The sequence below is a fragment of the Pseudochaenichthys georgianus genome, unplaced genomic scaffold, assembly GCF_902827115.2.
Source record: "Pseudochaenichthys georgianus unplaced genomic scaffold, fPseGeo1.2 scaffold_412_arrow_ctg1, whole genome shotgun sequence".
NCBI classification, from domain to species: domain Eukaryota; kingdom Metazoa; phylum Chordata; class Actinopteri; order Perciformes; family Channichthyidae; genus Pseudochaenichthys; species Pseudochaenichthys georgianus.
Window position 1 is genome coordinate 17,923 of NW_027262977.1, and position 72,089 is coordinate 90,011.

The window sequence follows — 72,089 nt, forward strand, 5'->3', positions numbered from 1 at the left end:
TGAATTTACAATGTGTGCTGTGAAAGTGATGCAAAAGAGTTGCCAGCAATTTACTGTCAATTTACAATGATAAACCTGCACAACTGTAGTCCCCAGCTCCGGTACTTCCTGGAGGAAGCTCATACAATGGTTTCCTGTCAAATACTATTGGATGACATGACTAATCACGTCATCCACATACAGCAAGCAACAATGCACAAAAAGCATCTCACCTATGAGTCTAGTTGGGTCAAATCAAATAGGCTACACTGTAAAAAAGAAAACTCGTAAAGAAACGGTCGAAGTACTGGCAGCAGCGGCTGCCAAACAAAAATCCTTAAATTAAAGTAAAATACTTTCAATGAAATAAAGTGCAAAAGCAATTAATAAACAGGAATTGTCCTTAAGATTGCACAGGAAAACACTGTAATGTTACAGATGTTTCCTCTCTTCTCAAAATCCATTGTCTTAAAATGTTACATTCAAATACCTTAAATAAAGTTGAAGTGAGAAAAACTGTTTTTTACATTTTTTTTATTCGACTTTTATGATCAAACACAAAAATAAATACAGAACCTAAAGTTCTACAGCACAAAATGTTCTGTAGGGAACAATTACTATAAACATTTTAAAACTTAAAAAATATTTGTATAATTATACAACCATTAATGAATACAGTATTTAATATTTAAACATCTACTTATAAACAGTATAAACAAAAAGTAAGTTTAATTTTTTAAGATTACTTTGAAACATTCTCAACTGAAAATAACAGAAATTACAAAATGGCGACATATGTTCACATTGTCATTTTGAAGGAGCAGTGTGCAGGATGTAGTACGTCTAACAATGGGGATGTAGGTTCCAACCATAGACTGTAATAAATGGACGTAGGGTCCGTGACGTCACCCATAGGATTCTGCAGAGTTGCCGTGAAGCCCTTAGTAGGCGGAGTCGGCCACTAACGGCTCGACAGTGACGCCAGAGTCTAACTCCCGCCTTCTCCAGCCTGCTCCAAATAAGGGCAAAGAGGCGGTGCTGAGGCGGTGCCGAGGCGGAGCCGAGGCGGGACAGGGCGGGACCTGCTGCCAACGAGCGTGACGTTCCAGACCTAGCTCAGGCTAAGAAGCTAAGCTAACATGCTCTCAGTAATAAGCTAACAACCTATGCTAACAACACAGCTTGCGGTCACTGCTCCTCGTTCCCGGCATATTCTGAAGGTAAGATACCCTGTAACTTTACAAAACTTGTCCTTTTGATTTAAATGTTCTTGAACCTACACAATACAATTGTTTTTTAAGTGCTTCACCGTTTTTCAAATATAAATGTCATTTAACTAAACTAGCAGAGATATGGCCAGTGTTGCATGAATTAAATGTGATTAATGAAATATGACTGTAGAAAAAGAAAGGTGCTTTTATATTGATTAATTTTTTTACATTTATTTCAGCATTAAGAAAATGAAGATGGCAACCTCCTCCACGCCAAACTGCACAACCTGTAAGTTGATGGTCCTGGCTTACTTTACATGACTTCAGATGATTGACATTACACACAAACATACTATACATATACATGTGTGCACAATTGTAGATAAACAGCACACAGTATATATATATATATATATATATATATATTTATAAACTGTGTGCTGTTAATCTGTTTTTTGAGGTTTTGCTCTCTTGTTACTTTTAACCATACAGGTGTGATTTCATAGTTATTTTGCATGTTATTGTCAAAGGAACAAAATGAGCAACCCTTTATACTTAATTTGATATTCCTCATTATCTGAAGCATTTGTTACTCTCATTTATTTTCCTCCCATAGTGACTGTATGGATAATCGGAGACAGCTATGTCCGGCGTGGAGCCCAGAGAGCTACAGAGACCATCGGCAGCAACCTTGGCCTCGACCTGAGGGTGTGCTGGTTCGGTTGGGGTGGACTGCGCTGGAGAGGTGTCCTCCCTTTCTTTTCCTACTACCTGCGAGGAAGAGCAGTCCCGGAGGTCCTCCTCATCCACTGTGACTTGGGGGATGTGCCCAGTGTTCAGTTGCTGAACCAGATGAAGGAGGACCTGCACCAGCTTCACCATCGGCACCCTGGCATGAAGATCATGTTCTCCCAGAGGCGCCGGTGGAGGGCTGGTGCAAATCCTGTCAAAATTGACAAGGCCCGGAAGTTTGTTAACAGTGTTATGGCTACTTTTGTTCATAGCCTAAATGGTGCCATTGTTGACCACTCCAACATTAGACATGACAGTCCTGGGCTGTTTTTGCGAGATGGAGTTCATTTCACCCCTTGGAGAAATGATATTTTTTTAAAGTCACGAGCCAATTGCCTGAAAGACCACCTCCAAAGACTGTGAACTGCTAAAATGTCAGTATCACTGTCTTTGGATTTGGCTTTTAGAGTATGTATTCTAAGGCCCTTGCTAAGCCCAGACTGTCATGGCTAATGTTGAGTTAGATATTACATCTGTAGCCATAACACTGTTAACATGGCTGCTCTTCCTCTTCCCCACATCCCACCCCCCCTCTTCCCCCAATGGACTCTGCAGTTCTCCAGGCCCATGCTGGGCATGGCTGTCTGTCAAACCTTTTATTTTGTATTTGTTATGATGTTTTTTGTTATTTTATTTGTTAAAATAATTCTGTATTTATGTAAATATTGAAAATAAATTATTCATATTTTCCCTTCTTTTGTCTACTGCTTACTGAAAATGTTAGCTATCACATCCAAATGGGACTATCAAATGAAAGGATAAGCTTACCATACAATACAGAAAACATTACACATTAAGGCTCAAATCTTTTCCCAAGCCGGAGCACTCTGAAAAGAGTCCCAAGTTTAAAAACACAACATCTTGACAATGAATACTATGCTGTCATTTATCATGACAATGCAAACAACAGGAAGGTCTCCCCTAGTCCCATGTATGTTGGCATCAAATATGTCATAAGCATACCATAGAATGTAATTATGAAGTGCAATACCCACAATCCCTACAGGGTTGTAACGTCACAAGATAATACCTTTTAGAGAGTTTTGAAATTGTTCAGTATGCAGATAAATATTTGTTTTACAATAGAAACATTTTTCTCCATAAATGTTCCCACATGTTGTGAGCATCAACTTTAAATCTTTTGTCAACCAATAAAAAACATCTTAATTTCCTTTACGACAACATTTTGTTTATAACACCACTACATTAACAATAAGCATAGGAAAATGATAACTGTCAACATTTAAGATTGTGCTTTACTCTTTATTTAATCAGATCTATTTCACATTGAAAGTTACATCTTGCATTTTAATGCAACATAGTTATATAAGACATAAAACAATAAAAGAAATTCAAAATTAAATTAAGAATAATAAATTAGTGCAGGCAGAAATCTATATACACGTACATACATATAATAAGACATATGCAAGAACAGAATGTAAAGATAAATATTGTATAGTAAAATTAAATCTTTTTTTTTTTACAGTGATAGCTGTCAAGATAAATAAGTTATAAGATGACAACAGATGAATGAATGTTGCTATTAAAATAACGTAAAAAAGGTAATATAATTCATCTGTTTTTAACATAGAGTATGTGGGGGAAATGGCAATTCTCTATCTATGATAAAGAGTCTTTGCATAAATTGAAGAGAAATGTGATGGTTTGCAAAAAAAATTCGATTTTTATGTTTCTATACTTAACTGGCAAAATCTTAATTTGGCCTTTAATCAAAAGAACATTACTCATCACTGATGTGCAAGCTGTGCCATAGCAATTATTTAGCATTGTATGATGTATAACATGTATTTAATTAGTAACAACAATTTACACTCACAAATGGATCCAAGTTATTATTATTTTTTAAAAGGATCTGTACCCATGAGTCCGGGCTGAAGGGATGACTCTCAAAGTGTTGCACAGGCGAGAAGAAACGTTGGGGGTCCATGTATTCCTCCGGATGTTCAGCACCCACTGGTCCAGCCTGTCTGGATCACCTAAAGGAAACCTGTATTCAAAAATACATGAAAACCGACCCAAAGACAACAGGAGGGTTAATGCCATATTCACTTAATAACGCATGAACAACTTTTACCTATATTTCTATATAGTCTGTGTTGGTAAATGTAATCTAGGTTGCACATTTCCTGCTGAAATACATGCATGGGCCTACCAAGTTACTGCGTGGCGTGGTTTTGATAAAACAGTGTAGTTCCACTATATAAACGTTACATTCATAATCAAACGAGATAATATGCAAGATAAATAGCTATTTGTTGTTATTCTTAATGCTTGTCATTCACACGTTAAGAAAATAAAATAAGTACCGATACATAGCAGAACAATTGTGGCGATGTTCAGCTTAATAAGCCTCGTTCAACATCATTTCTTTAGCTAATACTATAGCGGGCTGCAGGCGAACCAAGTCCGCGTTTCGCTGCATTCCTTGATCTCCAGTTATAACGCCGGGCTCCGCTGCTGGCCGAAGCTAACGGAGCCGCAAAGGGCTAGCTACGGCTCCGGTTAGCTTCGGCGGCGGACTCCGGCGGCCACCACTGGGATAATTGGGTCCTCTTTTAACATTTGCTCCCATTTAGCATTATGGGCGACATAGACTATAAAAGTCTTACCCAATGCTGAATCATAAACTAAACTGTATATATATATATATATATATATATACACATGTATAAAGGGGTACGTCCTTAGCTGGCTAATAAGCTGCATAACAAGCTAAGCTAACAAGCACACAAACACCTGCTAACGGGGTTAACATGTATAATATTATCATTTTACTCACCGAAAAAAGCTGAGAGTAGACTTCTTGGAAGTTCTGTTAGTACATTCAAGCGCACAGCACGACATCTTAATTGTCTGGTATATCACCACGAACACGGCTAAAGCTAAAGGGTCAAGTACAGTACTATGACTAACTAACGTTGTAGCCTCTATGGTTGTAGCCTAGCAGAGTGGACAAGTTGCGGTTAGCTGACAGTGAGGCATGTGCGTGTCCATCAACGTGACCACGCCCTAATTAATGCAAACACTTTAAGACCTAATATAAATAAAAGGGTCGTGTTAGAAAACAATTCACTCACAGATCCATAATCATGAAGGTGGAATCTATCTATATCGATAATAAAAATGTATGGAGCCAGGGACAGAAACATGTTTTTTTCTGCTGTAAAGTTGGGCATTTTAACATGGGGGTCTATGGAAATTGCTCCTTTCTGCAGCCATCGCCTATCGGCCAATATATGAACTGCAGTGTGTGGCACTTCCGTATTGGCTTCCCGGCTCTTCCCCAGAGTTTGCCGCTTGGTTCCAACCAATGGATAACTTGTTCACTCACCCTCCTATCCCAAGTTTGTAGGAGAATGTATATTGACTGCAAAAAACTTGAGGCCCAATCATGTTTCCTCTGTCCATTCTGCGCTGCTGTACACTGTAAGAAACGTACCGTGAAATTCACAGTATTTAACTGGCAGCAATTGAAAAGTTACTTACTGTAAAATGAATTACAGTAAGTAACTTGTCAATTGTTGCCAGTAAAATACTGTAAAGGTAATCACAGTATTTACAAGTTTTTATTTACAGTAACAGTGTAAAATGAAACACAGTAACTTCCAAGTACTGTATTTGTGTATACGGTAATAGTGTTTTAACTGTAAAATTAAACACAGTAACTTCCAAGTACTGTATTTGTGTTTACGGTAATAGTGTTTTAACTGTAAAATGAAACACAGTAAATAGCATTTACTTTATTTGGTATTACAGTAGTAGTATTATAGGTGTAAAATAAAACAGTAATTTCCAAGCATTGTATTTTTGTTTAAGGTAATAGTATTTTAACTATAAAATAAAACACTGCCATTTAAAAAGTACTGTATATTTGTTTACGGTAATAGTGTTTCAATTGTAAAATAGAAACTTTTTTGCTATAATTGTAAGTTACAGTATCAGTATTGTAAAACTATTTATTATAGTATACAGTACTAACATATTCAACTGCCTGCGTCATCAATCTGTTCCGTCTGCCAAGGACAAGCGGCAAGAGGAATCAAAACAGGAGAAAGACACAACACATTGCACAGAAAACCCTGAAGAATTATCACTGCACCCGCCTGAGGAATGTTCTGATTATGGGAGACCTATGAGACACATGGAGGAGTCTCCACTGCCCGTCACCCCCCCGTCACCCCTGTCAACGCCTTTGAGGATACTCCGTTCACCCTTTCACCCTCGCCCACCCTCCTGGAGATCGCTGAACACACAAAGGAGATACAGAGGGTTGGCACCTATTCCTTCCTTCCTGAAGACTTTCTTTTTGTCGCTGCTTTTAATTGAACTGTTCATATCTTAGACTGCACTTTAACTTTTATCCATGTATTTTTTCTTTTTATGTTTATTTTATTAGCTTTTCTTTTGAATGACTGATTTTAAATGACATTTTCTTAATGTCTTTCGTTTTTTGTAAAGCACTTTGAATTGCCTTGTGTTGAAAAGTGCTATATAAATAAACTTGCCTTGCCTTACACTTGTCCCTGTTTGTGATTGGTCAAATGTAGCTAACCCCGCCCCTTTCACGTGAACGCTTTCTCAGCTGGAGAGCGAAACCCTGGCTTGATTTACCGAGTTGATAACCAGCGCCGTACCGCTTAGCGAGATCTCGTTTGTTAGGGTTAGTTCAGATAACTCAAGCATATCCAGGGTCTGTTGAACTGGCTTCGTGGTACAGGGCACAGGTGGCTGCATGGCAGCGCTAATGTCAAAGACATTATATTTTTATTTTACCAGGATGCAGTTACACAAATATAGTTACAGCCAGGGGCGGACTGGGACTACAAATCAGCCCGGGACTCTCGACCGGCCCACTTCGGTACCGCCGGCCCACCGCGGTACCGCAAGTAAATACCGCTAGTAAATTCCGCTAGTAAATACCGCTAGTAAATACCGCTAGTAAATTGTCGGGGGGACTGGGGAGGTAGACAATTTACTAGCGGTAGACATTAAGGGTAAATAATGTCTACCTCCGGGCTGGTGGACTTGTATTATCACTGGCCCCACCATTGTAACCACTGGCCCGGAGCATTCGTCCAAAAAAAAAAATCGACTAATAATGAAGAAAATTAACACATTTGTTGCAATAGTCATTTATGCACTAACTACATTACTACTTGTACTACAACATTTTAATCATCAGTTCTTCCTCATTTTCCTCAATTGTTCATATTTGGTTTATTAAAATAATGATATTGTGGTCATTGTTAAAAAATATCTGCTATTATTATTATTTGTATAATGCACTTTCTGCCTTCCTGTCATTAGGAGTTAGACCAACACATCCTCACTCCCAGGTCGGCCTATGTTGACGTTATGTCAAGTCCCCTGCCGGCTTTTTCCAACACAAGGGGGGGGGGCCTTAGCGTCCATTTTCAACGCAAGGGGGGGGGGCCTTAGCGTCCATTTTCAACGCAAGGGGGGGGGGGGGCCTTAGCGTCCATTTTCAGCTTTTCCGGGATGTCCCATGTGCTTCTATGGACGCTCATGGAAGCACGGCATTCGTTGTGTCGACTGCCCTTAAAGGCAATGTGAGCGTCCATTCTCATTGGATAGCGGAGAATTGTACACCCGGAAGTAAATATTCCCCTTACTGACGATTGATTTTACAGTGATATCTGCACTACTCGTCGACTAAAAAACACCAGATTATTCTTGTTAATTACACAACATTGATTGGTTTAAATTGTGTGCAATGCTTTTGTATTTTTCCCCTTCGATTCGGAGAAACAAATCTTTTTTCGGAGTAAAGGATGGCAGAAGACACTACACTACCCAGAATCCCCAGCTATTATTTCTCCCTGCAGAAAAAGAAAAACATGGCCGAACTTCGTTTTATTCTGGGTGTAAAATGCCTATTTTAAAGTTAGTTTGGCCATTAAAATGCGTTTTGATGTCATTTGATGCGAGAAATATGAGTTGTTATTTCAGATTATGTGTGCAGTGGATGTACATGATCTTTAGTTTGCTAGTTATTACGAAGATTACTTCAGGAAATTGCGTCCAACGTTTTCATTGTTAACCAAGGTGGTTGCTAGGGGACGCTGCTATCGATATTATTTCTGTTATGTTGTGTAACTGTTTAATGGTGTTATCTTTATTGCTACCACCCCCTTCCCCGCCAATGTATAGTGTTGGTCCACAGCGCAAACATATTAGTTTACAAAAATCCGCATCTAAAGATACGTTATTTCCCCCTGTACAATTCCAGTCTCACATCTCACAGCACATCGTCATTAACAAATACCCGGAAACAGACCGAAAACATTTAAAAAAAAATAAAATAATACCTTATTCCGAGTGTGCTTGCTTTTCTCTTTGAAAAGTCATCACATAACGGCATTGTAATACACGGTTCGGCTGCATTAAATATTACATATCTGCCGTAGTTCTGTATTATAGAGCCCTGATGAGAAGACAAACATGAGGAACTGAAAACGTGACGTGGATCATAAATATATCAGCCATTAAACAACATCTTACATTTCTTTTCACACAATACGTCTCCTTGCCGTATCAACACTAATTCGGCTCACTTTTATATTTGATCCAATTGGTAGATAGGCTGTATTTACACCATAAAGGTGCACAGATGATATAAAGAGACACCTGGTGGTTAAAGCATGTTATTGAATTTCATTATTTTTATTATTAGATATTAATAGGATCCCTATAAAGTATATTCATTACTCGTTATTCTCTACTAATAGTTAATTAAAGACTGTATATAATGACTATTTTGCACATCCCGTTCAAGATTTCAAGATGTTCTAAGGTTTATTGACATTATAGGCCTACACATCTATGGTGTAGTTCTGCACTGAATGAAAAACTTGGGTCGCAGGTTCCTCAACAGTGCATTACAAGACATCTATCAATATGTGTGCATACCTCCAGCAATGTTAACTATGTTGAAGCACTTATTTTAACTGATATTATACATAATGTATTATACTCTTATGATGTATGCAGATATTTCATCTCCGGCCTTGTCAGGTATTGAACAATCAATAAATAAAGAACACAGAATTGTTAAATATAAAAAAAAGAATTTGTGTGATTATACTAAATGATTTCCAAATAAACACCACTGCATATTTAACTGTTACACATGCTGATGTAATGCAAATGTTCCAACTTGGGATCAATAAAGTATATCTTATCTTAAGCTGATCGATGGCTACTGCCATATTTGCAAAATGTGCCTCTGAACCTTGACAAGTGCATGTTTCAGGCTTATCAATTAATGTAATGTAATGTAATGTTATCAATTAACAACAGGAGGGGTCACAAACATAAGTCCAGCTGTTAAATAAAGCTCTTCTGACCTTAGCTGGCGTGTGGGTATATATATTAATACTGCCCATTATGGGCACCAGCAATGTTCACCCATTTATTAATTATATGTTTTAAATGTGAGTGTTTCCTGTCCCCTAAACCTCCAGGGATGTACACAGTTTAATACTGGCAACTTCTTATTATGGGAAATACGAAAACGTCTTTTAAAACTACAACTCCCAGTAGAGACGTGCCATAGAGAACATGTTGCGAAACAGAATAGCCAGCATGTGTAGTTCTGGGGACGGGGTGGGGGAGGGGGGGGGACGCGGTGGACCCGTTCAAATCCAGTTTTGAACAGTCTGCCGTGGTTCCATCCCATTTCAAGTGCTGTTCGAGGCTCGGTAACCCTCGGAGCACACTCTCCAATCACAGAGCTTGAGGACTATCACGGGGTTTGTCAAACAGAGCACATGGTGTAGTCCAAACGATAGCTGGGGATTCTGGGTAGTGTAGTGTCTTCATTGCCTTTAAGGGCAGTTGACACAAACGAATGCCTTCCATGAGCGTCCATAGAAGCACATGGACATCCCGGAAAGCTGAAAATGGATGCTAAGGCCCCCCCCCTTGCGTTGAAAATGGACGCTAAGGCCCCCCCCCCCCCCCCCTTGCGTTGAAAATGGACGCTAAGGCCCCCCCCCTTGCGTTGGAAAAAGCCGGCAGGGGACTTGACATAACGTCAACATAGGCCGACCTGGGAGTGAGGATGTGTTGGTTAGACATGTAATGGCTATGTAATAGATTTGATTAGAACCTTCATTATCCTATACTGCTGGGACATTTTGCCAATACCTTTATATTGTCTACTCTTCACTTACTTGTCAGCATAGGTCGGCATTGATGTACAGAGCCGACAGAAGACCTTGTTTATATTGGCATCATATTGAGAGGTGCAGCCAGTGACGCGTCCTGAAACCAGGAAGTAAGCTGCTGGTTCCCTCGACAAGGTTTTTGGAAAATAGCTGGAAATAAGGTCTGTGGAAAACAAACCTGTTTGATAAAAGCACGTTTTGTTCAGCCGGATAATCTCCACATGTCTACCCTACTTTTATAATTTTCGAATCATAAATCTAATCGATAGATTATAAAAGGGTTTTAGGACGCGTCACTGCAGCCAACTGCATCGATCAAGCTGGCTGAAACTTTCTCTCCCTCTTCTTCTCATACTCCCTGACACTCTCCTTTAACTCCTCCGGTGACTTTCTTTTATTTGAAGATTGTTTTTTGCACGGCGCTTGGCCGGTTACCGCTGGTATTAAAAACATTTGGCGAATGGTTAGGTGGCGCGATAGTCTGTAGTGAAGCAGCACGCTCCCGCTCACCGGAGCCTGCTTCTGCTGCGCTCCGGAGCAAACAGCTGTTTGCTTTTCACCCAACAACAACTACGACAACCGACTCACGGAACGCTATGTCGTAGCGTTGATAAACGAAACAATTTAACTAAATTGCTAGTCAAAATACCAATACCACAGGAAACATTTTTATGTTTTTAGTGGCCCGAGCGGGCAAGTGGAAAGTACGTTATGCTGGCCCGGGGTGTCTAAATAGTGCTTCCGGGCCAGCGGGCCATTTAATGTCGAGCCCTGCCGGTTACCGGCCGGCCCACATCGTCCGACCGGCCCACTTCAGTACCGGCCCATCGGGATTCGTCCCGAATGTCCCGATGGCCAGTCCGCCCCTGGTTACAGCACCCGCCGCCCCTGCTGAAGAGACACAAGAAGACGAGCCAAGAGAACTTAATTTGATGAATACAACTACCATAGTAGAGGTCGAAGGAGATGTGGAAGAAGATGATGATGCTGATGACCACCCCACCTGTTCTTCCTCTTTCTCCCTGCCTGCCGCTCGAGATGGGGGGGGCGAAGTTGCTGCGGTGGTCCCGCGGCCGCCGGCTGGCTGGACCAGTTATCAAGTTGATTGAAGTTTGCGTAGCCCATACATGCTCGGGAAATCTGTTGACATGAACATGATCCATCGGGACGTTTCATGTAAATGTAGACCTGTGGCACCACCCCGTGTGCAACAGATTTTCTCTTTATAATAGGCCCAGAGCCATTTAATAGAAGAGTTACGACATCTCCGTTCACTCCAATGGACCACTTTTTTACAGCAATGGCGGATCGTGGAGCCTCTCAATCGTTCCCCGGAAGTTAGCGCCAAGGCTGGCAGAGCTGTGGAGTTGCAGCATAATACACCGTTCGTGACGGACTTTTAAAGGTAAGAAGAAGTTTAAAGATGTATATTGCGGATATTATCAGTACATCTGATTCAAATGAACATGTGTATTAAAGGATGTCAGTTAATTATCCCTAAATTAGTAGATTTAGGGAACGTTTACAGATAACAGATTAAGCTAGCATACCGAAGCAAGTTAGCAACACACGTTGAACAGCCTTTTAATTGTACATTCCGTTCTCTCTATGTCATTTCGTCCAACATGTTGAATTAGAGAAGAGGGGCTTCTAAACGGGATTGTATGCGGGGGTGGAGGGAGTTAAATATTAGATAAATATAACTTTGGTGCGTGTAAGAGTGAGTGTTTTTAGCAGAGCCATATTGTGTCCTTGTGATTCTGTTGATTATTACCTGTCTGTATAATGTTGCAGCCCAGCTGATTCTGGATTGATGGCAAAGGGAGAGGGACTTAAGTGAGAGTGAAAACACAAGGTACGTTTAATACTACTGTTTTATATAAGTAAACACGTTATCTCCCCAAGGCAATAGGTGTGCTATATAGGTGTGTATAACCCTTTCTCCTGTCTGTTGCTCCCTCTCTCAGCACAAGAACCAGAGGGGGATTCAATGGAGCCTGAATACCTGCACTGAGACCCTCACCCTGCACCCTGAGTCTCAACTCTCAGTGTTTTTCAAGCCTTTCCCTGTTTTTTTGTATTAAACAAAACATGAAGCTTTCCCAATGGTGTGGTTTTCGTTTTGTGAAAAAGTGCAAATGCAGTGTTTGTATATAAATCACATATTTTGTTGCTGTTGGTCGTGAAATTGCTCCTGCTGACTTGAGCCAGCCATTTTTTCCTCCGCTCTGTGTCAGTGGGGAAGCCGTACATTCGTACTCCTTTCTCTGAGCGATTTGAGCATCCCCAGGCAGCACATCAAAGCATGGTGGGTGACTAGGAGGCAGCACAGCAAACCATGGTGGCGACTAGGAGGCAGCACAGCAAACCAGGACAACACGGAGGAAAAGGCACAGACAAACTGCATGATATGCTCTTCTATGTTTATTGAATTCCATGTATTTGCAATGGATGTTCCTAAAGCAACACATTTAACATCATCATCATCATCATCATCATCATCATCATCATCATCATATCCTGTCGGTCTCCTGTCCTTTCTGAAAGCCATAAAGACGACAGTAGTCATTTAGATAACTTGTGTCCTCAATTACCAGGGGATTACTGAAACTACCATGAATTTAAGAAAATGGTAGAAATGAATCCAATCTGAATTTTAAAGCATTACTTTAGATCCCCTCCCTCTAAATGTATCAATAAACATTAGAAAGTGATGCTCCTGACTACCGTACAAGTTTAAGAAGATAATATTGGTTTGAAAGAATTCAAAGCTATAAATAAACAGCAACAGGCTCTTTAACCAAGGCACTGTTAGTAACATGTAAACTAGTTGTTCACACTAATCCTAATATTATCACTTAATATTAGCAAATTCGATTTTATTTTTGAAAACATATTGATACATACACATATCCATTTGTTGTTTAAATATTGCAAATCAAAACCTTTATTCACTAATAATTACCAAAAATCGTAGTTCTATCTCCTGTTATCAATGCATTCACATTGCCCGCCATGAACTTCCGGGGAACGATCCTCGTCCACATGAACCACGTGACGATAACCGTTTTTGGACTTCCGGTGTCGTAACTCTTCTATTAAATAGCTCTGAATAGGCCTATGTCTGTGCTGTTGCTATGAATGCACGGATCAGCATTTACCCCCCCCCCCCCCGCAAAAAATAAATAAATCCCAGCTCCCCCGGAGACTGTGGTATAGTTCGATCTCCTACAATCCTAAATACGCCACTGCAGTGCGGTATAATGAGACAATAACAGGCTACAGATGCGGACATATAGGCCTACACACATATATTTATATAAATATATACAATTTCAGAATCAAACAAGTATGAGAGCACTCTCATAATAAGGTAACACAATCAGAGACTGGATATATCCACCCCCTCTCTCTGGTCGCTGAAATGGGGAATTGAAATTACGGCCAAAAGTTGTATTTACAAGTATTAAAAGTAAGCATAGGACACCAAACCAACTGAGACCCGTCTGTCCGCCGCATCTACACACTGTACCACACACACTGTACCACACACACCTACAGCTCCTAAAACGACGCTGAAGTTGGCTTCCGATTCAGAGCATCCGATTCGGCAGTTAAGGGGAAAGTTAAGGGACATTTAATTTACAGCGAACAATCCTCCGTGTTTGAACCTCTTAAATCGCTGCATAGACGATTTATTTGGACTGGATTATCCTAGAGAGGCTAAAGATTCTTTATAACACAGTTTCAGATCTGTGAAACCTTCATTCTATTTGTGGAAAATACAAACAAGGGAGATTTCAGTGCTTTTTTCACATGTAGACCAAATTAGAGCAGGTCCTGATCTAAAACCACTATACCTACACTCATGAAATCTGGACTGGATTATCTCAGAGGGTCTAAAGATTCTTTATAACACAGTTTCAGATTTGTGAAACCTTTATTCTATTTGTGAAAATACAAACAAGGGAGATTTCAGTGCTTTTTTCACATGTAGACCACATTAGACCAGGTCCTGATCTGAAACCACTAGACCTACACTCATCAAATCGGGTAAGTATGGACAGCTAATTAAGGAAGAATAAAGTCTTTACTTCTGAAATTTATTATAATTTTTTGTTCCAAATACAAATTCAACAGATAAGTAGGTATACTTATATAAACTTACAGTAATGTATTTACAGTTGCAGGCAAAACATTTCAACAGGAAATTAAATATAGTCTATAACTAGCATTGTTCAAGTGTACTTTAAGCAACAAGCTTTGTTTGCCTAATTACAGTATGTCATATTGAGTACTAGGATTGCTTGGAATGTGAAAAACATTGCAAGATTAGAAAATAACACTTTGTAACAATGGTATGAGAAAGTTGGTTCATTGTAATCCTGTCTTCTCTCTCAGAAAAATAATTGCTATTCATATTTTGCTTTAGGACAAAGCAGCAGAAGCTGTTCAAAGTGGATGAAAGACTGAAGGTTAGCCTTTTTCTTTATCTCATGAACCTGAATTCCTTTAACATCTCTCTCATTTTTTTGTTTGCTATGAAACAGTATTTAAGATACGAAAACTTTGTAGCTAAAGAATTATCACCTAAATGAGGAGCTTACACTTATTTGTATGTATTTATTCATTTGTTTAACAGGGACAGTGCACATTAATTAACATTCCTGTAAATGTGCCAGACTTAGCCAAGAGGCTATTTTTCATCTGTTGTCCCTGGACAGATTTTATAAGTGAACCTAAAACAAATTTCATTTAAATAAGTAAATACAATCAAATTAAAACATGCAACATACATTACTGGAATACTTAAATAAATAAAAAGACAAAACAATAAAACAAAACAAAAGAACATGTTGTGACGACCCCTCCCCCCTTCTGCCTGTCTGTGCTCCCTGCCTTGCTGTCCTCTGGCAGGTACTGGGAGTGTAGTCCTGTTTGTGCCCGCCCATCTAGAGGCGGAGCCTCAAGAAGGCATAAAGGCTTGCCCAGCTGGGAGGTTCACTCTCTGATTCTGGCCTGCTGCAGCAACCTCAGCCTTCCACCTATGTTTGTATTTTCACAAATAGAATAAAGATTTCACAAATCTCAAACTGTGTTATAAAGAATCTTTAGACTCTCTGGGATAATCCAGTCCAAATAAATCGCCTATGCAGCGATTTAAGAGGTTCAAACACGGAGGATTGTTCGCTCAGTGCTGTAAATTAAATGTCCCTTAACTTTACCCTTAACTGCCGAATCGGATGCTCTGAATCGGAAGCCAACTTCAGCGTCGTAATGAACATCGATAGCAGCGTCCCTAGCAACCACTTTGGTAACAATGAAAACGTTGTATTGACACAATTTCCTGAAGTAATCTTCGTAATAACTAGCAAACTAAAGATCATGTATATCCACTGCACACATAATCTGAAATAACAACTCATATTTCTCGCATCAAATGACATCAAAACGCATTTTAATGGCCAAACTAACTTTAAAATAGGCATTTTACACCGAGAATAAAACGAAGTTCGGCCATGTTTTTTTTTTCTGCAGGGAGAGATTTGAAGATCACGTGACATAGACGCCAGCCATTGGAACGAATGGTGAAAAAAAACGTAGGGATCTTACAATTTCAGAGGCGTTTTTGTAGAAATACTACGTCCTACGTTGTGGACCAACGTAGTTATTACACGTTTTTTTATGAGACTGGGTTGGCTTGACCGCAGTAGAATAAAAGTGTATACATTCGATTAAGAAATGCTTTTAACACAATAAGATGTCATACATCGGAAATTACTAACATTTATCATCTTTCCTCTTTGTCTATTATCTATAATTATCCATTATAATGCTTTTGTAATCTTTATTTATTTTTTCCCCTCAACACCACTAAATCAATTGCAGAGCAAAGCAGTGTTGTGCCTGATATCGGGGTGCACAGTCTCTCACTACAAGGGGAGCTGTAGTGGTCCGTTGCCCGCCGCGGGACGTGGGAACCTTATATATACAGTCTATGGTGGGAACGCACTGGACGGTCAGCTATCGTCCCTCTTTACTTGCAGCTCCAACAGTCGTTTGCGGCCCGGTTGTGGCCCCGTTCGAACAGCAGCTCTCTGCGTGCAGACAGGCAGGAGAGTGCACGGCTGGATCCCTGACGTCACTCACTTTGACAAGACACCCAGTACAGGGTGCGTCAGAGAGAAATGGGAGACATCCCTCAAATACAATTGAATACATGAACAGGGGGAAGACCAAGATGCAGCAGTGCAAATATCTTCCACTGACATTCCTCCGTACAAAGCCGTGGAGGAGGAAATTCCTCTGGTGGAGTGCGCATTGATGTTCTCCGGGGTATCCACCCCAGAGGAGACATATGCCTGTAACACAGCCTCACACAGCCAGTGTGACAGCCGTTTTGCAGACAGAGGCTGCCCGATCGAGCGCTCTCTATAGTGCACAAACAGGCGCTGAGAACGGCACCAGGCCGCCGTGCGCGCCACATAGCAGGACAGCGCGCGCAAAGGACAGAAGAGATGAGACGCGGCTTCTTCGGACCTGTAAGGAGGGGGGAATAAGCCATCTAAGGTGATCACTCTCGACTCTAAAAGAGCTTGTGATGACCTTTGGCATAAAAGCCGGGTTAGGGCGTAAAACAGCTGAACTGCCATCTCCTTGGATCCGGAGGCATGACGGAGCCACAGAGAGAGCAGACAAATCACTCACCCTTTTCGCTGATAGAGCCAAAAGGAATACTACTTTGGCTGACAACAGTTTAAGGGGAACCTGGTCTAAAGGTTCAAATGGGGCTTTGCTTAGTGCGCGTAACACCAAATCCAAATCCCACTGAGACGCCAGTGTGCGTGACACATGTCTGAGTCTCCGTACTCCTCGCATAACACGGCTGCTGCGCTCTGCGAGCCCCTCTGTTCAATTCGCCGGGAATATACATTGCACTCATGAGAGCAACGTGTATGCACGCCCATAACAGCAGCCGCCTGGCTGCGTTCAGAAGCTGCGCATATCGTACTCCTCCCTGGCGATTTGAGGTAGGCTGCTTCCATAGCCGTGGCCTGTTGTCTGTGCGAATAAACACATTGATTGTACAGCAACGGGGCGACTCCGCCGTTCTTTTCCGAGATTTAGAAAAATAGCGGAGTAAAAACCGCGCAAGACACTGTTTCTGGGATGACAGGAGTGTTTCTTGTATCCCATGGAACTGCTGGGGGGAGAGGCTTCTCTGTGATGTGCCGTAATGGTCGTCATGGCCACGCCATCGCCGCCCGTGAGGCAAAAGGGCTGCGAGGGAGTTTCCACACGCTGCATTTCACTCCGTCTCTCATCATGAGGCGCGTACACGCCTATGGGATGAGAGGTGTGTGCATGCTGTCCACACGAGGCGTTATAACGGTGTTCGTGGATTTATTATGACCGTGTGGCGTATCTGGGACAGAGGAATGCCGCGAGCTCTGCAGGTTATTAACCGATAGGTTAAAACCAGCAGGCTTCTGCAGGGAGCCCTGCTGTACTTAAACAGATTAGTGGCAGCAGACCAGGAGCGGGGGAGCCTCACTCCCCTTTGACTCGCCTCCGGGAGGCCCTGTCTCTAGGGTGGCGGGGGAGCGGCGACGTGGGACGGAGCCCCTGCAGCCGCCGAAGGGCGAGTCTGACGCTGAGGTGCCGCTGTGGGCGCTCAGCAGGCTGGAGCCAGCTGTACATGCTGGCGAATGCCTTCCGCCTGTTCCGCGGCCGTCTTCATGGACTCCACCATGGCGTGGAACTGGGGTCCGAACAGCCCGTCCGGGCTGATTGGAGCGTCCAGTAGCACTTTTCTGGCCGTCTCCGTAACAGACGCCTGCTTCAGCCCGAGGTGGCACTGGATCTGTGTCACCCACGCGGAAATCCTCTCCTGGGAGACAGCGACAGACGCGCACAGAATGAGCGCCGTGCTGGCCGCCTTGCTGATTTCCTCTGCCTCGGTGGTGGACCGCTCTACTAGTGTCACCACCGAGTTGGAGAGCAGCGCGATGCTATTCTCCGCCGCGCTGTGGTGACGGAGAGGGGGGAAAGCATGTTCAGCCGCCAAGCTGGCACCCTGCTCCGACTCCGTCTGCCCCGTCCGGGGGAGAGGAGGGAGGGGAGAACCGAATGGTGAACCGTGGAGTGAGGCAGGGCAGGAGTTGTCGGACTCCTGCCCGGCACTCGGCCCCCGGGACACGAGGCCCCGTCCACGGGCTCGTGAGCCTGGACGGGCCAATCGTCCTCCTCGGCCACAGCAGCAAGAGCGTCCGCTCTCCGCTTCCTGTCGCCCGAGGGGAGACGTGCGCAGTGTTTCAGTGCTGCGAGGGTGCGCAGGGGATTACCCAATAGCGATAGCCTTAGAGGGCGAAGCCATATACAAAATAGAACAGCTACCTACTGGGAATCTGGTCTTCCGAAGAGGTACAGAGGAAGCTGGAGCACAATCGGTCACTGTTGTTGTTGTCGGTGTCAGCTGTGAGGGGTTTCCGCGCTTTATGAAGCAGGCATGCAAACGGTTACGTCATGACGCAACACCAGTCGGACTCTGGGCGGTGTGAAAAGAGCCAGAGCTAAACCGAAGAACCGGTTCTGAACCTGAAAAGCTCTAGCACAGAGCTTGAACCGGAGTTGCGTTGGTGTGAATGGTATATGTGGAGGTTTGAAACACAGCATAGTAAAACATTTCTTCATAGTTCAATAAACGACAAGTCCCCTCCGATGTTAAGACCTTTACAGATACATGCAGCTAAATATAACATTTTAACAGGTTAAGATACACAAGGAGGTAAAAGGTATGATAATAACAAATTAAATACAATGTTACGTTTTCTTCCTAAACTAGGGGTACAAAGGGAAGTAACAGTATAAAAATAACCGGGAGAGAGGAAACTGATTAGGCAAAAGTAGTAGATATTGATAATGTTTATTTTTTTGAAAAGGAAGAAGGCTCACCAGCCAATTTACAAAACAAACTTAAGATGAACTGAGAACAACTTTCTCCTAAAAGAAAGTGACTGAAGTACTCAATGCACAAAGATAAACTGGAGAACATTTCGTAACAATGAACAAGTGAAACTCACAGGTCTCACACGGAGACACCACACTACACATGCTGCACACGTCACATGCGCAGCCCAGAGAAGGATTATGAAAACAAAATTATGATTTCTCTCAGAAAGATAAGACACAAGACAAGTGAATAGATGCAACAATATAAAACAGAAATACAAATACAAATGAATAATAATAAAAACGTCATAATTCTAATAAAGGTTAAATGATTAAAATATAAAGAAACCAACGTCAAAAATAAATGATATTGAAACGGTTAAAAAACTAATATAACATAAAACCCTTCCTATATCATATATAAAACAAGTAGAGCTGGGACTCGATTAAAAAAATTAATCTAATTAATTAGAGGCTTTGTAATGAATTAATCGAAATTAATCGCATTTTTAATCAAATATACATATTTGACCTGAGAACAGTGAGAAGCAATTTTCACATGGATTTTACTCCAAGTGGTCTACAGTCGAGTGCAATCCAGTGAGCCAGGGAGTTGGTTATTTTCTCAGACGTGGACTTACTTATCCTGGCCCTGAAACCAGTCATCTGGTTGAGTGTGGGTTGGGTCAGGGTGTGGTTCCTTGCACTCTGAGTCGGGCTAACGTCCACGCTAGCTGCTACATGCTTTGCATTTAGGTGATACTTTAGGCTTGATGTGCTGCGGTGATATGCAAATTCTTTTTTGCATAATTTGCACACAACCGTGCTCTTGTCGACGGTTCCATCCGTCCGTTTTTTTAAAACAAAATGTCCCATCCACGGGGCCGACCAAAGCAGTCTCATCAGCTTTTTCGTTCATGTTTGACTATTGTTCACCGTGGTTTGTTGTTGTTTGAAGTCCCATGCTGAAGTCATGAACGTTAGTTGGTGCTCCAGTATAATCGGTACGCCTGAAACTCATCCAGTGATAAACGTTCCGCTGTGCAAAAATAAGTGCGATTAAAATGTGTTAATTTTTTTAACGCGTTAATTCTTGTGCAATTAATTAATCTTAATTAACGCGTTAAAGTCCCGGCCCTAAAAACAATATAAAAGTAGGTAAATAATAAAGACTAAAAGACCATTTAAAGTGGGAGGTTGCTAATAAAAAGCTAATCTAAAAAGATGTGTCTTTAGCTGGCGTTTAAAAATGTCCACTGAGCCTCTCTGATATTTCCTGGTATTCCACAGTTTGGGAGCGTAGTGGATAAAAGTCTCACCCATTTTATTTTGGAGGACTTTAGGATTATTTAAAAAGCTGAAGAGGACCTCAGGGCTTGTCCAGGGACATCAAACGAGACTAACTGTGAATTGAGGTCTGTTAGTCAGACTTCAATTCAGAAAGACTCTTCAAATATAATAATACAGCTCTCAGGACATCAGGAGGAGGAAACAGCTAGCTTGGCTCACACAGTTGTTCAAAACTATGCGGTGTGGATTCGCTCGTGGAGTTTAGGTGAGAACTTTGAGAATACGTTTTCCCACACTCCTCACACAAGTACGGTTTTTCTCCAGTATGACTACGTTGATGTTTTTGGAGAGCACCTGATGAAGTGAACGATTTCCCACACTCTTCACACCAGTACGGTTTTTCTCCAGTATGACTACGTTGATGTTTATGGAGAGCACCTGATGAAGTTAATGTTTTCCCACACTCTTCACACCATTACGCAGTGTGAGAAAAAGTTTTTAGAGAGTACTTGTCCATGGACAAGTGAGTTTGGAAATGTACTTGTCCGAATACATTTTTCACTTGTCCAGAATGGACAAAAATTGTGGCCACTGGAATCTTCTTCTTCGTCATCGTATTTTACATTTTCCCACGGTTTTTATGACACTGCTAACGTAAGTGAGAAGTGAGATTTTACTGCATCAGACATAGGGTTGGGTATCGTTTGGATTTTAACGATTCCGGTTCTGCTTTTCGATTCCGGTTATTTTCGGTTCCGGTTCTTTGAGAGGGTAAAAATAAGTCCCATGACAAACTGGGAGAAAAATATATTTATGAAAACATTAAGTCAAATCTGTATTCCTATTTACAAATCACATACTGTTTAATTTCTTACGGTTATTGAATACAATTATATAAAAATAATCTCTGCATTGTTTAGTTAGTTCTAAGTGGTGCAGTTTGAGAATGTACAATTGGCCCAGTCTCCTCTGATGTTACACTGCCTGTGAGACAGAGTCCAACCACACATGTCCAACACATAGGACATAACCTAATAATAATAATAATAATAATAATAATAATACATTATATTTATAGCCTATAGGCCTAGCGCTTTTCTACAACGCAAAGACGCTTGCACGCTTACACACGTCCTGCAATACACATGCTGCAGCTGCTCACTGTTTGTAAAAGTAAAGAAATAGTATTTTCATTTCCATAATGTACTTTCTATACCCTGCTTCATAAACAATACTGACATCCTGCTCCTCCGAGTCTGGGGGTCCGGGGATGTGAGGACAGTGCGAGGACAGACAGGGAGGCTGCTTCACTTCATAAAGGAAATGGTGGTTAATATTAACAACACAGGAGTTAAAACGCTTAATAACCTTCATTACGTGTTAGAGAAAGAACATAAGAAAGTTTGACAAAGATGAGGCTGTTAAACGGGCAGCGGATCCGCTGTGTGTAGAAAGAGAGAGAGAGAGAGAGAGAGAGAGAGAGAGAGAGAGACGCTGAGCCGCACCGAGCAGCGATCAGCTGATACGGAGCATAGAGAGAGCTGCAGTCCGCGGGGCTCGGCCTCGCCTCCTGTCCTCACAACTCTTATTAATCCCGGTACCGGTACCGGAACAATTGTTATTTGTTCCTACTCGGAACCGAGTGTTGCTTCCCAAGCCTGCCACTGTGCTTCACTTCCCGCCCCGCCCCGCCCCCGTCTGACTGTACAGAATGCGGCGAGATGCATTTCCTTAGGAATCGACAAGCAGAACCGAAACTAACACTTCTAAACGAACACTGGCGGACACGTACAATTTGCGAATGAGTTCTGCCTTTTGTAAACTGAATGTATCAATAATTTGTCAATAAATCAGGTTGAAAAACGTCACTTGTCCGCCGGACAAGTCAATTGAAAGATCTACTTGTCCGATATTGTAAATAACACGTCCCGGACGGTGGGACGTGTACTTTTTCGCACACTGTTACGGTTTTTCTCCAGTATGACGTTGATGTTTTTGGAGAGAAGCTGATGAAGTGAACGTTTTCCCACACTGTTCACACCAGTACGGTTTTTCTCCTGTGTGAATACGATGATGTGTTTTTAGATTACCTGATTCCCTGAATGTTTTCCCACACTCTTCACAGCTGTATGGTTTTTCTCCTGTATGAATACGTTGATGTTTTTGGAGATCACCTGATTGAGTGAATGTTGTCCCACATTCTTCACAGCTGTATGGTTTTTCTCCAGTGTGAATACGTTGATGTGTTTTTAGATGACCTGATTCCCTGAATGTTGTCCCACACTCTTCACAGCTGTATGGTTTTTCTCCAGTGTGAATACGTTGATGTGTTTTTAGATTACCTGATTCCCTGAATGTTTTCCCACACTCTTCACAGCTGTACGGTTTTTCTCCTGTGTGAATACGTTGATGTTTTTGGAGATCACCTGATTGAGTGAACATTTTCCCACACTCTTCACACCAGTACGGTCTTTCTCCTGTGTGAATACGTTGATGTTTTTGGAGATCACCTGATTGAGTGAACGTTTTCCCACACTCTACACACCAGTACGGTTTTTCTCCTGTGTGAATACGTCGATGTTTATGGAGACCACTTGATGTAGTGAAAGTTTTCCCACACTCTTCACAGCTGTACGGTTTTTCTCCAGTGTGAATACGTTGATGTGATTTGAGTTCATTTGATGTCTTGAACGTTGTCCCACAGTCTTCACAGCTGTACGGTCTTTCTCCAGTGTGAATATGTTGATGTGCTTTGAGATGACTAGATCTAGTGAATGTTGTCCCACACTCTTCACAGCTGTACGGTTTTTCTCCTGTATGAATACGCAGGTGACACTTTAAATGTGCAGATGTTGTAAAGGATTTTTCACATTGCTGACAGCTGTGACGTCTCTCTCTTCCTTTCAGTTTCTAGAACAGACGGACAAAGAAAGAGAGAAAGTAAATCTAAAAAGCATAAATACATACAGTTAACAATAAAAACTCACTTAATATAAACCTTGAGTTAACAAAATACAACTTTTACGAACTGTGTTATTATATTTGTATTATAGTATATACTGTGACGGCTGTCGCTTCTTCTAGATTGTATTTGACTCTTCTGAACTGTGTTTTGTGTTGTGTTTAGAGTAGCGTATGGTGATATGCGTTTAGCGTAGCGTGTTTTGTTTCCCTTTTGTTAGCTGCAGCCTCCTTCCAATTAGTGTTGACGGGAAGTGATCTCAGGTGTGTCAATTAGGCTCCTTTATCTGTTTCTAGCAGTAGATGTTCGCCCTTTGGCTCCTTTGTTTGGCTTAGGCTATTTTTGTTTCATCTTGTTGTACACCTTCATTGTTATTATTAAACTCTATTATAATTATTACCAAATCCGTTCTGGTGTGTGGTTGTTTTCCTCTACCCTAGAGGGGGACGTTAACAGATACAGCAACATTGTAACCACAGTAAATACCAGAGGTGGGGCATTCGAGTCACATGACTTGACTCGAGTCGCATATTTTTGTGCTTGAGACTTTGTGCTTTGAGACTAACATTGATAAAATCCTCGACTTGACTTTGACTTGGTATTCATGACTTGAGACTTGACTTAGGCTTGAGACAGATGACTCGAAAGGACTTTAATTTCTAAAATAAAATATTTGCATTTGTATTGTAGGAAGCCCCTAAAGGGCAATGAAAAAAAGAGTGAGAGAAAGTAACTTGTTTGCAGGAGAAAGTTACCAGTGCGCCAAGTAGGAAGTGGAGTGCATAGGAGACAGACGTTTCATTGCAGACTGTTATGTTTATGTGGGGAAATGGCAATGCATACATTATTTGAGATATATTCGAAGTCGGACTTCATTTTAGGGACATTTCGGCCAGGAGAGCTATTTGTTTAAGCAGCGGATCGGCAAAACAGGAGAGTCTGTGAACCAGTCTGCTTGATCTATGAATTGTTTGTTGTTTGTAACCTTTATTTATCCAGATTGGTCCCATTGAGATCATAGATCTCTTTTTCAAGGGAGACCTGCAATTCATGTCAGTGACTCTCACAGTATCTGCTGCCCACAGCTGTTTTATAGAAGGAAAACCTCCTTCACTTCATGAAATCTCTGCAGCACAGGAGGCAGTAACGTGTAACTCAGCAGAATCTGAGAAGAGCAGCACCAGCTGCAAAGAGCTGTGCCTTTTACTTCACTGTGTTTACCTTCACTAGAACAGATAAATAGGTGATTGCAGGCTGCTACATTTTAACAACACACACCTCGACACACACATCGTACTGCCTGATTATTCCCCGTTTTATGATTCAGAGCCCCACTCTCCATTTTTGCTAATGTTGAAATAAAACTCTACTTTTCATAACCACCGTCTTTTAACTGATTTAAAATGCGGAAAACTGGGGTTATTCATCAGGATTTCGTATGACTTGACTTGCTTGACTCTCACCCAGTAACTTGAGACTTGCACATGTATGACTTACTCCCCCCTCTGGTATATACAGGAGACAGAGGGATATGGCATCCTGTCACTGCGCGTCTCAGTTAGGGCTGCAACGATTTTGGGAAAAAAATCTAATTACGATTTTTCTGACAAATATTGCGATTCGAATTGCGATATTTGTTTTAAGCTACCCAACGGAAGTTTATTGTAAAATGCGGCCATAACTCCGGCTAGGAAGGTCGCATCAACGTGCTCCCGTCTCTAGCACCCCGCAGCCCGAGCTACAGATGTAGCGCTTCATTCAGACAGTTTGAAACGCGAGGGCGTGATTGGTACGTGATCTGCCCTCGCTCAAGGGAAAACCTCCAGCTTGACTTGAGACCTCCCCCGTGATAAATAAATGTAATTATCATGAAGCCAGCTGCAATGGATCATTGATCCACCAGGGGGTGCAGTGGGGTTCCACACTGGAGCTCATGTGAAATAAAGTCAGATACAGTATGCTGGATTTACGCAGAACTTTGTTAAGATCCATATGTCACGGATATCATACTCTGTGCTAAATAAGAGACATGTAATCATTTACAAAACATCACCATGTTGTTATTTAACAAAATAATGTTGTTTAGTCGAAAAAAAACGAACGGGAGGAAATGCAGCTCGGCTCTCGATTTTTAATCCTAATTTAATCATCATCTTCACCACGATCATTTATGTTTGCCGAATTGACCTGAAATCACTGACAAATATGAATATACTGTATTCAACTTCATTAAAACGTTACTAACGTGCCTAAACTCAGTAATTCACTAAACATATTTATATTTTAATGGAGCCTCGTCGGCTGATCAGCTGAAGGGTGTTATTATTTTCCCCATAAGGAACAAGTCGCTGCAAATTATCCAGCTTATTACATGGCCACATTCTCAACAAAGTAACGACATACTATAATAATATTAATTGAAATGCTTTTATGGATTTAGAAAATGTTTTTATTGATTTAAATTGACATGCATCCGCTATGAAAAATAGTCCGTTGTTACCGTTTTTAAACAGTCTGAATGAAACGGCAGCTCTCAGCTGTGTATTTACACAACTAATGGCCCATCAACCACAGCTCTCTCCCCCGATCTTTCTTCTCCAGCAGCTAAATTAACTGTAGGTTACTCTGAGTGACAAGCTTACAGTTAGACACAACACTGTCATTGCAAGTGACCCTCAGTTAGTTGACTTTTATGTTCAACTGCTAAATTCGTTACTGATAAAAAAGGGCTTCTACTGTAGCCTACCTAATTACCTTAACACTAGAACCGCCAGAGGTTCTACCTAAAACCGTCAAATCCCGCTATTAGAATGCAATTTTTACCCACATAGGGTGCTACATAACATACTTTCAGGAAAAGTCACGGACTGGGAGACTTTAATATTTTATTGAAAAAAAGTTACATTGCACACACACAACACACATCGCACAAATTGACCCGATTGGCGGTTATAGTGTTAAATAAACTCACTAATTAATTAACCAGTTCAATACGCATTATTCTTATTTTTATCATTCTTTGTGAGCGAGAAAGTCTTAAAATCAGATCTGTTTTTTTAAATTAAATCTGACGGCAGGCAGTTAGCTCTGATCACCTATGATAAATGCACCACAGCTAATTGCTGGCCAATCAGCCACAGAGCTCCCTCTATACAAATCAAACTGTAGACGGTGTGAAAGCACCTATTATTTTAAATAATGGTCGGAATGTGACCTGTGAGCCTTCTGAATTACCGTGGGACAGCACATTCTAAACTAAAATGTTCAATAAAGTAACATCTTATCTTAATAATATCTTCATATTAATAATAAGAATAAATTATACAGTATGTGTCCGAAAGGGAGCAGGAGGAAGCAAACACAAAAATATACTGCATATTAAAGCAAACGATTGTAAAGGTAAAAGTATGAGCATAACAAATAAAGAAGTGTAATGTAAACATTTACTTTATTATTATTTAATATATGAAGACTATATACTATTGAATTACAAGATTAGATATACTTTAGTTGATCTAAAATGTGTTCAAATGTTCTTCAAAACACAACTGAAAGTCCATGAAACTTGTCTTTCTGTATTTGTGAATGAAGCGCCATCTCCTGGTTAAAACCTGAAATTGAAAATCTGGCAAAGCCCTCTTGGAAAATAGTGGGAGGGCTTAACATTCCTCGATACTGGTCTTAGGCAGGTCACAGGCAGGAAGCTGGAGTCTGAAATGAGGTGCTACATCTGTACGAGCGAAAGAACTAAACTTACATGAAACTTCCGTTGGGTTGCTTTAAAGTCAAGCTTCAGTTTAAGATGCACCCTGTTATAGAAACATGTGATGGAGCATTACTAACCTGACTCAGATGGTTGGTTTCACCAAAGCATCTAAAGCTCCATTGGAAGCCATTTGGAAAGGGCAGGCACTTTCAAAAGCACTTGGCAGGTGATTGGATCAATCTGTCTATCACCGTCTATCATGTGCTACTTCTGATTGATCAACAATGGCTGGTACATGTGGAGCACAGCACTTCTGATTAGTGTGGATGACTGACACACAAGAAGAACAAAAAAAAAAAAAAAATTTTAATTGTAAAGAAAATGTTAAAAAAAAATGCAGGCTTTGTGATTTGATAATCGCATCATTTCAAATCGCGATTTCGATTTACAATCAATTAATCGTTCAGCCCTCATCTCAGTATGCTCCATTCGTCTTGTGTTTTGTTTGGTCTTATTATTGTCTAAACTTTCTTGTGTCTGTATGAAACGTCATTTTGAGAGACCATGCTTTTGATCCTGTGGATTATATTTTCCTTTTAGCAGACCATGTCTGGCCATACAACTTTTCAAGACACACCTGAGTGACAGCACTCTTCAATGTGCTCTTCAATATTGGATGACCTCCCTCGGAAGCCGCTTAAAAACACCAGCAAAAAGAGACGAGGAAGGAGACGAGGCGTTCAGTATCGCCTTCGGCGAAGATTCAGCCGGCCACCACTTTCATCCATCAGTCTCACAAACCTGCGCTCATTGATTAACAAAGTGGACACACTAAGGACATACACAAGGTACTGTCTTGAATTTCGTGAGGTCTCTTTATTATGTTTCGCGGAAAGTTGGCTACAATCTACAAGGCCTGAATTTCTCTTCGAGGTACCCGGATTCAACCTTGTTCGAGCAGACAGTGATGCAAACTCGGGGAAAACCAGAGGAGGCGGTATTTGTGTGTATATTAACCTCTTAAGCCCCATACCCCGGGGGAAAAACCACAACATCTGCAAGCAACAGTTGGCGCGTTCACACCAGAGTACTTATCCCACAATAGTTCATCAGAACTACGATATATTTGCATTCACACCAAAAAGCCCCCGGAACTAAATTAGTTCATCAGAACCATCTTTACCCGCTTTTCAGTACCTGCTAGAGAGCAGGGACTTTTGTGGGAGAAAAAGGTTCATATGTCTGATTGGCTGGGCGGAATGCAAACCACACCCCGTAAAACTCCCAAAAAAAATTGAGAAGCCGCCATTTCATTTGCTCGCATTAAAAGCTCAGCGCAGCGCACCAACGAAGAGATTACTTTTGTGAAAGCAGCTATGGAGAGGTGGAGTGATGATGTGTCGGCGCATCTGGAGATTTACTCGGAGGACGCGATCCAGAAGCTTCTACTGAAGGCAGTTTCCAACGCGAAAATTTACGACTGTATTTAGGTAAAGTTAGCGGTCATGGGAATCGTCCACAGCGCTAAGTCATGCCGGGACAAAATAATGAAACTGAAGCAGGACTACAACAAAATAAAAGACATGTTTTTCAACTGCTATGCACCCTTATGCAATGGTGGAGGACCCCAGCTTTTATAGATTGTGATTGAAACACCATCTTATTATTTATTTTGTAATATTTTCAAGACATTCTTTTTAGTTTTACAGCTTATTGAACCTTTTAGTTTGACATCAGCCATTATAGATAATACAGCCATCTGAGTGTTTGTGGTACCGTTTGTTTTTAACAGTGTAATACAATTAATTATTCAAAATGTTAGAGTTCCATATTTTTTTTAACTGAAACATGCACTGCTGTTCGAAATAAATAACAACAAACATGGAATTATGCATTTGGGAATTTGTTTTGCTCTTTCTTGATGTACCGAACCGTGACCCCCAAACCGAGGTACATACCGAACCGTGAATGCTGTGGACCGTTACACCCCTATCTCAGATGTACTTTTATTTGCTCGGTAGATCGAGTTAGCAATGCTAGGCTGAATTGGGTAACACTGTTAGCAGGCCGGATCCGAGCTAGCTAATAACATCTAGCTAGCTCGCTAGCTATTCTCGGCCGCTATGAAAACGTTTTGACTTGTGAATATGTGTGCAATGTTCTGTAATTTGCTTCACTAACTCATGGCACTAATCGTGTGTTTCAGGCGACGAGGTGTTTCCCATTGGATTGGAAACTAGTGAGCTTTCCCCTCTGGAAATCAACAGTAGCGCCTGCTCATCTCCCTTTCCAACCAAACGCAAAGGTACATATAAACACACTGTAACTACTCTGGCCTTGAAAGAAGGTTATGCATCTAACTGATGTCCACTAATCACGTTTATTTCTTTCTTGGTACAATTATGAAACACTGTGAACATACTTCGTTTACACTTTTCGCGCCCTTTTCACTCTCACAAATGTAAACATCCGGGGCTAGAGGTCACATGACTTCTGGTAAGTAAACTCTTAATAATTTTTTGACCAAATAAACAAACAAAGTTCAAGCATACATCAAGCAAAAAACAATAAATAAGGGCACTTTGAGCGTCAGCTATTTGATCCTATCTTATCTTCTACTTTACACCTGCATTTTGTACACTGTCCCTGGCTGGACCATGTCCAATGTTGTCTCTGTTGACAACCTACTGGTAAACACATTCGTAGTATGTTGTAAAACTACTTGGCGATTAAACTGATCTTGTATCTTGCTTATTTCTCCTCTTAGGAAAGCGGGCACGGGATGACAGCTTCCTTGACACCATCATGGTGATGGATGACCGGCGTGCCATGGTCAGCAAGGACAATGAGGACTGTCATGCCATGGCCAACAAGGAGATGCACAACGAACAGCTGCTGCATTCACACAAGGCCCAGGAATCGCAGGACCAGCTGCTCATGGTGATGGCGCCATGCTGACTCGGCAGCGCGTCAGGTGGAGGTGCGCCAGATGGAGGTGCGCCAGATGGAGCAACAAAATACCTTTTAGGCTGGGCTTCCGGGAGTGCTAAGTGAGCTGGTTAAATCCAACAGGCCTTCAATTTAAAAAGAAAAACGTGTCGTCGTTAATAAACTATACAATGACTTGTTGGGAGGCGTGTGGCGCAGTGGATGAGTGCGTTGGTGTTCGGATCAGGGGAGCACAGGTTCAAACCCCACTGCATTCAGCATGTTGTTGTGTCCCTGGGCAAGACACTTCACCCCAAATTGCCTACATCTGGGACAGTAAAATGTGTATGAATATATATATATGCCACTGTTATTAATACTGACACATAACTTTGCACTAAGGTGTGTCTGCTGCTGAGCATACCTATTATTGTTATTATATATATATATATATATATATATATTGCCACTGTTATTATATTGTGTTGATACTACTGACACTTATTGATATGCTGCTTGTAAGGGAAACTTCTGTGTAGCAATGCAGTGGGAGTCACCGACTCAGGAAAGAGACACGGGAAGAGCAGGAGCTTTGATGTCAAACACTGATGGTTTATTTGGAGCTTCGGCCGGAGAAATCACATCACAAGTCCAAGAGCCAGAGGTTCTGACTTCACGGTAGAGTTGCCACGTCAAATCTGGAGCACCTCTCTCTTGTTAGCCCATTTAACTGGTTTCGCAGAGAGTAATCAACATATTTGAGAAGATAGCCTAAACAGTTGGGAACACTGAGTTACTTGCATCTGATACTTATGGCCTCGAAGATTTCACACCTTGGAGTCCGCAAACACAGAGAAGGAAGTGTCCCAGTGCACCCACAACAATAAACCATCTGTGACCTAGGGTTGCCCGGTCATAGAATGGGAACAACAACATTATGGCTGAAGCAGCCTATCTCCTTAAAGGATATAACAGACGTCAGGGTTGGTCATGCACGTCATATCTAGGAGTCTAGGACAATTAATTCCCTAACACTGCTGATAAATAAAAGAGAACCTACATGGCGATTAAACAAATCATGTATCTTGCTTATTTCTTCTGACATTTTATCTTTACAGTGACCTGTGTAGCATTCTATACATCTCATAAAATGATTATTCTGATACCATCATGTTTCATCGGTTATAAACTGGCGAAGCTTTATTTATTGTGTCCCACCCCAAATATGTGGCTTATAATTTTATTGTATTTCAAAATGGCGTCCATCAACACAAGCACTATTTATAGAAAGAGAAATGGTTAAGTTTGTAATTACCAGTGTTGTGAGTTTAATATTTAATTAGGGCCGGGACTTTAACGCGTTAATTAAGATTAATTAATTACACAAAAATTAACGCATTTTAATCGCACTTATTTTTGCACAGCGGAACGTTTCTCACTGGATGAGTTTCAGGCGTACCGATTATACTGGAGCACCAACTAACGTTCATGACTTCAGCATGGGACTTCAAACAACAACAAACCACGGTGAACAATAGTCAAACATGAATGAACAAGCTGATGAGACCGGGGCCATCTAGTATTTAGCTCGGGCTGTAAATGTGCCAGACTTAGCCAAGAGGCTATTTTTCATCTGTTGTCCCTGGACAGATTTTATAAGTGAACCTAAAACAAATTTCATTTAAATAAGTAAATACAATCAAATTAAAACATGCAACATACATTACTGGAATACTTAAATAAATAAAAAGACAAAACAAAAAACAAAACAAAAGAACATGTTGTGACGACCCCTCCCCCCTTCTGCCTGTCTGTGCTCCCTGCCTTGCTGTCCTCTGGCAGGTACTGGGAGTGTAGTCCTGTTTGTGCCCGCCCATCTAGAGGCGGAGCCTCAAGAAGGCATAAAGGCTTGCCCAGCTGGGAGGTTCACTCTCTGATTCTGGCCTGCTGCAGCAACCTCAGCCTTCCACCTATGTTTGTATTTTCACAATAGAATAAAGATTTCACAAATCTCAAACTGTGTTATAAAGAATCTTTAGACTCTCTGGGATAATCCAGTCCAAATAAATCGCCTATGCAGCGATTTAAGAGGTTCAAACACGGAGGATTGTTCGCTCAGTGCTGTAAATTAAATGTCCCTTAACTTTACCCTTAACTGCCGAATCGGATGCTCTGAATCGGAAGCCAACTTCAGCGTCGTAATGAACATCGATAGCAGCGTCCCTAGCAACCACTTTGGTAACAATGAAAACGTTGTATTGACACAATTTCCTGAAGTAATCTTCGTAATAACTAGCAAACTAAAGATCATGTATATCCACTGCACACATAATCTGAAATAACAACTCATATTTCTCGCATCAAATGACATCAAAACGCATTTTAATGGCCAAACTAACTTTAAAATAGGCATTTTACACCGAGAATAAAACGAAGTTCGGCCATGTTTTTTTTTTCTGCAGGGAGAGATTTGAAGATCACGTGACATAGACGCCAGCCATTGGAACGAATGGTGAAAAAAAACGTAGGGATCTTACAATTTCAGAGGCGTTTTTGTAGAAATACTACGTCCTACGTTGTGGACCAACGTAGTTATTACACGTTTTTTATGAGACTGGGTTGGCTTGACCGCAGTAGAATAAAAGTGTATACATTCGATTAAGAAATGCTTTTAACACAATAAGATGTCATACATCGGAAATTACTAACATTTATCATCTTTCCTCTTTGTCTATTATCTATAATTATCCATTATAATGCTTTTGTAATCTTTATTTATTTTTTCCCCTCAACACCACTAAATCAATTGCAGAGCAAAGCAGTGTTGTGCCTGATATCGGGGTGCACAGTCTCTCACTACAAGGGGAGCTGTAGTGGTCCGTTGCCCGCCGCGGGACGTGGGAACCTTATATATACAGTCTATGGTGGGAACGCACTGGACGGTCAGCTATCGTCCCTCTTTACTTGCAGCTCCAACAGTCGTTTGCGGCCCGGTTGTGGCCCCGTTCGAACAGCAGCTCTCTGCGTGCAGACAGGCAGGAGAGTGCACGGCTGGATCCCTGACGTCACTCACTTTGACAAGACACCCAGTACAGGGTGCGTCAGAGAGAAATGGGAGACATCCCTCAAATACAATTGAATACATGAACAGGGGGAAGACCAAGATGCAGCAGTGCAAATATCTTCCACTGACATTCCTCCGTACAAAGCCGTGGAGGAGGAAATTCCTCTGGTGGAGTGCGCATTGATGTTCTCCGGGTATCCACCCCAGAGGAGACATATGCCTGTAACACAGCCTCACACAGCCAGTGTGACAGCCGTTTTGCAGACAGAGGCTGCCCGATCGAGCGCTCTCTATAGTGCACAAACAGGCGCTGAGAACGGCACCAGGCCGCCGTGCGCGCCACATAGCAGGACAGCGCGCGCAAAGGACAGAAGAGATGAGACGCGGCTTCTTTCGGACCTGTAAGGAGGGGGGAATAAGCCATCTAAGGTGATCACTCTCGACTCTAAAAGAGCTTGTGATGACCCTTTGGCATAAAAGCCGGGTTAGGGCGTAAAACAGCTGAACTGCCATCTCCTTGGATCCGGAGGCATGACGGAGCCACAGAGAGAGCAGACAAATCACTACACCCTTTTCGCTGATAGAGCCAAAAGGAATACTACTTGGCTGACAACAGTTTAAGGGGACCTGGTCTAAAGGTTCAAATGGGCTTTGCTTAGTGCGCGTAACACCAAATCCAAATCCCACTGAGACGCCAGTGTGCGTGACACATGTCTGAGTCTCCGTACTCCTCGCATACACGGCTGCTGCGCTCTGCGAGCCCCTCTGTTCAATTCGCCGGGGAATATACATTGCACTCATGAGAGCAACGTGTATGCACGCCCATAACAGCAGGCCGCCTGGCTGCGTTCAGAAGCTGCGCATATCGTACTCCTCCCTGGCGATTTGAGGTAGGCTGCTTCATAGCAGTGGCCTGTTGTCTGTGCGAATAAACACATTGATTGTACAGGCAACGGGCGACCTCCCCCCGTTCTTTTCCGAGATTTAGAAAAATAGCGGAGTAAAAACCGCGCAAGACACGGTTTTCTGGGAGGACAGGAGTGTTTCTTGTATCCCATGGAACTGCTGGGGGGAGAGGCTTCTCTGTAGATTGCCGTAATGTCGTCATGGCCACGCAATCGCCGCCCGTGAGGCAAAAGGGCTGCGAGGGGAGTTTCCACACGCTGCATTTCACTCCTCTCTCAATCATGAGGCGCGTACACGCCTATGGGATGAGAGGTGTGTGCATGCTGTCCACACGAGGCGTTATAACGGTGTTCGTGGATTTATTATGACCGTGTGGCGTATCTGGGACAGAGGAATGCCGCGAGCTCTGCAGGTTATTAACCGATAGGTTAAAACCAGCAGGCTTCTGCAGGGAGCCCTGCTGTACTTAAACAGATTAGTGGCAGAGCAGACCAGGAGCGGGGGAGCCTCACTCCCCTTTGACTCGCCTCCGGGAGGCCCCGTCTCTAGGGGTGCGGGGGAGCGGCGACGTGGGACGGAGCCCCTGCAGCCGCCGAAGGGCGAGTCTGACGCTGAGGTGCCGCTGTGGGCGCTCAGCAGGCTGGAGCCAGCTGTACATGCTGGCGAATGCCTTCCGCCTGTTCCGCGGCCGTCTTCATGGACTCCACCATGGCGTGGAACTGGGGTCCGAACAGCCCGTCCGGGCTGATTGGAGCGTCCAGTAGCACTTTTCTGGCCGTCTCCGTAACAGACGCCTGCTTCAGCCCGAGGTGGCACTGGATCTGTCACCCACGCGGAAATCCTCTCCTGGGAGACAGCGACAGACGCGCACAGAATGAGCGCCGTGCTGGCCGCCTTGCTGATTTCCTCTGCCTCGGTGGTGGACCGCTCTACTAGTGTCACCACCGAGTTGGAGAGCAGCGCGATGCTATTCTCCGCCGCGCTGTGGTGACGGAGAGGGGGGAAAGCATGTTCAGGATAGCCGCCAAGCTGGCACCCTGCTCCGACTCCGTCTGCCCCGTCCGGGGGAGAGGAGGGAGGGGAGAACCGAATGGTGAACCGTGGAGTGAGGCAGGGCAGGAGTTGTCGGACTCCTGCCCGGCACTCGGCCCCCGGGACACGAGGCCCCGTCCACGGGCTCGTGAGCCTGGACGGGCCAATCGTCCTCCTCGGCCACAGCAGCAAGAGCGTCCGCTCTCCGCTTCCTGTCGCCCGAGGGGAGACGTGCGCAGTGTGGGCGTGGACTACAAGTGTTTCAGTGCTGCGAGGGTGCGCAGGGGATTACCCAATAGCGATAGCCTTAGAGGGCGAAGCCATATACAAAATAGAACAGCTACCTACTGGGAATCTGGTCTTCCGAAGAGGTACAGAGGAAGCTGGAGCACAATCGGTCACTGTTGTTGTTGTCGGTGTCAGCTGTGAGGGGTTTCCGCGCTTTATGAAGCAGGCATGCAAACGGTTACGTCATGACGCAACACCAGTCGGACTCTGGGCGGTGTGAAAAGAGCCAGAGCTAAAACCGAAGAACCGGTTCTGAACCTGAGAAAGCTCTAGCACAGAGCTTGAAACCGGAGTTGCGTTGGTGTGAATGGTATATGTGGAGGGTTTGAAACACAGCATAGTAAAACATTTCTTCATAGTTCAATAAACGACAAGGTCCCCTCCGATGTTAAGACCTTTACAGATACATGCAGCTAAATATAACATTTTAACAGGTTAAGATACACAAGGAGGTAAAAGGTATGATAATAACAAATTAAATACATGTTACGTTTTTCTTCCTAAACTAGGGGTACAAAGGGAAGTAACAGTATAAAAATAACCGGGAGAGAGGAAACTGATTAGGCAAAGTAGTAGATATTGATAATGTTTATTTTTTGAAAAGGAAGAAGGCTCACCAGCCAATTTACAAAACAAACTTAAGATGAACTGAGAACAACTTTCTCCTAAAGAAAGTGACTGAAGTACTCAATGCACAAAGATAAACTGGGAGAACATTTCGTAACAATGAACAAGTGAAACTCACAGGTCTCACACGGAGACACCACACTACACATGCTGCACACGTCACATGCGCAGCCCAGAGAAGGATTATGAAAACAAAATTATGATTCTCTCAGAAAGATAAGACACAAGACAAGTGAATAGATGCAACAATATAAAACAGAAATACAAATACAAATGAATATATAAAAAACGTCATAATTCTAATAAAGGTTAAATGATTAAAATATAAAGAAACAACGTCAAAAATAAATGATATTGAAACGGTTAAAAAACTAATATAACATAAAACCCTTCCTATATCATATATAAAACAAGTAGAGCTGGGACTCGATTAAAAAAATTAATCTAATTAATTAGAGGCTTTGAATGAATTAATCGAAATTAATCGCATTTTTAATCAAATATACATATTTGACCTGAGAACAGTGAGAAGCAATTTTCACATGGATTTTACTCCAAGTGGTCTACAGTCGAGTGCAATCCAGTGAGCCAGGGAGTTGGTTATTTTCTCAGACGTGGACTTACTTATCCTGGCCCTGAAACCAGTCATCTGGTTGAGTGTGGGTTGGGTCAGGGTGTGGTTCCTTGCACTCTGAGTCGGGCTAACGTCCACGCTAGCTGCTACATGCTTTGCATTTAGGTGATACTTTAGGCTTGATGTGCTGCGGTGGATATGCAAATTCTTTTTTGCATAATTTGCACACAACCGTGCTCTTGTCGACGGTTCCATCCGTCCGTTTTTTTAAAACAAAATGTCCCATCCACGGGGCCGACCAAAGCAGTCTCATCAGCTTTTTCGTTCATGTTTGACTATTGTTCACCGTGGTTTGTTGTTGTTTGAAGTCCCATGCTGAAGTCATGAACGTTAGTTGGTGCTCCAGTATAATCGGTACGCCTGAAACTCATCCAGTGATAAACGTTCCGCTGTGCAAAAATAAGTGCGATTAAAATGTGTTAATTTTTTTAACGCGTTAATTCTTGTGCAATTAATTAATCTTAATTAACGCGTTAAAGTCCCGGCCCTAAAAACAATATAAAAGTAGGTAAATAATAAAGACTAAAAGACCATTTAAAGTGGGAGGGTTGCTAATAAAAAGCTAATCTAAAAAGATGTGTCTTTAGCTGGCGTTTATAAATGTCCACTGAGCCTCTCTGATATTTCCTGGTATTCCACAGTTTGGGAGCGTAGTGGATAAAAGTCTCACCCATTTTATTTTGGAGGACTTTAGGATTATTTAAAAAGCTGAAGAGGACCTCAGGGCTTGTCCAGGGACATCAAACGAGACTAACTGTGAATTGAGGTCTGTTAGTCAGACTTCAATTCAGAAAGACTCTTCAAATATAATAATACAGCTCTCAGGACATCAGGAGGAGGAAACAGCTAGCTTGGCTCACACAGTTGTTCAAAACTATGCGGTGTGGGATTCGCTCGTGGAGTTTAGGTGAGAACTTTGAGAATACGTTTTCCCACACTCCTCACACAAGTACGGTTTTTCTCCAGTATGACTACGTTGATGTTTTTGGAGAGCACCTGATGAAGTGAACGATTTCCCACACTCTTCACACCAGTACGGTTTTTCTCCAGTATGACTACGTTGATGTTTATGGAGAGCACCTGATGAAGTTAATGTTTTCCCACACTCTTCACACCATTACGCAGTGTGAGAAAAAGTTTTTAGAGAGTACTTGTCCATGGACAAGTGAGTTTGGAAATGTACTTGTCCGAATACATTTTTCACTTGTCCAGAATGGACAAAAATTGTGGCCACTGGAATCTTCTTCTTCGTCATCGTATTTTACATTTTCCCACGGTTTTTATGACACTGCTAACGTAAGTGAGAAGTGAGATTTTACTGCATCAGACATAGGGTTGGGTATCGTTTGGATTTTAACGATTCCGGTTCTGCTTTTCGATTCCGGTTATTTTCGGTTCCGGTTCTTTGAGAGGGTAAAAATAAGTCCCATGACAAACTGGGAGAAAAATATATTTATGAAAACATTAAGTCAAATCTGTATTCCTATTTACAAATCACATACTGTTTAATTTCTTACGGTTATTGAATACAATTATATAAAAATAATCTCTGCATTGTTTAGTTAGTTCTAAGTGGTGCAGTTTGAGAATGTACAATTGGCCCAGTCTCCTCTGATGTTACACTGCCTGTGAGACAGAGTCCAACCACACATGTCCAACACATAGGACATAACCTAATAATAATAATAATAATAATAATACATTATATTTATAGCCTATAGGCCTAGCGCTTTTCTACAACGCAAAGACGCTTGCACGCTTACACACGTCCTGCAATACACATGCTGCAGCTGCTCACTGTTTGTAAAAGTAAAGAAATAGTATTTTCATTTCCATAATGTACTTTCTATACCCTGCTTCATAAACAATACTGACATCCTGCTCCTCCGAGTCTGGGGGTCCGGGGATGTGAGGACAGTGCGAGGACAGACAGGGAGGCTGCTTCACTTCATAAAGGAAATGGTGGTTAATATTAACAACACAGGAGTTAAAACGCTTAATAACCTTCATTACGTGTTAGAGAAAGAACATAAGAAAGTTTGACAAAGATGAGGCTGTTAAACGGGCAGCGGATCCGCTGTGTGTAGAAAGAGAGAGAGAGAGAGAGAGAGAGAGAGAGAGACGCTGAGCCGCACCGAGCAGCGATCAGCTGATACGGAGCATAGAGAGAGCTGCAGTCCGCGGGGCTCGGCCTCGCCTCCTGTCCTCACAACTCTTATTAATCCCGGTACCGGTACCGGAACAATTGTTATTTGTTCCTACTCGGAACCGAGTGTTGCTTCCCAAGCCTGCCACTGTGCTTCACTTCCCGCCCCGCCCCGCCCCCGTCTGACTGTACAGAATGCGGCGAGATGCATTTCCTTAGGAATCGACAAGCAGAACCGAAACTAACACTTCTAAACGAACAATGGCGGACACGTACAATTTGCGAATGAGTTCTGCCTTTTGTAAACTGAATGTATCAATAATTTGTCAATAAATCAGGTTGAAAAACGTCACTTGTCCGCCGGACAAGTCAATTGAAAGATCTACTTGTCCGATATTGTAAATAACACGTCCCGGACGGTGGGACGTGTACTTTTTCGCACACTGTTACGGTTTTTCTCCAGTATGACGTTGATGTTTTTGGAGAGAAGCTGATGAAGTGAACGTTTTCCCACACTGTTCACACCAGTACGGTTTTTCTCCTGTGTGAATACGATGATGTGTTTTTAGATTACCTGATTCCCTGAATGTTTTCCCACACTCTTCACAGCTGTATGGTTTTTCTCCTGTATGAATACGTTGATGTTTTTGGAGATCACCTGATTGAGTGAATGTTGTCCCACATTCTTCACAGCTGTATGGTTTTTCTCCAGTGTGAATACGTTGATGTGTTTTTAGATGACCTGATTCCCTGAATGTTGTCCCACACTCTTCACAGCTGTATGGTTTTTCTCCAGTGTGAATACGTTGATGTGTTTTTAGATTACCTGATTCCCTGAATGTTTTCCCACACTCTTCACAGCTGTACGGTTTTTCTCCTGTGTGAATACGTTGATGTTTTTGGAGATCACCTGATTGAGTGAACATTTTCCCACACTCTTCACACCAGTACGGTCTTTCTCCTGTGTGAATACGTTGATGTTTTTGGAGATCACCTGATTGAGTGAACGTTTTCCCACACTCTACACACCAGTACGGTTTTTCTCCTGTGTGAATACGTCGATGTTTATGGAGACCACTTGATGTAGTGAAAGTTTTCCCACACTCTTCACAGCTGTACGGTTTTTCTCCAGTGTGAATACGTTGATGTGATTTGAGTTCATTTGATGTCTTGAACGTTGTCCCACAGTCTTCACAGCTGTACGGTCTTTCTCCAGTGTGAATATGTTGATGTGCTTTGAGATGACCAGATCTAGTGAATGTTGTCCCACACTCTTCACAGCTGTACGGTTTTTCTCCTGTATGAATACGCAGGTGACACTTTAAATGTGCAGATGTTGTAAAGGATTTTTCACATTGCTGACAGCTGTGACGTCTCTCTCTTCCTTTCAGTTTCTAGAACAGACGGACAAAGAAAGAGAGAAAGTAAATCTAAAAAGCATAAATACATACAGTTAACAATAAAAACTCACTTAATATAAACCTTGAGTTAACAAAATACAACTTTTACTAACTGTGTTTATTATATTTGTATTATAGTATATACTGTGACGGCTGTCGCTTCTTCTAGATTGTATTTGACTCTTCTGAACTGTGTTTTGTGTTGTGTTTAGAGTAGCGTATGGTGATATGCGTTTAGCGTAGCGTGTTTTGTTTCCCTTTTGTTAGCTGCAGCCTCCTTCCAATTAGTGTTGACGGGAAGTGATCTCAGGTGTGTCAATTAGGCTCCTTTTATCTGTTTCTAGCAGTAGATGTTCGCCCTTTTGGCTCCTTTGTTTGGCTTAGGCTATTTTTGTTTCATCTTGTTGTACACCTTCATTGTTATTTATTAAACTCTATTATAATTATTACCAAATCCGTTCTGGTGTGTGTTGTTTTCCTCTACCCTAGAGGGGGACGTAACAGATACAGCAACATTGTAACCACAGTAAATACCAGAGGTGGGGCATTCGAGTCACATGACTTGACTCGAGTCGCATATTTTTGTGCTTTGAGACTTTGTGCTTTGAGACTAACATTGATAAAATCCTCGACTTGACTTTGACTTGGTATTCATGACTTGAGACTTGACTTAGGCTTGAGACAGATGACTCGAAAGGACTTTAATTTCTAAAATAAAATATTTGCATTTGTATTGTAGGAAGCCCCTAAAGGGCAATGAAAAAAAAGAGTGAGAGAAAGTAACTTGTTTGCAGGAGAAAGTTACCAGTGCGCCAAGTAGGAAGTGGAGTGCATAGGAGACAGACGTTTCATTGCAGACTGTTATGTTTATGTGGGGAAATGGCAATGCATACATTATTTGAGATATATTTCGAAGTCGGACTTCATTTTAGGGACATTTCGGCCAGGAGAGCTATTTGTTTAAGCAGCGGATCGGCAAAACAGGAGAGTCTGTGAACCAGTCTGACTTGATCTATGAATTGTTTGTTTGTTTGTTTGTAACCTTTATTTATCCAGATTGGTCCCATTGAGATCATAGATCTCTTTTTCAAGGGAGACCTGCAATTCATGTCAGTGACTCTCACAGTATCTGCTGCCCACAGCTGTTTTATAGAAGGAAAACCTCCTTCACTTCATGAAATCTCTGCAGCACCAGGAGGCAGTAACGTGTAACTCAGCAGAATCTGAGAAGAGCAGCACCAGCTGCAAAGAGCTGTGCCTTTTACTTCACTGTGTTTACCTTCACTAGAACAGATAAATAGTGATTGCAGGCTGCTACATTTTAACAACACACACCTCGACACACACATCGTACTGCCTGATTATTCCCCGTTTTATGATTTCAGAGCCCCACTCTCCATTTTTGCTAATGTTGAAAATAAAACTCTACTTTTCATAACCACCGTCTTTTAACTGATTTAAATGCGGAAACTGGGGTTATTCATCAGGATTTCGTATGACTTGACTTGCTTGACTCTCACCCCAGTAACTTGAGACTTGCACATGTATGACTTACTCCCCCCTCTGGTATATACAGGAGACAGAGGGATATGGCATCCTGTCACTGCGCGTCTCAGTTAGGGCTGCACGATTTTGGGAAAAAATCTAATTACGATTTTTCTGACAAATATTGCGATTCGAATTGCGATATTTGTTTTTAAGCTACCCAACGGAAGTTTATTGTAAAATGCGGCCATAACTCCGGCTAGGAAGGTCGCATCAACGTGCTCCCGTCTCTAGCACCCCCGCAGCCCGAGCTACAGATGTAGCGCTTCATTTCAGACAGTTTGAAACGCGAGGGCCGTGATTGGTACGTGATCTGCCCTCGCTCAAGGGAAAACCTCCAGCTTGACTTGAGACCTCCCCCGTGATAAATAAATGTAATTATCATGAAGCCAGCTGCAATGGATCATTGATCCACCAGGGGGTGCAGTGGGGTTCCACACTGGAGCTCATGTGAAATAAAGTCAGATACAGTATGCTGGATTTACGGCAGAACTTTGTTAAGATCCATATGTCACGGATATCATACTCTGTGCTAAATAAGAGACATGTAATCATTTACAAAACATCACCATGTTGTTATTTAACAAAATAATGTTGTTTAGTCGAAAAAAAACGAACGGGAGGAAATGCAGCTCGGCTCTCGATTTTTAATCCTAATTTAATCATCATCTTCACCACGATCATTTATGTTTGCCGAATTGACCTGAAATCACTGACAAATATGAATATACTGTATTCAACTTCATTAAAACGTTACTAACGTGCCTAAACTCAGTAATTCACTAAACATATTTATATTTTAATGGAGCCTCGTCGGCTGATCAGCTGAAGGGTGTTATTATTTTCCCCATAAGGAACAAGTCGCTGCAAATTATCCAGCTTATTACATGGCCACATTCTCAACAAAGTAACGACATACTATAATAATATTAATTGAAATGCTTTTATGGATTTAGAAAATGTTTTTATTGATTTAAATTGACATGCATCCGCTATGAAAAATAGTCCGTTGTTACCGTTTTTAAACAGTCTGAATGAAACGGCAGCTCTCAGCTGTGTATTTACACAACTAATGGCCCATCAACCACAGCTCTCTCCCCCCGATCTTTCTTCTCCAGCAGCTAAATTAACTGTAGGTTACTCTGAGTGACAAGCTTACAGTTAGACACAACACTGTCATTGCAAGTGACCCTCAGTTAGTTGACTTTTATGTTCAACTGCTAAATTCGTTACTGATAAAAAAGGGCTTCTACTGTAGCCTACCTAATTACCTTAACACTAGAACCGCCAGAGGTTCTACCTAAAACCGTCAAATCCCGCTATTAGAATGCAATTTTTACCCACATAGGGTGCTACATAACATACTTTCAGGAAAAGTCACGGACTGGGAGACTTTAATATTTTATTGAAAAAAAGTTACATTGCACACACACAACACACATCGCACAAATTGACCCGATTGGCGGTTATAGTGTTAAATAAACTCACTAATTAATTAACCAGTTCAATACGCATTATTCTTATTTTTATCATTCTTTGTGAGCGCAGAAAGTCTTAAAATCAGATCTGTTTTTTTAAATTAAATCTGACGGCAGGCAGTTAGCTCTGATCACCTATGATAAATGCACCACAGCTAATTGCTGGCCAATCAGCCACAGAGCTCCCTCTATACAAATCAAACTGTAGACGGTGTGAAAGCACCTATTATTTTAAATAATGGTCGGAATGTGACCTGTGAGCCTTCTGAATTACCGTGGGACAGCACATTCTAAACTAAAATGTTCAATAAAGTAACATCTTATCTTAATAATATCTTCATATTAATAATAAGAATAAATTATACAGTATGTGTCCGAAAGGGAGCAGGAGGAAGCAAACACAAAAATATACTGCATATTAAAGCAAACGATTGTAAAGGTAAAAGTATGAGCATAACAAATAAAGAAGTGTAATGTAAACATTTACTTTATTATTATTTAATATATGAAGACTATATACTATTGAATTACAAGATTAGATATACTTTAGTTGATCTAAAATGTGTTCAAATGTTCTTCAAAACACAACTGAAAGTCCATGAAACTTGTCTTTCTGTATTTGTGAATGAAGCGCCATCTCCTGGTTAAAACCTGAAATTGAAAATCTGGCAAAGCCCTCTTGGAAAATAGTGGGAGGGCTTAACATTCCTCGATACTGGTCTTAGGCAGGTCACAGGCAGGAAGCTGGAGTCTGAAATGAGGTGCTACATCTGTACGAGCGAAAGAACTAAACTTACATGAAACTTCCGTTGGGTTGCTTTAAAGTCAAGCTTCAGTTTAAGATGCACCCTGTTATAGAAACATGTGATGGAGCATTACTAACCTGACTCAGATGGTTGGTTTCACCAAAGCATCTAAAGCTCCATTGGAAGCCATTTGGAAAGGGCAGGCACTTTCAAAAGCACTTGGCAGGTGATTGGATCAATCTGTCTATCACCGTCTATCATGTGCTACTTCTGATTGATCAACAATGGCTGGTACATGTGGAGCACAGCACTTCTGATTAGTGTGGATGACTGACACACAAGAAGAACAAAAGAAAAAAAAAAAAAAATTTTAAATTGTAAAGAAAATGTTAAAAAAAAAATGCAGGCTTTGTGATTTGATAATCGCATCATTTCAAATCGCGATTTCGATTTACAATCAATTAATCGTTCAGCCCTCATCTCAGTATGCTCCATTCGTCTTGTGTTTTGTTTGGTCTTATTATTGTCTAAACTTTCTTGTGTCTGTATGAAACGTCATTTTGAGAGACCATGCTTTTGATCCTGTGGATTATATTTTCCTTTTAGCAGACCATGTCTGGCCATACAACTTTTCAAGACACACCTGAGTGACAGCACTCTTCAATGTGCTCTTCAATATTGGATGACCTCCCTCGGAAGCCGCTTAAAAACACCAGCAAAAAGAGACGAGGAAGGAGACGAGGCGTTCAGTATCGCCTTCGGCGAAGATTCAGCCGGCCACCACTTTCATCCATCAGTCTCACAAACCTGCGCTCATTGATTAACAAAGTGGACACACTAAGGACATACACAAGGTACTGTCTTGAATTTCGTGAGGTCTCTTTATTATGTTTCGCGGAAAGTTGGCTACAATCTACAAGGCCTGAATTTCTCTTCGAGGTACCCGGATTCAACCTTGTTCGAGCAGACAGTGATGCAAACTCGGGGAAAACCAGAGGAGGCGGTATTTGTGTGTATATTAACCTCTTAAGCCCCATACCCCGGGGGAAAAACCACAACATCTGCAAGCAACAGTTGGCGCGTTCACACCAGAGTACTTATCCCACAATAGTTCATCAGAACTACGATATATTTGCATTCACACCAAAAAGCCCCCGGAACTAAATTAGTTCATCAGAACCATCTTTACCCGCTTTTCAGTACCTGCTAGAGAGCAGGGACTTTTGTGGGAGAAAAAGGTTCATATGTCTGATTGGCTGGGCGGAATGCAAACCACACCCCGTAAAACTCCCAAAAAAAATTGAGAAGCCGCCATTTCATTTGCTCGCATTAAAAGCTCAGCGCAGCGCACCAACGAAGAGATTACTTTTGTGAAAGCAGCTATGGAGAGGTGGAGTGATGATGTGTCGGCGCATCTGGAGATTTACTCGGAGGACGCGATCCAGAAGCTTCTACTGAAGGCAGTTTCCAACGCGAAAATTTACGACTGTATTTAGGTAAAGTTAGCGGTCATGGGAATCGTCCACAGCGCTAAGTCATGCCGGGACAAAATAATGAAACTGAAGCAGGACTACAACAAAATAAAAGACATGTTTTTCAACTGCTATGCACCCTTATGCAATGGTGGAGGACCCCAGCTTTTATAGATTGTGATTGAAACACCATCTTATTATTTATTTTGTAATATTTTCAAGACATTCTTTTTAGTTTTACAGCTTATTGAACCTTTTAGTTTGACATCAGCCATTATAGATAATACAGCCATCTGAGTGTTTGTGGTACCGTTTGTTTTTAACAGTGTAATACAATTAATTATTCAAAATGTTAGAGTTCCATATTTTTTTTAACTGAAACATGCACTGCTGTTCGAAATAAATAACAACAAACATGGAATTATGCATTTGGGAATTTGTTTTGCTCTTTCTTGATGTACCGAACCGTGACCCCCAAACCGAGGTACATACCGAACCGTGAATGCTGTGGACCGTTACACCCCTATCTCAGATGTACTTTTATTTGCTCGGTAGATCGAGTTAGCAATGCTAGGCTGAATTGGGTAACACTGTTAGCAGGCCGGATCCGAGCTAGCTAATAACATCTAGCTAGCTCGCTAGCTATTCTCGGCCGCTATGAAAACGTTTTGACTTGTGAATATGTGTGCAATGTTCTGTAATTTGCTTCACTAACTCATGGCACTAATCGTGTGTTTCAGGCGACGAGGTGTTTCCCATTGGATTGGAAACTAGTGAGCTTTCCCCTCTGGAAATCAACAGTAGCGCCTGCTCATCTCCCTTTCCAACCAAACGCAAAGGTACATATAAACACACTGTAACTACTCTGGCCTTGAAAGAAGGTTATGCATCTAACTGATGTCCACTAATCACGTTTATTTCTTTCTTGGTACAATTATGAAACACTGTGAACATACTTCGTTTACACTTTTCGCGCCCTTTTCACTCTCACAAATGTAAACATCCGGGGCTAGAGGTCACATGACTTCTGGTAAGTAAACTCTTAATAATTTTTTGACCAAATAAAACAAAGTTCAAGCATACATCAAGCAAAAAACAATAAATAAGGGCACTTTGAGCGTCAGCTATTTGATCCTATCTTATCTTCTACTTTACACCTGCATTTTGTACACTGTCCCTGGCTGGACCATGTCCAATGTTGTCTCTGTTGACAACCTACTGGTAAACACATTCGTAGTATGTTGTAAAACTACTTGGCGATTAAACTGATCTTGTATCTTGCTTATTTCTCCTCTTAGGAAAGCGGGCACGGGATGACAGCTTCCTTGACACCATCATGGTGATGGATGACCGGCGTGCCATGGTCAGCAAGGACAATGAGGACTGTCATGCCATGGCCAACAAGGAGATGCACAACGAACAGCTGCTGCATTCACACAAGGCCCAGGAATCGCAGGACCAGCTGCTCATGGTGATGGCGCCATGCTGACTCGGCAGCGCGTCAGGTGGAGGTGCGCCAGATGGAGGTGCGCCAGATGGAGCAACAAAATACCTTTTAGGCTGGGCTTCCGGGAGTGCTAAGTGAGCTGGTTAAATCCAACAGGCCTTCAATTTAAAAAGAAAAACGTGTCGTCGTTAATAAACTATACAATGACTTGTTGGGAGGCGTGTGGCGCAGTGGATGAGTGCGTTGGTGTTCGGATCAGGGGAGCACAGGTTCAAACCCCACTGCATTCAGCATGTTGTTGTGTCCCTGGGCAAGACACTTCACCCCAAATTGCCTACATCTGGGACAGTAAAATGTGTATGAATATATATATATGCCACTGTTATTAATACTGACACATAACTTTGCACTAAGGTGTGTCTGCTGCTGAGCATACCTATTATTGTTATTATATATATATATATATATATATATATATATTGCCACTGTTATTATATTGTGTTGATACTACTGACACTTATTGATATGCTGCTTGTAAGGGAAACTTCTGTGTAGCAATGCAGTGGGAGTCACCGACTCAGGAAAGAGACACGGGAAGAGCAGGAGCTTTGATGTCAAACACTGATGGTTTATTTGGAGCTTCGGCCGGAGAAATCACATCACAAGTCCAAGAGCCAGAGGTTCTGACTTCACGGTAGAGTTGCCACGTCAAATCTGGAGCACCTCTCTCTTGTTAGCCCATTTAACTGGTTTCGCAGAGAGTAATCAACATATTTGAGAAGATAGCCTAAACAGTTGGGAACACTGAGTTACTTGCATCTGATACTTATGGCCTCGAAGATTTCACACCTTGGAGTCCGCAAACACAGAGAAGGAAGTGTCCCAGTGCACCCACAACAATAAACCATCTGTGACCTAGGGTTGCCCGGTCATAGAATGGGAACAACAACATTATGGCTGAAGCAGCCTATCTCCTTAAAGGATATAACAGACGTCAGGGTTGGTCATGCACGTCATATCTAGGAGTCTAGGACAATTAATTCCCTAACACTGCTGATAAATAAAAGAGAACCTACATGGCGATTAAACAAATCATGTATCTTGCTTATTTCTTCTGACATTTTATCTTTACAGTGACCTGTGTAGCATTCTATACATCTCATATAAATGATTATTCTGATACCATCATGTTTCATCGGTTATAAACTGGCGAAGCTTTATTTATTGTGTCCCACCCCAAATATGTGGCTTATAATTTTATTGTATTTCAAAATGGCGTCCATCAACACAAGCACTATTTATAGAAAGAGAAATGGTTAAGTTTGTAATTACCAGTGTTGTGAGTTTAATATTTTAATTAGGGCCGGGACTTTAACGCGTTAATTAAGATTAATTAATTACACAAAAATTAACGCATTTTAATCGCACTTATTTTTGCACAGCGGAACGTTTCTCACTGGATGAGTTTCAGGCGTACCGATTATACTGGAGCACCAACTAACGTTCATGACTTCAGCATGGGACTTCAAACAACAACAAACCACGGTGAACAATAGTCAAACATGAATGAACAAGCTGATGAGACCGGGGCCATCTAGTATTTAGCTCGGGCAATGAAGCCTCACCTGCTGGTTGCCCGATCGGGCGATCTATTATGCCAGTATCATGCAGCTCGCGGATCCAGTAATGAGTAACCCGACAGTAAAACTAAACATATCTATAACTAGTTTAGGTAGTTTGAGAGGTAATTAAAATAGCTACGTGTGATATTCTAACCTGAAGTGTGTGTTTTGTTCCGCTCACCGCTGCATGTGATCTCTCTCTCCCGTCAGATTAGACTTCTCTCGCGTTTATGTCCATATCGATCAGATCCAGCTAGTTCTAGCTAATGATATGACTACCTGCTTATTAAAAGACAACTACACAATAAGTGTCGCTATGCAACTGGATGAGGCCACAAAGTATAGCGCAGCATTATGCATTTGTTTACATGCCCACTGGAACCCCGAGGCATTACCAACAGATCAACGCACAATCAACCCATCCAGGACATCTCTTTCTCCACATTAAGTGTTAGACATTAGAGTTGACTCTTCTTGTCTGTCACATACTCTTCTTGTCTGTCACATACTCTTCTTGTCTGTCACATAAGTGGCGCAACTGAAGCGGTATTGCTCTAAAGGGAAATTATTTTGACCGAAGATATTTAGATTTGCCGGCTAACGGGAACTCTGAGGTGTGCTTCGCGGATGCGCTCGGCTCCTCTCGACTGCTGCTCGGTCAGCTTCCGGATGAGGAGGCATTCGTTCGACCAACTTACAGTAGTTAACATTACAAATATTTTTAACAGGGGCCATAATAGTGTAAATAATGTTTGTTTTGGCAGTTATAACTGAATGTAATGTCTTCTACTTTTTTCCATCTGGGAAGGCATTTGCCTTCATCAGATGGAAAGTGTTTTGACCAACAACTTAAGTATTTCATAAAGCTATGCAGGGCATGCAAGCGAGCAAACACAAACAAGAACAAACAAACAAGTGAAATGAAGAATACAATTGAAATTGTACAATATAATATTGTGGTGGTTCATCTTATAATTCAGTCTAGAGAATGCACCAGACAGCATCTAAGACCTGCAAAAATCAAAAATGTCTAGGGGGACGGAGGCCCCCCAAACCCTTCGTGCCATTTCGTCCGCGTGCATTTTTCAGGGCAATCTCTATTGGGCTCAGGGCCATCTGTAAATTAGCGTAGATGGCCCACAGGGCCATCTATGCACTTGGACTGTAGACCACTTGGAGTAAAATCCATGTGAAAATTGCTTCTCACTGTTCTCAGGTCAAATATGTATATTTGATTAAAAATGCGATTAATTTCGATTAATTAATTACAAAGCCTCTAATTAATTAGATTAATTTTTTTAATCGAGTCCCGGCTCTAATTTTAATTAATTATAGTAAGGGAACATCTTAGGAGTTAGTGTACTGAGTTCCTCTCAGGAGGATATATAATAAAAGGTGTGTTAACTGCTGAGCCTATTTACTGTGCATACGACACACCTGGCAGTTTGTTATTATATTGCCACACTGTTTTGATACTGACATTTTATCTTTGCACTAAGGTGTGTCTGCACTATTGTAATTTTGTCTGTGGTAAATAAAAGAGAGAACCAAATGCACTGTACAAAAGATCAGCATTATTGTCAATTTACAATTGACATGCTGTTCAGGTGCCTCATAAGGGCTGTGCGCGTGTCTTGCCCCCCAGCCTCGACAATGGCTGGCGCTGGCCCATCAAGCTGGGTCGCAGGTAAGGCAGTCCATTCCTCCCTGTACTCATCACCACGACGCTCACACAGGTTATGCAATATGCAACATGCTGCTACCTGGATTTTGATATTGTCCATGTTGCAGTCGTTTCGCTTCATCAAGCACCGCGATCTGCCCTTCAGTCTGCCAAAAGCGTTCTCCACCACTCGTGCTCGGCTTGTTTTGTAGTACTACACATGTTGCTGGCGTGTGAGCCTTCCATTGTCTTGGAAAGGTTTCATCAGCCATCTTTGCAGGGTGTAGGCTGAGTCACCAAGGATATAGTAACCCACATCATGTCCACCAATATTCCTTGTTACATGAGGAAGTAAGCCCACAAAAACACTCCAAAAGAGGCCCTTACCATCCACAACACCCTGCAGGATGACCGAGTGCCAGCCTTTGCGGTTGAAATACTCGTTATTGTATTCCTCTGGTCTCAGAATAGGGATGTGTGATCCATCTACTAATTATGTTACACCTTTACTCTAGTAAGATTGCGAAAGCAGACATTCCACTATTAGTATTTCTGCACTGTGGTATTTCTAAAAAAGCTAAAACTTTAGCAGAAAATATTGGATTAATTTCCAACACCCAATAACTACACTGAACACAATTATATATAAGTAAAGTAGGCTAAGTAAAAGCACAAAACTATTATCAAGGTAGTTTAAAGGTCTCCTATCATGCAAAATGCACTTTTTGATGTCTTTTATACATACACTGAACAAAATATAAATGCAACACTTTTGTCTTTGCTCCCATTTTTCATGAGATGAACTCAAAGATCTAAAACATTTTCTATGTACACAAAATAACCATTTCTCTCAAATATTGTTCACAAATCAGAAAAGATCTGTGATAGTGAGCACTTCTCCTTTGCCGAGATAATCCATCCCACCTCACAGGTGTGGCATATCAAGATGCTGATTAGACAGCATGATTATTGCACAGGTGTGCCTTAGGCTGGCCACAATAAAAGGCCACTCTAAAATGTTCAGTTTTATCACACAGCACAATGCCACAGATGTCGCAAGTTTTGAGGGAGCGTGCAATTGGCATGCTGACAGCAGGAATGTCCACCAGAGCTGTGCCCGTGAATTGAATGTTCATTTCTCTACCATAAGACGTCTCCAACGGCGTTTCAGAGAATTTGGCAGTACATCCAACCGGCCTCACAACCGCAGACCACGTGTAACCACACCAGCCCAGGACCTCCATATCCAGCATGTTCACCTCCAAGATCGTCTGAGACCAGCCACTCGGACAACTGCTGCAACAATCGGTTTGCATAACCAAAGAATTTCTGCACAAACTGTCAGAAACCGTCTCAGGGAAGCTCACCTGCATGCTCGTCGTCCTCATCGGGGTCTCGACCTGACTCCGGTTCGTCGTCATAACCGACTTGAGTGGGCAAATGCTCACATTCGATGGCGTCTGGCACATTGGAGAGGTGTTCTCTTCACGGATGAATCCCGGTTTTCACTGTTCAGGGCAGATGGCAGACAGCGTGTGTGGCGTCGTGTGGGTGAGCGGTTTTCTGATGTCAATGTTGTGAATCGAGTAGCCCATGGTGGTGGTGGGGTTATGGTATGGGCAGGCGTATGTTATGGACGACGAACACAGCTGTATTTTATTGATGGCATTGTGAATGCACAGAGATACCGTGACGAGATCCTGAGGCCCATTGTTGTGCCATTCATCCACGACCATCACCTCATGTTGCAGCATGATAATGCACGGGGATCTGTACACAATTCCTGGAGGCTGAAAACATCCCAGTTCTTGCATGGCCAGCATACTCACCGGACATATCACCCATTGAGCATGTTTGGGATGCTCTGGATCGGCGTATACGACAGCGTGTTCCAGTTCCTGCCAATATCCAGCAACTTCCCACAGCCATTGAAGAGGAGTGGACCAACATTCCACAGGCCACAATCAACAACCTGATCAACTCTATGCGAAGGAGATGTGTTGCACTGCGTGAGGCAAATGGTGGTCACACCAGATACTGACTGGTTTTCGGACCCCCCCAGACCCCCGCAATAAAGCAAAACGGCACGTTTCAGAGTGGCCTTTTATTGTGACCAGCCTAAGGCACACCTGTGCAATAATTATGCTGTCTAATCAGCATCTTGATATGCCACACCTGTGAGGTGGAAGTGCTCACTATCACAGATTTTTTCAGATTTGTGAACAATATTTGAGAGAAATGGTTATTTTGTGTATATAGAACATGTTTTAGATCTTTGAGTTCATCTCATGAAAAATGGGAGCAAAAACAAAAGTGTTGCATTTATATTTTTGTGTAATAACCATTTTCTTCCTCCTACTCCCTTTCGGACACATATGATTTATTATTATTATTAATATGAAGACTTTTTTTTGTTTTTGTTGAATATACAAATATTACCATGAATGTGGATAAATACTGTATTTAACAATACGGTATTCTGTTTTTCACATTTGTTATTTTTTAATCTGTTAATAAAGACTGAAAATAAAATGTAAAAAATGAAATCAAAATTTAAATGAACTAAATGTATCAATCAGAAGCCATTGTTAACCAATCAGAAGTGGCCCATGATAGTGATAGACAGATTGATCCAATCACTTGCCGAGTATTGATGAAAGTGCCTGCCCGGTACGATAATATCGCGATAAAAAGTCCACGGTACGATATGTATTGCGATATTGAAAAAGAAAGAAAAAAAATGTGATTTTTTTTTTTTTTGTTACTTGAATTTTTTTTCTTTGTTAAATAATACATCTGATTTGTACAGCATTTTAGTAGGATAGTAGTATTTTAAAGTGTCAACAATATAATAATCAGACCCTGCAATAGAATAAATTTCACTTTAGTTTTTCAAGTAACTCAACTCTAACTCACTCACTCAGCATCATCAAGGTTATCTTTTAGGAATATGAGCATGTCCACATTTCGAGGTAGAAGCTGGGATGTTTGGGAGTTTACAATATCCCCTGCTTTGGAAAAAACGCTCTTGCTTGGTACTGATGTTGCTGGGACAGAGAGATATGCTTTGGCCAGTGGGTAAAACTGTGCATTGTCTCTCCACCACTTCAAAAACAATACCGTTTTTGCCAAGAAGGTGAGGCTTATTGACAGAGATATACATATACTGTTGGTACTTGTCAATGTCTCTAGGTGTGTACATGTAGCCCTGTAAATACGATGTCCTTTATTGTTATCTGTTGTTTTATGTTCATGTTGTAACCTACTTGCTGCCATGTTGGACAGGTCTCCCTTGAAAAAGAGATTGATGATATCAATGGGACCATCTGATTGAATAAAGGTTTAAAAAATAAATAATAATAATTAAATAAATAAAACAAATATTAAAATAAAAAAATCGCGGTATATTTCGTCAGTCTCACCACGGTATTGAGACATTTATTTACCGCTATATATCGTTACATCCCTGGGGCCTGCCCTTTCCAAATGGCTTCCAATGGAGCTTTCCTAGATGGTTTGGTGAATCAAACCATCTGAGTCAGGTCAGTAATGCTCACATGTTTTACATCTATTACAGGGTGAATCTTAAACTGAAGCTTGACTTTAAAGCAACCCAACGGAAGTTTCATGTAAGTTTAGTTCTTTCTCTCGTAGCTCGGGCTGCGGGGGTGCTAGAGACGGGAGCACGTTGATGCGACCTTCCTAGACAGAGATATAGCCGCATTTCACAATAAACTTCCGCTGGGTTGCTTAAAAACAAATATTGCAAATCAAATTGCAATATCTGTCAGAGAAATCGCAATTAGATTTCCCCAAATCATGCAGCCCTACTTTACATCTGTGATTGTGTCTGTTCTGCAGTACTGCAATGCTACCTGGTACAAGTGTTTGTCAACAGCTTTAAAATCAAAACTGCTCCACCCGTTAAAAATCTGCTCAAATATTGTTGGTCCACCCCGTCAGAGACTTTCTGACTCAGCAGACTCTAATAACCTGAGAGGCTGTCCAACAACATTCTGGGACCAAAAGCATGCTCTGAACAGAGAATATGAACTGCTACCATCTAATGGAGATTCAATAAAGTCAGACTGAAGCCTCCTTCAAGTCACATTTCAGACTTGATCTGGCCAATAAAGTTTTATCGTGTCGTATGTACAACAACGTTCTAACCTATATCTGACCATATTGTGTATTCATATTGTATTATCGAAACAGGTTGTGATCTTTCATTTGGGGATAACAGTGTTAGCAGGGCTCGACATTAAGGACTGCCCGATGGCCCGGGGCCATCTAGTATTTAGCTCGGGCAATGAAGCCTCACCTGCTGGTTGCCCGATCGGACAATCTATTATGCCAGTCGCATGCAGCTCGCGGATCCAGTAATGAGTGACCTGACAGTAAAACTAAACATATCTATAACTAGTTTAGGTAGTTTGAGAGGTCATTAAAATAGCTACGTGTGATATTCTAACCTGAAGTGTGTGTTTTGTCCGCTCACCGCTGCATGCAGCGCTGCGTGTCGACTCGTCAGCAGCAGCTGATCTCTCTCTCCCGTCAGATTAGACTTCACTCGCGTTTATGTCCATATCGATCAGATCCAGCTAGTTCTAGCTAATGATATGACTACCTGCTTATTAAAAGACACCTAAACAATAAGCGCCGCGATGCAACTGGGTGAGGCCACAAAGTATAGCGCAGCATTATGCATTTGTTTACATGCCCACCGGAACCCCGAGGCATTACCAACAGATCAACGCACAATCAACCCATACAGGACATCTCTTTCTCCACATTAAGTGTTAGACATTAGAGTTGACTATTCTTGTCTGTCACATACTTTCTTGTCTGTCACATAAGTGGCGCAACTGAAGCGGTATTGCGCTAAAGGGAAATTATTTTGACCGGACATTTTGACCGAAGAGATTTAGATTTGCCGGCTAACGGGAACTCTGATATCGCCATTTTGTGTGCTTCGCGGATGCGCTCAGCTCCTCTCGACTGCTGCTGCTCGGGTCTGCTCGGTCAGCTTCCGGATGAGGAGGCATTCGTTTGACCAACAACATAATAACATTACAAACATTTTTTAACAGGGGCCATAATAGTGTAAATAATGTTTGTTTTGGCAGTTATAACTGAATGTAATGTTTTCTACTTTTTTCCATCTGGGAAGGCATTTGCCTTCATCAGATGGAAAGTGTTTTAACCAACAACTTAAGTATTTCGTATAGCTATGCAGGGCATGCAAGCGAGCAAACACAAACAAACAAACAAGTTAAATGAAGAATAAAATTGAAAAATTGTACAATATAATATTGTGGTGGTTCATCTTATAATTCAGTCTAGAGAATGCACCAGACAGCATCTAAGACATGCAAAAATCTAAATGTTCTAGGGGGAGGCCCCATAAAGCCTTCGTGCGTCATTACGTCCGTGCACATTTTTCAGGGCAATCTCCATTGGGCTCAGGGCCATCTCCCAAAATCCTTAATGTCATGCACTGGTTAGGAATATATTGTGATGAAGTGCACACTGACCTGAGCTCCAGGGGTCTTTTTATTCTCCTCCATGCTGCTCTCAGTGCTCCTTCTGTGCTGTGTCTCTGAAATAATCAACACAACTACAGTTGACAAAACAAGACAACTCAATATAACTGACAGACAACGAAACAAATCTACAGCTACTTTGTAGGGTCATAGCAGAGGGAGGAAGTAACTAAGTACATGTACTCAAGAACTGTACTTAAGTACCATTTAGAGGTACTTTTACTTTACTTGAGTATTTCTATGTAATGCTACTTTGTACATTTAGAACACTTCAGAGATAAATGGTACTTTTACTCCACTACATGTATTTAATACCTTTAGTTACTTTACAGATCTGGATGAATGATGTGAAATATAATAAAGTGTTATATCAGACTAGTTCCACCTCGAGTAAATTCACAAGCTACCCTGCAGCTTTTAAAGTCATTAAAACACACACACACACACACACACACACACACACACACACACACACACACGTTACCTCTCTCTCCTCTTCGTCCGGGTTGCTCAGTCTTTCTTCTACTTGATAAAACACTGCCGTTAAACACACTAATCTCCGTTTAATGCCTTTACTTATGTTTACCGATCAGCCACGTGGTATACAACGCTACGAACAAAGAACGGGAGGCAACAACACGGATTAACGGATAAATCACCCTCCAAGGATAAACTAACTTTGTATGTGATTTAGAAGTCTCTTAAACACATTACATTCGGTATAACATCTGCATCAACGTCTGTTAGCAACGTGCAGCGCCATATAGACTGATCTATCTATATGGCGCTGGCAACGTGTAGCTTCTGAGGACCGCAATGCATCATGGGATTAGAGTTTTTCTTTTAAGCATCATTTCACTGCCCCCTGTGGTGTAAAAATTGAAAAAGCTATCGCTATAAATAATAATTACAATATTAATAATTATAATAATAATAATAATAATAATAATAATAATAATAATAATAATAGATATATATATAAAGCTGAAACGGTCAGACAGGTTTTAAAAGTTGTGGGAAATGTTTTTGTTTGTAATAATACTTCTTTATAATGATTGATCATTCAAATGTTCTCAAAGCTGGTAAAGGTGCAGCTAGTTTGAATGACTTTGTATTCTGAGGGACAAAACAAGAATTGGACAAAAAATAAATAAAATAATAATAACATAATAAAAAATAATTAGGCATTACAAATAAAAATAGTTAAATAAAATAATAACTTTTCATGTCAACACGAACATGAATGATTTATTTTTTCCTGCACTGACAGACAACAGAGGGGGGCAGAGACCGCTAAAAACACCACTACCATTGTGCCTAAACAGGCAAATATGAACAATGCCATCGTTTTAAAGGGGAAAGGAAACACCAATTACAGTTATAATATTCCGGTAGTTTATTCATTTTACAATGGATATTGATCGTAATATTTATTGTATATGATATTACTCGCCAAAAGAAAATTAATTATCTGCCGGCCGGGTGGGGAATTCCGGGACCAGGCCGCAGCCATTAGGGGAGTCCCAAATGGTGACGTCACTGGCTGTGTTTTCGCTCCACCGGAAGTCAACACAACGTAGCAGATATGGCAGCGATGGAGGAATTTTGCAATGAGATCGACGTTTTGAACGATGAATTTCACTATTCGTCGGGAGATGACATTGATGTGGAAGCATCTACAGTTACCAGGCATCCCATGGCCTATGCTTATGAACCGATTCGGTCGAATAGAGTGGCATACGATCCGGAATAAAACAATTAAAAAAACACAATGCTAACAGTGAGCCTCTGAATTAGCCCCGAGCGAAATTGCTAACCTATTACTGCACCGAAAATCACTCCTAGCTCCCTTATTACTTATCCTAGCCGCACATCCAACACATCGTTTATGATCGCAAGGAGACACAGAATCTAACGGTGCCCACCTCAACACTGAAAGATACAAACTCGCGAGGTTATCCACAAAAACGTACATCAAAACAAGTGGCGCTAGGTACTAACATACGCCAGGCTAACGGCTTACCTTCCTCATTGTATGGTCTAAACTGGTCTTCAATGGCATTACAACGATAAAAACGATGATGTAGTTAATCCATAGGTTAATATCCAATGGGGCTGTGTCCCCTTTGAAATGTTCTGATAATCTATAAGCAATACAACTGCAATTCCGTTATCTGCTGTCCGCTCTGTGCTCCGTGCGCTCTGGGTCCTGCAATACCATCCATCAATAGCAATACTAGCCTTTTTAGGGCTGTTTTCGGCAGATGAGCGTGTGTATGCCAGTTTAATTAGTTGAGCTATAGAACACCCCCAATTCTCTATTGTACGTCATAATAATAGCTACCATTTAGTTTGGACGCGATTGCGTTAATTAATAAGGTCACACTGTGTCAGTAAATACATGTGTGAGCTAGTAATCTGGTAGTGCTGCAATATTTACCTCTCTCTCGGCAGCTGAAGCAACTCCTTTGGTGGCTCGAACTTCACGTTTGTTGACACTGTCATTGTCTTGCGCAGCCGACGTGCTGGGACGGTCGGTGTTCCCGACTGCATACGTTGAGAAATCGAATATTGTGGGAACAGATCCTGGCTTCAAATCCAATGTTTTGTATTGAACCAGGCATCCAGACTGGACTTTGAGCAGCTTCTCATCCTTTAGTGGCAGCCTATGGAAATGTACTTCTTCCTTCTTTGTATAAAATCCATTTGTGCAGCCTGGGGCAATACAATAAACTCCTGACGACGACCGTTTTCTTGTAATGTAAACTACTGGTGCATTGCACGCCATGTTGTTTGTTATTGAGCTTTGGCCCAGGAAGCCGTACCCACTCAGTGACGTCACTGGGAAAGTCCCGGAGCAATGGAAGCGCCCATGGTCATTAGGCACATATTTCAAAAAGTAAATTTGCGTATCTCGATCGTTTATATTGGAAATAGACTAGATAAATACATTTCCTAATGGTAATATTGTCGCATGGAAAGCAGTTTGAAAAGTGTTTCCATTTCCCTTTAAATGAGACAATTACAATCAAAATATGAACAAAAAATGTACAAGAACAAATCAATTGACCTGCTGTAGCCTGAACGCTGATTTCTGCATCGTCGTGCACCCTCGGACAAATCCGTTACTCATCTTAGCTTTTCTACAGATGTCGCAGAACATTTTGCCATCTTCCCTCCTCAGCCACTTAAACTCTTGCTCCCACTGAACCCGGTACTCCCGCTTGAACTCCTTGCCACTTGCTTGCCCCTCTGCCGCTGGCTGGCTGAACGCTGTTAGTTTTAGCCTTACTGGCTTGTCCTTCATCCTCCACCGCATCAATCCCTCTTTTCACCTCGTTTATCCACACCATCACAATTACTGTTGGGCTTATTAAAAAAGCTTTGGACGATCAGCTGTCGGGACATTTTGCGATTGCTAAAGCCGGTTAAACAACGAGGTAATCAACGAGGTCAAAAACTAGACTAGACAATAGCTACTTAATATACACACACTCGCCACCAACTGGACAGGGGTGTGAATGACTAAATAATAGTTACAGACTACAGTAGAGTACAGTAGATCGCCCTCAGTCTACCTGGCCACTAAGGAGGTAATATAATGTGGGCCGCTGGTGGACATTTTGGCGCTGTTCCGAGTTGTGTTCTAATCTGTCAAAATGACGGACTGCTTTCAGATTTTTCCGTCATTGTTAGAAAAAATCTGTCATTGACGGAAAATATTCGGTTAACGCGACCTCTGGTTGCCATAGCAACAGCTTTTGAGGAAAACTCACTATTGTCATATTGAGGTGTTGAGGACCGGACCATTAACTGTCATCTGAAGTCATGGAAAATATGATGACATACCATAATTGGCGTGGAGCTGTGGAGGGCCCATGGACCATTAGCCATCATCTGAAATCTGGTGTCGTTTGGACGTTTTTCCAATGAGTTAGGACAACACCGTGTTTCATGGCGAGGGATCTGTCGCCATTGTTCTGGCTCCGCCAATTATTTTGTGTGTTATAGTGACTCCTTTTGGTGAATTCCCGTACTGCATGAAGCAGTTATTTTTAGTTCCCATGTGACAGGAATTTAGCCTGAGACATTTCAGAATAGCATGTGTGCTCCAGCTAAGGTGACGTCTGTTCATCCTGTGCCATCCATCATTCATAGCCCTTGAGAAGGCATTTCCTGTACGTTTTTATGTTTCTACATTATATATCTTTACCTTGAGTGCATTATTGTGATATTTGATGCCAGCTGACATTTTGTAGTTGCCGTATATGCAATATAGCCTAAACATTGCATCTGTACTTTGGCACTGACCTAATTTCATGCCGTCTTGGATATATATCTAGTATACGTAATTATTATGTCATGTAGTTGACATTTACAATTGCTCTTGTTTCTGTATTCCTTCAGTAGCAAATCTGGAGCCATCAGAAATAGAGCATAGACCTCCTTTGCTACCAACACAAAATTCAAAACAGCGCACCGAAGAGTACGTTAGTCAGCACACAGACACAAGTGCTAGTGGACAGCTACATGCAGTAAAAGAGAGAGAGAGAGTTAAAGAGGAGAGCCCCATGTTACATGTATATTCCCAACCCCAAGCATTAGGCAAAAATCTCCAGCGTCAGAGTATCACATACTATCCAGCTACGCAGAAGATGTTCCCCCTGACAATATATTCCTAAGCCACAGACCCAATTGCAGCATCATCCCCCAAGTCACATCAACTTCCCACACTACTCCAGTCATCGTAACGACAACATGCCCTCTACAACATGTTACTCCAGTGACACCTCACTTGATCTCGCCAAATATCTGGCACGCAGCCAGCTCGTGTCATCCGGGTTTACAAGGTTCGACGATCGGCCGGATAATTATTTAGCTTGGAAATCATCATTCCTCAACACCATCAAAAGCTTAGATCTCACGGATCTGTTAATTGAATTGCTTGGGAGGGATTCAGCAGAGCAGGCACGGCGTATTAAGTCAGTACATGTGAGAAATCTTCCTGCTGGATTAGACCTCATATGGGAGAGGTTGGAGGAGACCTATGGGTCACCAGAAGCTATAGAAAACGCCCTTTTTACAAAAATAGAGGACTTTCAAAAAATGACGGCTAAAGACAGCCAAAAGCTTCGTGAGTTAGGTGATCTGCTGACAGAGCTAGAAGCTGCAAAACTAGATGGCTACCTTCCAGGGCTCTCATACCTTGATACTGCAAGAGGTGTCAACCCCATTGTGTAGAAGCTGCCGTGGGGACTACAGGAAAAATGGACGATGAGGGGATCTAGCTATAAAAGGGAATTTTGGGTAGCTTACCCCCCTTTTTCCTTTTTCACAAAGTTTGTGCGCACAGAAGCCCAAGCACACAACGACCCCAGCTTTAATCTCCCCTCAACTTTAACGCCACAAAACAAAAACCACAGATTTGAAAGTAACAGTAAACCAGTCTCTGTTCATAAAACAGATATCTCATCCTCATCCACCTCTCCTTTTGCAGACCGCCAGAGCAAAAACATAGAAGACCCAGATAAACAATGCCCCATACATCACAAACCCCACCCACTTACAAAATGTAGAGGATTCAGAGAAATGCCTCTGGAAAGCAGGAAGAGTTTCCTAAAACAGCATTTTATCTGTTTCAAGTGTTGTGCATCCACTAAGCATGTGGCAAGAAACTGTGAAGCGAACATTAAATGCTCAGAATGCGACAGCGACAGGCATCCAGCTGCCCTCCATCCAGGCCCCCCTCAATGGTACTCCAAGCCATCTCCTCCTCCGTCACAGCATGGCGGGGAGGAGGAAAACTCTCCCGACCCTAACGTGACATCAAAATGCACAAAGGTATGTGGAAAAGGTTTTAGCGAGAAATCATGCTCCAAAATTTGCCTCGTGAACGTTTACCCTAACGGAAGCCGCGATGAGAGCAAGACGATGTACGCCATACTGGATGACCAAAGCAATAGGTCATTGGCACGGTCTGAGTTTTTTGAGACTTTTAGCAGAAGGCTCCACATCTCCTTACACTTTAAAAACATGCTCCGGAGTAGCTGAAACATCAGGCAGGCGAGCAGCTGGCTTCACTATAGAATCTGCAGACGGTAAGACAAGCATTCCACTACCCACTTTGATAGAGTGCAACATGGTCCTAAACTATCGAGATGAGATACCTACCCCTGCAGCTGCTCACAACCACCACCATCTCAAAGCTATATAGCTCAGGAAATACCACCACTTGATCCTGGTGCTCAGATTATGTTGCTACTGGGGAGAGATATATTAAGAGTTCACAAAGTGCGTAGGCAATGCAACGGTCCCCACAACTCCCCTTTTGCTCAGAAGCTCGACCTGGGCTGGGTTATAATCGGTGACGTATGCCTAGGGAGCGTACACAGGCCTACTGAGGTGGCCAATATGAAGACCTTCATCTTAGAGAACGGCAGGCCTAGCCATCTAAGTCCATGTGAGAACCACATTAAGGTCAAGGAGAATTTCTCCTCAAACCAGCAGGAGCTCCTCAACCACACTCTACAGAGAAACCAACCACACAGCATAACCTGTGAAAGCTTTGGCCAGTCAGTCTTTCGTCAAACTAAAGACGACAATAAACTTGCACCTTCGATGGATGACCTATCTTTCCTCAGTATAATGGAAAATGAGTTCTTCAAAGATTCTACCAACAGCTGGGTCGCACCACTGCCGTTTCGCAACCCACGCAGGCGCTTGCTCAACAACAGAGAGTACGCCATGAACCGCTACAAGTCACTACGCCGCACCTTGGAGAAACGTCCCGAGATGAAGTATGACTTTGTTGTTTTCATGCAGAAGAACTTAGATAACCACAATGCAGAGCTGGCACCTCCTCTACAGGAAGGCAAGGAGTGCTGGTACCTCCCCTCATTCGGAGTCTACCACCCCCGAAAACCAGGGCAAATAAGAGTTGTATTCGACTCCAGTGTTCAGTTTGATGGAGTCTCCCTAAACGACGTGCTGCTCTCTGGACCAGATCTGAACAACAGCCTGTTAGGTGTCCTCATAAGATTCAGGAAAGACTCTGTGGCTGTCACAGCAGACATCCAACAAATGTTTCACTGCTTTCTGGTTCGTGAAGACTCCAGAGATCTTCTACGCTTCCTTTGGCCTCGTGACAACGACATGAGCAAAGAGATTGTCGACTACAGAATGAGGGTGCATGTCTTTGGAAATAGCCCATCACCGGCAGTGGCTATCTATGGGCTCAGACGCGTGGCACGCGAAGAAGTTGGGGAGTACGGCAACGAGATCCGACGATTTGTAGAGAGAGAATTCTACGTAGACGATGCCCTGAAGTCGTTTCAAACAGAGTTGGAAGTGGTAAGAGTCCTTCAGCAGGCACGAGAGATGTTAGCAGTCTCAAACCTTAGGCTCCACAAAATTGCCTCCAACAGAGCTGGAGTGCTGGATGCGTTCCCAGCCGAGGACCGGGCCAAGGACATTCAGTAACTTGATGTGGTTACTTGGCCCTTGACATGAAAACAGTGTGACTCCATTTTAATATGGAGTCACACTGTTTTCCCCTCCTCTTCTCCCTGTACACAAACTCGCTCGGATCTGTCATTAGCCCGCATGGTTTTTCATACCACTGCTACGCTGACGACACCCAATTAATTCTGTCCTTTCCCCACTCAGAGACCCAGGTCGTCGCACGCATCTCTGCTTGTCTAGCTGACATCTCTCAGTGGATGTCCGCTCATCATCTGAAGCTCAACCTTGACAAAACTGAACTGCTTTTTCTTCCGTGAAAAGATTGTCCCACTCTTGACCTGACCATCAACATCGGCACCTCTGTTGTCTCCCCGACCCTGACTGCAAGGAATCTGGGTGTGATCCTAGATAACAACCTGTCCTTCACTGCAAACATCGCTGCTACAACCCGCTGCTGCAGATACACGCTTTACAACATCAGGAAGATACGTCCCCAGCTGACCCAGAAAGCGACGCAGGTTCTGGTCCAGGCTCTCGTCACCTCACGCCTAGACTACTGCAACTCCCTCCTGGCTGGTCTACCTGCATGTGCCATCCCACCTCTGCAGCTCATTCAGAATGCAGCGGCTCGTCTGGTCTTCAACCTTCCTACATTTTCCCACACCACGCCGCTCCTCCGCTCCCTTCACTGGCTTCCGGTAACTGCTAGAATTCACTTCAAGACACTGGTACTTGCGTACCATGCTGCGAATGGATCTGGCCCTTCCTACATCCAGGACATGGTTAAACCGTACACCCCAGCACGTGCACTTCGATCTGCATCAGCCAAACGGCTCGCTGCACCCTCGCTGCGAGGGGGACCCAAGTTCCCATCAGCAAAAACACGTGGGTTTGCTATCCTGGCTCCAAAATGGTGGAATGAGCTCCCCATTGACATCAGGATGGCAGAAAGCTTACACACCTTCCGGCGCAGACTGAAAACTCATCTCTTTCGACTCCACCTCGAGCGATAGAATTACTAACAAAGAACTGCTAACAGAGCACTTATATACTAATAAAGGACAGAAAAAAAAGCAAAAATCAGTAAAGTCATCTAAAAAACATATATTTAAAAAAGTAATGTTAGTCAAGTCAAGTTATCAAAAACTGCATTGTTTCATCGAAACAGTGTTAAAATAAAAATAAACTGCCATTAAAGAAACCAAATTCCCTACAAAGTAAATTACATTCTACCAGTTGTAAAGTGTTGCATAGATGAAAGTGAGTACCTTTTTATAGTCACAGTCTTTAAGAAAATAAATGTTACAAAGTGATTGACATTCTACCAGTTGTAAAGTTTTCAGAGAACAAACTGTATCTAAAAGTATCTTGGTAGCAGAAAAAAGCAAAAAATCAGTAAAGTCATCAAAAACGACATTGTTTAACTGGATTGTCTTACTTCAAGTGGACCTATCATGCTATATTTGAATAATATAGTGTAGGACCATACCTATATAAGGCATATTTATACTTTTTATTTTTCAAAATACCAAACAGATCATGCATTTTAGCCATTCCTCATTTCGCTCAATTTAACACTGTCTTTTCATGGGCTGATTCTGTGAGAACAGCACCATCTACAGGCCTGGCATATGTACTACATAGTCTCCAGCGCTTTCGAACGGCAATGTCCATGGCTGTCTCCTCCTGATTGGTGGAGTTGGCCCAATAGCCGTCGCGCCACTTCTGTGATGTCACAGAAGTGTTCAAATCTGGATCAGTCTGTATCAGATCCGTTGCAGCCCCTTTTTAAGAGATTTGGGTATGGAGGAAAATAGAGAGGGTTGTGTTTTCTGACATGTGGAACCCTATACGGTTAACTAAATCCATCAGTAAAGAAATCGGGGAGGTAATGAGTGCTTGAGGAATGAGGAATGGATCAATGTTGATCAAATGTAGGGATAGAGAGCAACAGAGGAGAGCAATAAAGATGAGTACCGTGGAGGGTAAGAAAGTGGAATGTTCACTGTTCAGTGGTAAAAAGCTAGTCAGGGGAGTTGTGACAGGAATCCCCGTCAGAATATCAGCTGATGATGTGAAAGGGAATATAAAAAATGCAAAAATAAGTGATGTCAAACGCATGAAAGCAAACCGCAATGGGATTAAAGAAGATAGTCTTTCGGTTCTGATCACCTTTGATGAAAAAAGGCTTCCGAAAAAGATACTTATTGGATATATGTGTTATGATGTGAGACCGTATGTTCCACCACCACTAAGATGTTTTAAATGTCAGAGATTTGGACATGTGGTGGCAGTGTGCAAGGGAAAACAAAGGTGTGAAAGATGTGGTGGAGATCATGAATACGGAAAATGTGAAGAAGGGGCAAAGCTGAAATGTTGCAATTGCGGAGGGGAGCATAGTTCAGCATACCGGGGATGTGAGGTTAGCAAGAAAGCAGAAGAGGTGCAGCGAGTCAGGGTGACGCAGGGAGTTAGCTATGCAGAGGCAGCAAAGACAGTTTCAGGAGGAACGCAGGTTAAAATGGGAAACAGCAATAAGAGCAAAGAAACAGGAAAAGTCCACAACTGTGTTAAGTTGAAGGAGGACACTCTGATAGTAATTAAAAGAGAGTTTGTACTGTTTATGGCAGAGATTATCAACTGTTCAGCGCAGACTACCAGCCGGAATGAAAGAATCAAAATAATTGTCAAATCAGCTGAAAAGTACCTTGATGTGAAAGGGATGCACTGGGGAAACGTGAAATATATCTTAAATGATGACGTCCAACAACCTCAGACATGGACTGGATCATCCTGATGGTGGTAATTGTACTGCAGTGGAATGCTAGAAGTTTAATTGCAAATGGACAAGAGTTCAAAAAATATATTGACAACCTGGGAGAGAAACCTAATGTACTTTGTATTCAGGAAACATGGCTGAAACCACAACTGGATTTTATTGTGAAGGGATATACTGCAGTTAGACGAGATAGGGACTCTGGCAGAGGGGGAGGAGTTGCAACATTCATACAGAGCACTAATAATTGCTCTTCTCAACTCAAACATACTAAAATGCAGGTCCAACTGATCCCCTAACACTTCTACTCTATAAAATATTCTATGGTTTTCCATTAGTGTATTATGTCTGCACTGCCTGGCTTCCTCTGTAAGGTTATCTGAACTATGAACTTTCCTAAATGTTTGAGCTAGAAGTTCCGCCTTTCCTAAGTTTATGTCCCCTCTGCTCAAAACTGGCAACTCATAATTCCTTCGAATTCCCCCCCATTCTCCTAATCATGCCCCAAACATCTGCAAGCTGTACTTCTCTTCCAATACTATTGCAATATTGCCTCCAAAAAGTGCGTTTTTGCGTTCTTATTGTACTCCTCACTATAGCCTTTTATACTGATTCAAAGCTTCCTGAGAATGGAGTTTTTTTAGTTGCCTGAATGCTTTATTTCTGTCTTTAATGGATTTGCTACATTCACCATTCCACCATGGCACACTCTTGGTACGCCTAACTCCTGCAATTTCCGGAATTGTGTCTTTAGCTGAATGAATGATAACATTAACCAGCTCATCATTGAATTTATTTATATCATCATAATTTTCCTCTTGAAGTGTTTTACATCTATTCGTACTTACAAGGCATCCCAATTAGCCTTTCACAATTTCCATCTAGGAATTTTCTTTTCCTTTTCAAACCTTATGTTGGTCCCAACTTTAATCATTACCGGATAATGATCGCTGCGCACTGTAGTATGCTTTACCACATTCCATGTACTTATACCTGCTATTGCTCTAGATACAAATGTTAGATCGAGTACCGTTTCTATATTCTTCGTACAATTATATCGTGTTCCTTCTCCAGTGTTAATGCACACTAGCCCGTGGTCATCTATAAATTCCTCAACTGCATCTGTGCTACTGCTTCCCCATAGCGAGTTATGAGAATTAAAATCCCCACACCATATTACTTTGTCTTGCAGTGAACCACCAGCATCCTCTAATATTCATACTATGCAAAATCATGGAAAGAATGGTTACAGAAAGGTTAACGTATATCTTAGAAAGTAAAGATCTGTTGTCCCCATATCAAAGTGGGTTCCGTAGGGGTCGGAATACAATGGATTCTATATTGTGCTTAGAATCAGACATCAGGAAAGCACAGACCAATAAGGAAGTAGTGATTGCCGTCTTCTTTGATATTGAAAAGGCTTATGACCTGCTCTGGAAGGAAGGACTACTAATCAAGTTAAAATCATTGGGAATTGTTGGTAAAGCATATAATTGGGTTATGAATTTTTTACTGGACAGAAAAATACAAGTAAGAGTAGGTGCAGAATATTCAAGTGTTTATGCTGTGGAAAATGGTACTCCGCAAGGTATGTAGTCCGTTGCTGTTCAATATAATGATACATGACATCTTTAATCAAGTTCATCCAAGTATGGGAAAATCTTTGTATGCAGATGATGGGGCTTTGTGGGCAAAAGGCCGCAATGTAGCACATGTTGGAAAGAAAATACAAGCTGCAATAGTTGAAGTGGAGAAATTGACAAATAAATGGGGATTCAAACTGTCAGTAGCTAAGACGCAGGTCATTTGTTTTACAAAACGGCATAACATTGCTCCTATATCGTTGAAATTGTATGAGCAACCTCTTGATCAGGTTAATACAATAAGATGTATTGGTGTTTGGTTTGACGGAAAGTTAACATGGAGCAATCATATAGGAAAAGTTCAAAATAAATGTAAAAAGGTCAACAATGTACTTCGGTGTTTGGCGGGAGTGGGGAGCGAGTAGGTCATCACTTCTGAATATATATTGGGCACTCATGAGACCTGTATTTGATTGGGTGTATAGCGTTCATGGCAGCAGCAGAATCAAACCTTAAAAAGCTGGATGTCCTACAAGCTCAGGCCCTGAGAATTTGTAGTGGAGCTTTTAAAACATCTCCAGTATCAACAATACCGGTGGAAATGGGAGAAATGCCTTTAAGGATAAGAAGAGTGAAGTTAATGTTGGCATACTGGGTAAACCTTCAGGGGCACAGTGATAGTCATCCTGCGAAAAGTATCTTGAAAGATTGCTGGGAGCACAATGAGTCACATTTAACAAGTTTTGGATGGATTGGCGATGTTAAAGCAGCAAGACGTATAGGTTTGAAACAAATACAGTATTGCCCCACAGTTCCAATCTCATCCATTCCACCCTGGTTATTCCCAATGCCAAGGGTAGACCTCAATATACGAGAGGAGTTAAAGGAAAAGAAAGAACTACCAGTATGGCGCATAGTCCAGAATTATTTTTGCAAGATATCACTCAGACTCAACAACCATATTTACAGATGGCTCCAAAGATCCAGAGACAGGGCGGGCAGGGGCAGCAGTGTATATCCCAGTGAGTAATACACATATAAAGAAAAGGGTAACAGACCATGTGTCAGTATACACCACAGAGTTGTTGGCATTGGTACTGTCATTGAAATGGATAGAGGAGAGAGAAATACATAATAGTATAATTGCATCTGACAGCTTTTCAGCATTATCAAGTATACGATCAGGTAGCTCTTCATTTAGAATGGACATAATAAATTAAATATTTCTGATTTTATATCAAATGCAAAACAAAGGCATAGCAACTCGTTTCATCTGGGTTCCTGCTCATGTTGGTGTGGAGGGAAATGAACAGGTGGATATTCTGGCCAAACAAACACTCAGAATTATGAACATACACATAGAAGTTCCACTCAGCAAAGCGGAGGTTAAAACATTCATACAGAAATATGCACAAACAACATGGCAAGAACATTGGGATCTTAGTGATACAGGAAGACATCTTCATAAAATGCAAAGGTATGTGGGGGATGGAAGGAAGTTAGGGTTTAAAAGAAGGGAGGAAAATGTCATTTCTCGGATGAGAATAGGTCCTACAGGTCTCAATCATACATTAAGTATAATAGGAAAGCATCCAACCGGAAAGTGTATACACTGTAGCCAGCCAGAAACTGTTGAGCATGTTTTAGTGCTTTGCAGGAAATATAGTACTCTGCTTTTCCAGACACTCAAGAAAGCAAAATTCCATGACTTGTCGCTATCAGGGCTGATAGGGAAAAAATCAGGCAATATATATTGTGAGATTATTATGTTTCTAAGAGAAATTGATAAATTAAAAAAAATCTAGAGTTTTGGTTCTTTGTTTTGTTTCTTTTGTTTATTGTTTTCTGCATAGTCTCTTGTCCACACTCCAGTCCAGTTGATGGCGGTAATGCACCTAAAAGTTGGTTTGCCAACCGCCAATAAACACTAAAGAAGAAGAACAGTCGCTCTCTCCTTCTCCTCTGGCTGCATGTGTGCATCATGTCTCTGTGTGAGGCCTGTGTTCTTGTGAATTGTTGGATGTGCTCCAGTTTACTTTTTCGTGTATTGTTTATTTTAGTTTGCTTTGCAAGTTGGCTGGTGAGCCCTTTTTCTTTTGTCCATTAAAACAACACTTTGTGGCTTCAGTAGACAGTTTCCTCTCCTTTTTCTCTCGCCCGGTTATTTTGGTGTTTTGTTACTTCCCTTTGTACCCCTAGTTAGGAGGGAACGTAACAATAGGTCACCTTTAAATAAAAAAGCTGGTATCCCTCCGGTATCATTCGATTGGACTACACAAATTAGTCATTCGAGACAAAAATGTCCACTGCAAAAGACTTTGATAAAAACATTATATTAAAAGGTTTTTATCACAACTTTTTTCTCCAGTATGAATACGATGATGTTTTTGGAGACCAAATCAAATCAAATCAAGTTTTATTTATATAGCACATTTATAAACGATTTTTGGTCGAGCCAAAGTGCTGTACATATAATAAAAATAGCCTACAGTAGAGACACTTTACAGCAAATACAACAGCACAGATTGTTCAGAATATCAGTATGAGAAAAACGACACCCTCTATCCTTAGACCCTCACATCGTACAAGTAAAATCTTCCAGAGAAAACCCACAGTTTAAGGGGAAAAAATGGGAGAAACCTCAGGGAGAGCAACAGAGGAGGGATCCCTCTCCCAGGACGGACAGACGTGCAATAGATGCCATGTGTAAATCAAAGAGATAATACATTTTACAGCATATAGACCGAATGTTAGGAAATGCATGTGTCTGTAATAGGAAGATGAATCCACGAGGATGTCAGCTACAATCCTGTGGAAGCCATCAGGGAAGCAGCATGACGAGACCCAAGGCAGGACCGCAGGGACAGGTTCAGCCGCGACCCGAAGTCCACGACTTAATCCAGAACTCAGGATAGAGGATCCAAGACACAGGACTACAGCAAGAGGATCAGCCTCGACTCCGGATCCCGGTGTAGATATAGATATAAAACAAGAAAAAAGATTTGGCTGGGTTAATCGGAACAAGAGAATACACAGACACAGACAGAGAGGGAAAAGGTCATTGGATCAAAGTTATTCTTGATAACCCTCTAGAAAGATCTCATGAACTTTCCCACTCAATCTATCAAGACCCGAGCAGTTATATTAGATATAGGATAAGAAACAGAGATAGGGACCACCTGATGTAGTGAACGCTTTCCCACACTCTTCACACACGTATGGTTTTTCTCCTGTGTGAATACGTTGATGTGTTTTGAGACCACTTGATGTAGTGAACGTTTTCCCACACTCTTCACAGCTGCACGGTTTTTCTCCAGTGTGAATATGTTGATGTGTTTTGAGACCACTTGATGTAGTGAACGTTTTCCCACACTCTTCACAGCTGCACGGTTTTTCTCCAGTATGAATACGCAGGTGGCTCGCTACATCTCCAGATCTTGTAAAGGATTTGTCACATTGCTGACAGCTGTGACGTCTCTCTCTTCCTTTTGGTTTCTAGAACAGACGGTAAGGCTCTGAAGCACGAGGCCGCCTGGAAGCCCGGTGACCTGGGGCACGAAAGTCATTGGCCGGTTGAGAGGGCCGCTGGGACCTCTGCAGACCACCACTGTAAGCCGGTGGCTGAGTGCGGCTGCTAGAGCGGCCCCTGGGCCTGCTGGGAGTGGGCACGGGTCTGCGAAGACCCGATAGCTGTTGCCTGGTCTGCCTAGCTTGGGCAGCATGATCTAGCGCCTCCAGGGCAGCTGACCCAAACAGCTCCCCTGGCTCGACTGGCACGCTACGGAGGACTCTCCTACATGTCTCCGTTAGCGGTGACTGGGCCAGCCAAACCTAGCGACGAGTCTGTATCAGAAAGGACATAACTCGTCCCAATTCCCTAGTCATTAGGGCAAAGGCCTGCAGTGATGCATCACTGAGGCCCAGCAAAGAAGGCTCGGCCGGAGCCTGCTGCAGCGAGGTGGAGACGGCCAGCATTAGATGGGAGAGGGAGTTCCCGATACGACCCATGCGTGCCGCTGCGTCGTAGGCCCTACAGAGCAGCCCATCTGTGACCCTGTACTGAGGCCAAGGGCACCTGACCTCAGGCCTTAGAGCAGGGGTCGGCAACCCGCGGCCCTTTAAGCCCTCTGCTCTGGCTCCCTTGAGTTTAGACAAAAATAAGAAGGAAATCAAATAAAAGTATTTGTAGGACTATTTATATTTTGTTGCACGGTTGAAAATGTTTCGTATCTTGTATTTTGAGGTGATACTGTGACAAACAAATAAAAAACAAAACGGTTTTAATTAGGTCAACTAAAATATGCGTCACATCCTGCTACGGTCCCGCGCTAGCGCCTTTTCTTGCAGGCGAATAACCTGACCCCGGCTCGATGAGCGAACTATGGATAAATCAAAGAAAAGTACCGGAGGAACACAGGATTTCATTCTGCGTGGACAGAGTTATATGCTTTCACAGCAAACGATGCTGGTTTACCGGTATGTCTGATATGTAGAGAGAAGTTGTCAACGGTGGTGCAGCCTTTACGTATCGAGGAACAACAAGGGAGAGGAAGACAGCTGACGATCTTCAGTCATAATTCAATGGGGTATGTAATTTATTTCAGAAAACACTTTTTGTTATAT

At 42.1% G+C, this 72,089-nt stretch overlaps 1 pseudogene; it reads right to left on the reverse strand.

Annotated features, from left to right (window-relative positions):
• Positions 1–20,051: 20,051 nt before the first annotated feature.
• On the reverse strand, positions 20,052–56,322 carry LOC117442340 (zinc finger protein 721-like; annotated as a pseudogene).
• Positions 56,323–72,089: the final 15,767 nt, after the last annotated feature.